Consider the following 72089-nt stretch of genomic DNA (forward strand, 5'->3'; position numbering starts at 1 on the left):
AAGTGGAACATGGACAGCTTGAGTTTCTCTCCACCAGTACAAAGAAACACAGGTTGCTCCCGATTCTCAGATCAGCAGGTGAGGCGGTCAACCTGGGTCTGAAGTGCAAACACTTTCGACTGCAGGTGGGTGTCTGCAGTATTTATTTACTTACACCAATTCTATACCACTTAATATATTAAAAACATGGTCATCTGTCATGGGTGCTTTAGCTGAGATTCCTGCATTGCAGGGGGTTAGACTAGAGGACCCTCAGGGTCCCTTCCAACTGTAAAATTCTATGATTCTGTGTTGAGGCTCCGTTCTCTTGCTTCTGTGGCTCTGGGAGGACACTTAGAATCATAGAATCGTAGAGTTGGAAGAGACCACAAGGGCCATCCAGTCCAACCCCCTGCCGAGCAGGAAACACCATCAAAGCATTCTTGACATATGCCTGTCAAGCCTCTGCTTAAAGACCTCCAAAGAAGGAGACTCCACCACACTCCTTGGTAGCAAATTCCACTGCCAAACAGCTCTTACTGTCAGGAAGTTCTTCCTAATGTTTACGTGGAATCTTCTTTCTTGTAGTTTAAATCCATTGCTCCGTGTCCGCTTCTCTGGAGCAGCAGAAAACAATCTTTCTCCCTCCTCCATATGACATCCTTTCATATATTTGAACATGGCTATCATATCCCCCCTTAACCTTCTCTTCTCCAGGCTAAACATACCCAGCTCCCTAAGTCGTTCCTCATAAGGCATCGTTTCCAGGCCTTTAACCATTTTGGTTGCCCTCTTCTGGACACGTTCCAGCTTCTCAGTATCCTTCTTGAACTGTGGTGCCCAGAACTGGACACGGTACTCCAGGTGAGGTCTGACCAGAGCAGAATACAGTGGTACTATTACTTCCCTAGATCTAGATGCTTGCTTTAGCTATTTTGCTCTGCAGGCACATACCAGTATTCTGGGGTATATCAGCCCTTAGAATAATAGAACTGTAGAGTTGGAAGAGACCCAAAGAGTCCTTTAGTCCAACCCCCTGAAATGCAGGGATCTCAGCTAAAAAGCTCCAACCAAGGCAAGTCCACCACCTCCCCAGGAAGACCATTCCACTGTCAAACAGCTCTTGCCCTCAGAAAGTTCTTCCCGGGGCTTAGGAAACCAAACCAACATGGCCCAGTCATCGTCAACCCGGTGCTGTCTGGTGGTTTTGAACCACAAAACTTCCAGAGGGGACCTGGTTGGAGAAGGATGGGCTACCCAATTTGACCTGGCGGGGAAATGGCAGGGAGCAGGGATTCCCCCTGTTCCAGAAGGTTCCAAAGACAGCCAAGCCACAAGCAAAACCTGCAACCTCCAGAGGATGGCAATTGTGCCACCCCCAGGCGACAGCACCCACAAACCCGCTTCACCTGGAGACATCCCAGCCATGCACTGCGACAAAATAGACCCCTATGAATTAATGCACGATTGCCAGGCCAGAAATGCCGAAAGTCGAGGAATAACTCCAGTACCTGGAATTGCACCCGCCTTGCAAGGCTCAGGGTAGGAAATGATCTCAGCCCCCCAGGATCACCTCTGATCGGCTTGTAAAAGGGTTCCCAGCGGAAATGTGCTCTGTAGAGAATCCACCCCGGGCGGGAAGGCCGGGATCTGGTGGAACCATTTCCCCCTGCCCTCCAGGACGCAGAAGGGACAGACGCAAATTTAATCATCTTTCCCTGCGCGGCAGCGGCGGCTACAGGGGAAGGAGGGCTTTTGCCAGCTGCCACAGCCAGCTGTTGGACATTAGCGGCCCTATAAGTGTAAAGGATTTGCCTCTGCGAGCAATGTGGCTTTCGGCGGGGTCAGGGGAGGATAAAACGCAATCGGACTAAGTGTTTTGCAGGATGCAGGCCAAGGAAAGGGAGACCCGCTGGTATTGTGAATCACCAAGCTGCGATGAGGCAGGAACGGAAGCAGCAGAAGCAAAGAACTTTGGCCATGAAGACTCTCTGGGTGACCTTGGCATCCTGCAATCGGTGTTAGAAACTCGGGTATATGAGCTAGGTGCCAAATGCCTCCTTAAACCAAGGTCAGGGTCGCCAAAACGGAATGTCTAGTTGCCATCTTGGGGCAAGGCGGCTCCAAAGTCTTATTTTTGTTGTTGAGTTTTTTTGCAAAATCGAAAAAACATCTGTCCAGATTTTCACTTTTTGAAATATGGCAACCCTATGCAACGCTATAAAGCAGGGGTCAGCAAACTTTTTCAGCAGGGGGCCGGTCCACTGTCCTTCAGACCTTGTGGGGGGCCGGACTATATTTCGGGGGGGGGGGGGAAATGAACAAATTCCTATGCTCCACAAATAACCCAGAGATGCATTTTAAATAAAAGGACACATTCGACTCATGTAAAAACACCAGGCAGGCCCCACAAATAACCCAGAGATGCATTTTAAATAAAAGGACACATTCTACTCATGTAAAAACATGCTGATTCCCAGACCATCCGCGGGCCGGATTTAGAAGGTGATTGGGCCGCATCCGGCCCCCGGGCCTTAGTTTGGGGACCCCTGCTATAAAGTCTCACATGGGATAGAAGCAATCTACAGGAGGAGCTTGATGCTCTGAAAATAGAGACGGTGCTTGTACTGTTGTAATGCAAGAAAACCCTTAATAAGGACATTTAAATAATAATAATAAAAATCCCTTGCTGCCAGATCCACAGGGGTTCTGGTATATTTAAGGTGCTGTCACAAAAGTCTCTCTCCCTCCCCCTTTTGCTGGTTTTAAACGGATGTTCTGCTCCTGTGTTTATATGCTGGCTAATAATAATAATAATAATAATAATAATAATTTATTATTTATACCCCGCCCATCTGGCCGGGTCTCTCCAGCCACTCTGGGCGGCTTCCAACAGAAAAATAAAACACAATAATCTATTAAACATTTAAAAGCATCCCTGAACAGGGCTGCCTTCAGATGTCTTCTAAAAGTCTGTTAGTTGTTTTCCTTTTTGACATCTGTTGGGAGGGCGTTCCACAGGGCAGGCGCCACCACCGAGAAGGCCCTCTGCCTAGTTCCCTGCAACTTGGCTTCTCGCAACGAGGGAACCGCCAGAAGGCCCTCGGTGCTGGACCTCAGTGTCCGGGTAGAACGATGGGGGTGGAGACGCTCCTTCAGGTATACTGGACCAAGGCCATTTAGGGCTTTCAAGGTCAGCACCAACACTTTGAATTGTGCTCGGAAACGTACTGTGAGCCAATGTAGATCTTTCAAGACCGTTGTTATGTGGTCTCGGCGGGCCGGCCAGGATCATCAAGGGTCTTATGACCAGGCCTTATGTGGGATGTTTAGCCTGGAAAAGAGGGGATATGAGAGCCATCTTTGGATATCTGAAGCGCTGTCACATGGAAAGCTTGTTTTCTGCTCCTCCAGAAGGGAGGTGACCCAAAGGCCATCTAGTCCAACCCCCTGCAATGCAGGATCCGTGGGGAAGGAAAAGAACGGATAGGAGTTGTGCAATAATGTGGGTGCTTCCCATTTCCAGCGGATGCTGTGCAGGAACAAATTCCTGGCGAAATTGCACTCCATCGTGTGATTTGAGGTCGGCACACAGTTCCCCTTGCATTATCTAAGGACAGGGAGAAATATTTTTGCAACAAGGCATCAATCCACCGACACTCGGCAGTGACTCGCAAAGACGTCACTGTGGCGGAGATGACAAGCAGACGGATTCGGGAAGGAATCCAGCAAATTATACCATACCATGTTTGCAAATTGCATGCCAGCTTTTTACAACTCGTTATACAGTATATATACAGTATATATAGAGTGACAAAAAGGCCAGTTAAACTTTAATGTTCATTTATGCAGCACTTTTTAAACACAGGCTTGCAGACGAGTCGTACTCAAGTTTACAAGCCCTCAAATGAATTTAATCCCACCATCACTATCACCCTGCATTAAAAATATGCATGGGATGTCTTCCAAGGGAGGCTGCCAAAAGGAAGTATCTGGCACTGCTCCTCTTGAAGGCCCTCCCCCCCCCCCCATGCTCCCTGGAGAAGCAGAAAGGCGGTTCAGCTGCCCTTACTGGGCAAACGGCAAATGGCTGACCTCAATGAGCCCATTTTACAGATGGAGAACTGAGGTGAGGCTAAGAAACAGGACTGGCCCACTGCCATCATGGAAAACTATCCTAAAGGAAGACTTTTGAGCTGAGGTTGGATGGCCATCTGTCAGGGATTTCTTAGCTGTGGTTCCTGCACATTCCAGGGGGATGGACTAGAGGACCCTTTGGGGTCCCTTTCACCTCTACAATGCTGTGATTCTATGGTTCAGCTAAACTGCAGCAAGTCTCTTTTGTTAACTGGGGATCTCTCTCCTTGGTAGCTATTCCATATTAAGGAGTCATCTTTCGAAGGAAATGGAATATTCCACAAAGGACAGGCATGATTCCCATGCAAACAGTTCAGTCAGCAGAGCTTGAGACTCTTAATCTTTGGGTCATGGGTTCGAGCCCCACATTGGGCACTCCAGCGGGTTGGAATAGGTGACCCTCAGGGTCCCTTCCAACCCTACAATTCTGTGATTCTATGTTTTGGAAGCGATACAGGCCCTTGCAAGGGTTAAGTACTGCAGTTGAGATGCACGGCCATATCAAAATCCCAAAACAAGCCCAACCCCAATATCACAGTTTATTCACGAAACATGATTCACCCATGACTGGGATGCAAGCCAAAATAGATCGGGGGGGGGGGGGGACGGACACTTCAAAAGGTTGCAGTGGTATTTGCATCAATCTTTGAACTCATCTTAACTCCCTCCACCCAGAACGTTCATGGACATTCAAACAGGAAGAGTCGGTCACAGATAGAACTGCCCTGCAAGCAGAAATGCAGCAGCTAAGGCTTTAGAGCTCCTGGCTCAGGGCAGCAGAGCAAAACCAGTCAACGAAACAAACAAAAGAACTGGGGGGGGGGGAGAGTGGCAATCCTAGAAGGACGTATTTTCAGCTCACTAACCAAACTGATCGCAGGGGGGTTGGACTAGATGACCCCTTTTATTCTGAGTCTCCGGGTCGCAATGGAACAACGACGAGATCAGACTCAAAAAGAAGGCTCTCTTGGCTCAGCGTTTGCAAGGAATCTCGGAGTATGACCCAGCAGAAGCCGGCTCAGTGGGGGTGAACCTTGTGCAAATCACACACACACACACACACACAACAAAATTGCCTTTGCAAGCCCTGATTCAGAAACATCCGCTTGTTTCAACTCTGGAGAAAGACCCAACAGCATCACTGATGCTGGTCTTCGGAGAGGGCTAGCTAGAGCCAACCTGTTATCCGCAGGATCAGGGCCCTGGGATCGCATTACTCACCAGACAAACCTGGAAAAGAGGGGAGGGCACCATGCCCAGATTCACACACACACCCACACACACACCCCCGCAAACACACACAAAGCAGATTGTAAACACAGACCCACAGCTGTGGTTTCAGCTGCAAATGCTGCATTGCAGGGGGTTGAGCTAGATGACCCTCGGGAGGCCCTCCAACACTACAGTTCCATGATTCTGTGATAACAGAGGACACCCGCCACACACACACACACACACACACACACACACACCCAATTGCACAGATCACACACACCCCAAGTCCCAAAGACCAAGCTCTCCTGCATTTGCACCACCAGAGCAAGACAGCTGCAGACATCAGACTGCAAATAGGGGTGGGGGGTGGGGGGTGGTAGAACTCATTGAATATGGCATTCCAAGGGAATTAAGTAACAACATGGGGGGGGGGGCTGGGGGTGCAGGGAACAGTGGCAAAAATTGTGCCTGCGCAGCAAAAGTGTTCCCTGGTCTCCAGCAGAGGCTACAACTTTTGTTCAATAGGCTGTCAATACAACAGGGGATTTTTATTTTTGCGGGAGCAGGGGGGGGAGTTAACCCTTTTGATGCCCTTAAACTCTCTGCAGAGCTCTATTCTACTGGACAGACTCCAGCCTTGGAGTCCTTTGTAGTATTTACGGAGTTCCGGGGGGAGGGCTGGAAACAGGAGGAAGGGAAATGCCATAATTTTTTGGGGGGGGGGGTCACGAAAGACAACTTGCAGGGGGCTGGACTAGATGACCCTTGGTGTCCCTTCCAACTCTGCATTTCTACAATTTCTTCTCCATCTCCCTTTAGACTGTGGGGCCACCGGAACAAGACCCTGCTCCGTAACACCAAAGAAGCTCCCCTGTCAGGCTTGATTTCTACCTGCGGGGAATTCCCTTTCATGCCTTTTTGGGGGGGGTGGAGAGGAGGATTTCAAGCTGCCACCTGAAGCTGGGGGCGGGGGGGGGGGTCGTGCCGGCACAGTCCAGACACACACAACACCTTCGCCGGACCTGTGGACCACACTAACCAGTTAATTTTTTTTTAAGATATTTTTTTCTTTTTAAAGAGAGGCAGCCCCTGCAGATACTGTGATTTTCAGAAGGGGGGAGGAGGACGACGAGGAGAGGGGGGCTGCTTAACTCTTTCCTTCCCAACAATTTCCCCCCTTCCTGCAGCACCTTTAGAGACCAACGAAGTTTGTCATCTTTCCTTCCCAGTCAGCCCCCCCCCCCCGGTTTTGCATAGAACTGCTTCTCCCCGCAGCTTCGCCGCAGAAACGCCACGATATAGCTATTTATCAGGCCCTGGAAATTGGGGGGCGCTCTTCTTTGCTAGAACACCCCCCCAAAAAAAACCCCCAAAAACAACAACCACCAAGCAGAACTGGGGAGATCTTGTTTCCTGGGGCCAGAACTGATGAAAGACCACTTTATAAATATATATTTTTCCCTTTCCTGACACAGCCGCGCACCCCTCGGGCATCTCTTTTTCGGGGGGGGGGCAGCGATGCCTGCCTGTTCCCCGGCATCTCTCCGGGCATCGCGGTGGGCGAGGGGACCCCTAGGAGGTGTAGCCGGAAGGTGACCTTCGTGGGCGGAATTTGGGGGGGGGCAGGGATGGTGGCACGAACAACATTTTCCCCCCCCCTCCAAAAAAGAAGAAGAGAGAAACAGGCAGGAAAAACAAAAAGCAAAACGGAGGGTCCCAAGGTGCCAGTCCCTGGTGATGTCGGGGAAAAGGAGAGTCAAGCGGGCACCCCCCCCCCGCGCGCGCCCCCTTACCGTACATGGCTCGCCTGCGGAGCCCCAGCTCGCCGCGCCCGCTCCGCCGCGCTCCCCCGCTCGCTCTGCGGCGCCGCTCATTCACCGCCGCGGCGGAGCCCGGAGAAGGCGGAGACAGGCGGGCATGAATGAACGAGGGAGGGGGTCTTCTGCGCATGGGCGGAGAGGGGGTGGGTGGGGGTCCTCCCTCAGTTAGACACGCCCCTGTCGGGGGGAGTCAGAAGAATGGGAGGGGGCTCTGGTACCCTAAGGAGGGGCTTCGGAAAGAGAATGGTGGGCTTGGGAGGGATCCCCAAGGGGCATCTAGTCCATCCCCCGGGGTTGTCCTCGGTTAGACACGCCCCTCTCGGGGGGAGTCAGAAGAATAGGGGGTCTCTGGTACCCTGAGGAGGGGCTTCGGAGAGAGAATGGTGAGCTTGAGAGGGATCCCCAGGGGCCATCTAGTCCATCCCCCCCGGGTGTGTCCTCGGTTTGACACGCCCCTCTCGGGGGGAGTTGGAAGAAGGGGGGCTCCGGTACCCTGAGGAGGGGCTTCGGAGAGAGAATGGTGGGCTTGGGAGGGATCCCCAGGGGTCATCTAGTCCATCCCCCGGAGGGGGTCCTCGGTTAGGTACGCCCATTTCGGGGGGAGTAGGAATAGTGGGGGTCTCTGGTACTTGGCAGGTATCTGCCTGAACGTCTGATTCAAAACCTCCAGCGAATCGCAGGATGGTGGAAGGGATTGTGAAAGCGTTGGAAGGGACCCCACGGGTCATCTAGTCCAGCCCCCTGCAATGCAGGAGCCCCTGACTGACGGGCCCCCCAACCATAGCTGCCAAGTTTTCCCTTTTCTTGCGAGGAAGCCTATTCAGCATAAGGGAAAATCCCTTAAAAAAAGGGATAACTTGGCAGCTATGCCCCCAACTGCTGTCCTGCTTCAGTCTCCACACCTGTATGGTACAGTATGTGTTGGGTGGAGAGGGAAGAGGTGGGGGCAATTTCTGGAAATCGCCATGTTGATCTTATAGAATCCCAGAATCATTGAACTGTAGGGGTCGAAGAATGGACCCCACGGGTCATCTAGACCAACCCCCAGAAATGCAGGCATCTCAGCTGAAGCATCCATGACAGGTGGCCATCCAACCTCTGACTTGAAACTTCCAAGGAACTAGGAGAGTCCCCAAGCTCCCGAAGGGAGACTCTCCCACTGCGGAACAGCTCTTACTGTCAGAAAGTTCTTCCTAATATTTAGAAAGAATCTCCTTTTTTGTAACTTGAAGCCAATTTGAATTCAGAGGTTGGGCTCCTCGCTTCTGCGCCCGAAAGAAATCTCTCTCCTCCTGGCTTTTGTCCAAGCTGAGATGGACTAAATGACCCCTGGGGTCCCTTCCAACTCTACACTTCTAGGAAATGTCAAGAAATATTACACATATGAACAGTGGGAAATCTCTCCCAGAGCCCTCCTCTTCTATTGACTGCAGCAACAGCTGAAATCTCCCCCCTGCGCAAACGTTATACTGTATACAGTATATAAAAAGTGAAATTGGCCTGATATTATTTTTTATACCTATACTGGGGCACAGGCTCATTCAGCGTCATCTGTATATGCAGGTATCTGACTCATTCACGACTATCTTGAACCTTTATTTTCCATTGTAATGTAAGTCACAGGTGGGGAATACTGTTACCGTATCTTTTTATAATTATTTATTGTTTGTAAAGGGAGCCTTATTATCCCTTTAGAACTGCCCTGGATCTCTGTACATTTGTCCTTCCATTTTTGACTCTGTTTTCATTTTTCTTGTTACGTTTGCACTTTGTTTGTTTGTTAATAAATCAATGCAATTTTAAAAAATGTGAAATGGGAATTTCAGATTTCAGATAATCATTTTCACTTCTGAATTTTAATTTTGAGGGGGGTGTCTTTAAAAACACACAATTTAAAATAAAAACAAAAGCCACACCTCTAAATCTTCTGACTTGTGATTCCTAAGTTAATCATGTTTTGAAAAATCCATTGTGGCTCTGTCTCTCTCCTCCTGCCCCTGAAATCGCTTCTTCCAGAAAAAAAAGAATTTTTCTCTGTTGTTGAAATTCCCTATCTGAAACAGGCGCCCACTGTCTGAGCAGAATTGCGGCTCCCGCTTCAGAATTATCTCTCTCTTTTTGCAGGCGGGGGGGGGGACTGCATCACTGGGTGACGTCAGCAGAAGCTCCAGTGTGGGTTTTTTTTGGGGGGGGGGGTGCGGGTGGAGGGAGGATCAGCTCAGCCTCAGCTCTGGACCGCAAGGGCTATTTATACAACTCTGCTGATGGAGAGCAAGGACTGCGCCGGATGTTAAAATGCACCAGAGATTTCTTTGCTCAGGTAGCCTAAGAAACTGGAAGACAGCAGGGGGAGAGGAAGGGGGGGGGCACAGCTCATGATACGTATAAATGATGTCTTCTGGGGCGAGGGGGAAAGGGGGGTAACATTATGCAATGCTCCTTTGCATGGGTGTAACCAGGATTTTTGTTGGGGGGCAGCCAAAGTCGTTGAGCTTTTTTTATGTCCATAAAAAGGACATTACAGGAGATCATCAGGGTTCTGCTGGGGGGGGGGCAGGAACCTCAACTAATAAAGCCCCTGCCCCTTGGCTACACCCATGCTCCTTTGGTAGGAAAGCAAAGCAAAAAAACCCACACCTTTCATCTGCCTTGAAAACTGAATGACGAGGAGAAGAGGCTCAGCTTTCTTCCTGACATGCTAGCTTTCTGAGTGCAGGGAATTGTCCAATGCATAGTAGGAGCATTCTTTCATGTGAGGCTCCATTTGCTGTCTAAAGAGGTGTGGCCAAAACAGGTCCCGCCTGCTCCCCCCCCCAATTCCTAATCTGAAGATGCCAGACAGAGAACCTGGGAGTTTTCTGCTTGCAGGACAAGTGCTCAGTCAATAATTTCACCTTTCTGGTTCCATGGAGCTCGTTCACTGGCAGGGGCACTAATTCAGGACCAGGACCATGTCCCCATCGCAAGTCTTTGTCTGAGTGATTCTGGATGGGTAACGAATCCAAGGGAAATTGAATTGGTCTCAGGGTGTGTATGCAAAATTGCTTACTGCAGATGGGATTTTAATTTTAGGGCCTAAATTACTCCTAGGTGACTTTTTCTAGAGGGGATCAGGCAGGATAATGCATGGGGGTAAATCATAGAATCACAGAGTCGGATGGGACACGACTGGTCATCTAGTCCAACCCCCTGCAATGCTGGAATCTCAACTAAAGCATCCCTGGTAGATGGCTATCCAACCTCTGCTTTTAAACCTCCAAGGAAGGAGAGCCCGCAACCTCCTGAGAGAGTCTGTTCCACCATTGAACAGCTCTTACCGTCAGAAAATTATTCCATATGTTTAGTCGGAATCTCCTTTCTTGGAACTTGAAGCCATGGGTTCGAGTCCTACCCTCCGGAGCAGCAGAAAACAAGCTTGCTCCATCTTCCATGGGACAGCCCTTTGAATATTTGAAGATGGCTACCCTATCTCCTCTCGGTCTCCTCTTTCCCGGGCTAATGGTATCCACCTCCTTCAACTGTTCCTCATAAGGCTTAGTTTCCAGACCATTGATCCTCCTAGTCGCCCTCCTCTGCACACCTTCCAGCTTGTCAACATCCTTCATAAATTGAATTGAAGGGAATTTGGAGTGGATTTGGAGTTGAGAAATTAACTGGGGGCAAATGAATGGAAGAGGAATCTGTTTGGGATGACCCGGGGTGGGGTGCACGGCAAACAAACTGATCTGGAGCACTTTGGGTGGGAAAGGAGCTGCCTTGCCTTCTGGGACACTTAAAGTCTATCTTTGCCAATGCAATTTTGGGCTGCATCAATAGGACTGGATGGCCCTTGTGGTCTCTTCCAACTCTACGATTCTATGATTTGCATATACTGGTAAACTGGTATTTGCAAAACTGTTCTGCAAATCCGTGTCTCGGTGCCTCAGTTTCAGAAGTCCAAACAAGTAAGAAACACATCTCATTTGCAGCTGTCCACAGCTAAAAGTCCAACTGCTTTCCTACCACCTTCTTGGGCACTGGCTGAACTTTCCTCCAACTTGGTGGTTCTCAAGCTTTTCCTCTGCCCCACACATTTTCAGAATGAAAATCTGCTGGCTCGACACCGAATTTTTCATTGATAAGAAATTCATTGGGAAACAAAAAGAAACAATGTCTAGCAGCGCTTGACTTATGACATAGAACACAACTGCTTTATAATATGCTCATGGGGCACCCAGAAAACATGAAATAATGCAGCTACATAAGATCCGGAATCCTTCCCAAAATATAATTAGAAATGAGGCTCTTACATATGTACCTTAAGCAGGTATGCAAATTCATTGAGAGGTCAAAACAAAAAATAAAAAATTCCTTCCAGTAGCACCTTAGAGACCAACTAAGTTTGTCATAGGTATGAGCTTTTGTGTGCATGCACACTTCTTGACTCCAATACTTTGGCCACCTCATGAGAAGAGAAGAATCCTTGGAAAAGACCCTGATGTTGGGAAAGATGGAGGGCACTAGGAGAAGGGGACGACAGAGGACAAGATGGCTGGACAGTGTTCTCGACGCTACGAACATGAGTTTGACCAAACTGCGGGAGGCAGTGGAAGACAGGAGTGCCTGGTGTGCTATGGTCTATGGCAGGGGTGCCCAAACTAAGGCCCGGGGGCCAGATGCGGCCCAATCACCTTCTAAATCTGGCCCGCGGATGGTCCAGGAATCAGCATGTTTTTACATGAGTAGAATGTGTTCTTTTATTTAAAATGCATCTTTGGGTTATTTGTGGGGCCTGCCTGGTGTTTTTACATGAGTAGAATGTGTCCTTTTATTTAAAATGCATCTCTGGGTTATTTGTGGGGCATAGGAATTCATTCAAAAAAAAATTTCAAACTATAGTCCGCCCCCCCCACAAGGTCTGAGGGACAGTGGACCGGCCCCCTGCTGAAAAACTTTGCTGACCCCTGGTCTATGGGGTCACGAAGAGTCGGACACGACTAAACGACTAAACAACAACAACACTTCTTGAGCTTGCTTTTGCTAGGCAATCTCATTTGTATTAGGCCTAATTTAAGAAAGACTCCCCTCTCCTCAGCAACGCAAAGGAGTCTTTCTCTTTTCCGATCTGTCATATTTGTCAGAGTTGGACATATCCCTGCTCACACCAATATGTCATGGAGAGCTATTGAAGAATAGCCGATGCCCTTGAAGAGAGGCGAGGGTACTGTTTCTGGTCATATATCCAAAAACAAAAAACGAAAAAATGAAAAATGAAATTATTTGGATACTTTGCTATACTGCACTGAAATGTTGACATGTTTATTTGATTGTCCTCAAATCTTCCCACCGCAATTGCCATCCCCTCCTGCCATACCAGGAGAACCGCTGCCCTAATTGGACAGGAGAGGTGCAATGCTGGAGAAACATCATCATCATCAATCATTAACCACAAGGTTTCTAGGAGGCGAAGAAAACTAAGGTTGCATGACAACCCAGGCGTCAAACAAGACTATGGACGCTACTACTGCGGTCTGTGTTTCGTTAGACCAAAAGTGGAAAAGGAGCGAGGTCCCAACTAAAGAAGAATGGCAACTTAAACTGATGGAATAAATATACGCACAGCTTGCAGATTCAACGTATAGAATAAGAGAACAAGAAGAATTCACCTTTAAAGAAGACTGGAAAATGCTTACTGAATATATGGGTGGAAATTGTGTCCATTTAAAAACGCTGGTAGCATTAAGATAAATTCAGCAGTGTGAATAAGTTTTGCTGGATGTAATAATGGATTACTGAATGGTTTAGTTCGTGGTAAAATATGCAGGGATGTGTGGTATGCAAAATGAACCACGGAAAGAGAGGAAGGGAAGTCGTTGATTTAAGGATGTTTAAATGAATATTTTCAAATATATATATATGAGAAACTGCCTGATACCAACTTAGACCATTGGTCCATCTAACTCAGTACTGCGCGCACTGACTGGCAGCTGCTTTCCAGGGTTACAGGCCTTGCCCCAGCCTTACCCCCTCTCATCTAGAAAATGGCCAAGAGGTCCCCATAGTGGGAGAGCTTCCAAAGTGGGGAGATACGTGCAGGAGTCTTGGACTTATGGAAACATAGAGTTGGAAGGGACCCCAATGATCATATAGCCCAACCCCCTATAGTGCGCAGGTCTGCAGGGGAGCCTTGCAATGCAGGAAATCCTAAGGACTCACATTGCAGGAAAGGATATTCCGGCTGAATACTACAGCTGGAACAGCTCCGTCCGTCGATCGTGAGGCTCTTAATCTCAGGGACGTGGGTTCGAGTCCCACTTTGGGCCAACGATTCCTGCACTACAGGGGGCTGGACAGGATGACCCTTGTGGTCCCTTCCTACTCTTATAACTCTCTATCAGGAAGAACTTTCTGAGGGTAAGAGCCATTGGACGGTGAGATGGAGCCCCACCGAAGGAGGTGGATTCCTTGGAGGCTTTTACAGACAAGCTGGATGGCCACCCGCCAGGGAGTCCTACGTTGCAGGGGGTTGGACTAGATGACTTCTGGGGGTCCCTTCCAACTCTACAATTCTACAGTATCCTAAGTGTCGTGCCCAGGTTGACGCAGGGAGCCTGTGTCAGAGGCCGGCGACGGAGCCCAACACCCCTACAGCCACATAGCCCCGTCCTCTCGCTCTCTCCTCATTGCATGCTCGCTCCGCTTCCCCTGTGGCCATGCAAGCCTCTCGGCTTTACCGTTGCAAATGTGTCGGTCCACGGCCGCCGTGCAATCCGCCAGGCCTCTCCGGCAGGCCATGATGCTCCCTCTGGCCTGCAGGCAGAGCAGCTGTGCCTCTTGCTGCTGCTCCCTCCAAGGAGGAGGTCTTGCTCGCTGTCAGGCTTGCAAGCTAGCTGCTGCCCTGGATAATAAATATGTGGTCCTTCCTCTCCCTTGCACCTCTTGAAACTGCTGCGCTGTGGGAACAACCAGACACAGCAAACTGGGGCATCAGCAGCTCCCAGCCCTCTGCTTCTTCAAGGACTAGATTCTGCTGTTCCAGCTTCTTCCCCCAACCCTCCTGCCTCCCTGTCTTCGCCTTCCCTTCAAGGGCTTCTGTTTATTTCTTGCTTTCTCAGCCAAGGATTTAGTAACCTTCTTCTCATTCTGCCTCATCAGGAATCCTGGCTCCCCTCCCCGCTGGCTTCCTTTTGATCCCTTTCTTCCCCGGAGCATCTTCTCTGGTTAGGAGAGGCATCAGTATGCAACGCCAAGCGGATTCCTCTATCTCCTCTCCCTATGATTTTTTTTGAACCCTTGGCTGAAGAGCTGTCAATGACAGCGAGAGAGGAAATCAGGGGGAAGGAGGCATCCCTGAAATTGAGGGACACCCCCCCTCTCGTCGCCAGGCCTGCCTTGTGTTAAAAATTAAATGGATCAATGCTAAATAGTCATTTGCGCAAACGGGAGGCATAGGAAAAACTGGAGGGGGAGGGTTGCAGAAGGGCTGTGAGAATCACTGGCAGGACACGTGCTCTGCATGCAGAAGGCTCCAGGTTCAACCCTCAATGGCAGCATCTCCATAGGCAGTGTGGCGTTTGTGGACTAGGACTTGAGAGAGATCAGGGTTCGAATCCGTGAAGTTCAGTGGGTGGCCTTGGGCTAGCTGCTGCCTCTCAGCTGAGCCTACCTACCATGCAGGTATATAATAAAGCAAATCCATTTCCCCTTAAGCTTCTACTGGCCTTCGCCAAGGTGTGGTCTTCCTTATTAAAGGGACTTGATGGAAACAAGTCAGGTGGGAGGCAGTGTGGTGCAGTGGTTAGAGCAGGCATAGGCAAACTTGGCCCTCCAGATGTTTTGGGACTACTACTGCTTGGATGATGGGCTTGAGGGCATCCTGAGCAAGTTTGCAGACGACACCAAATTGGGAGGGGTGGCTAATACCCCAGAGGACAGGATCACACTTCAAAATGACCTTAACAGATTAGAAAACTGGTACAAAGCAAACAAGATGAATTTTAACAAGGAGAAATGTAAGGTACTACACTTGGGCAAAAAAATGAAAGGCACAAATACAGGATGGGTGACACCTGGCTTGAGAGCAGTACATGTGAAAAGGATCTAGGAGTCTTGGTAGACCACAAACTTGACATGAGTCAGCAGTGTGATGCAGCAGCTAAAAAAGCCAATGCAATTCTGGGCTGCATCAATAGGAGTATAGCATCTAGATCTAGGGAAGTAATAGTACCACTGTATTCTGCTCTGGTCACACCTCAGCTGGAGTACTGTGTCCAGTTCTGGGCACCACAGTTCAAGAAGGATACTGACAAGCTGGAACGTGTCCAGAGGAGGGCAACCAAAATGGTCAAAGGCCTGGAAACGATGCCTTATGAGGAACGGCTTAGGGAGCTGGGTATGTTTAGCCTGGAGAAGAGAAGGTTAAGGGGTGATATGATAGCCATGTTCAAATATATGAAAGGATGTCATATGGAGGAGGGAGAAAGATTGTTTTCTGCTGCTCCAGAGAAGCGGACACGGAGCAATGGATTCAAGCTACAAGAAAGAAGATTCCACCTAAACATTAGGAAGAACTTCATGACAGTAAGAGCTGTTCGGCAGTGGAATTTGCTAACAAGGAGTGTGGTGGAGTCTCCTTCCTTGGAGGTCTTTAAGCAGAGGCTTGACAGGCATATGTCAGGAATGCTTTGATGGTGTTTCCTGCTTGGCAGGGGGTTGGACTGGATGGCCCTTGTGGTCTCTTCCAACTCTATGATTCTATGATTCTACAACTCCCATGATCCCTAGCTAACAGGACCAGTGATCAGGGATGATGGGATAGAGCAGGGGTGTCAAACTCAAATTCATTGGGGGCCGCATCAGCAGTTTGGTCACCCTCAAAGGGCCGGTTGTATCTGTAGGACTATGTGTCCACTCTTTATTATCATAAATTATTGTCACTGCATTCAATTATTACTGTTTTTTGTAATAATATAAGTAATAACTAGCTCTGAAAGCAGAAACATAGTCAGAATAATGGCAAGTAGATATTCAAATGTACAATTATTGTACAATTTATTGAAAAATGATTTTTGGTAACTGCACTGGGTGGTGGAGGCTCACTAGGGTTTCATGCAGGACCTTTGCAGAGGTACTAGTACCTGGAGATGCTGGGGTCCTTCTGCATGCAGGACAGATGTTCTGCCAGTGAGCCACCACCCTTCACCAAAGGGACTGGCTGAGGTTGACTCACTGGAGCTGCTCTCCTGGTTCCAGGGTTTAAGGGCCAGAAGTATAAAGCAGCATCCTATGTTTCTGAGGAGAGGGAGAGGGAGAGGGAGAGGGAGAGGGAGAGGGAGAGGGAGGAAGAAAGGAAGGAAGGAAGGAAGGAAGGAAGGAAGAAAAGAGGGAGTGGGAGGGAGAGAGGAAGGAAAGAGGTGAGAGAAAGAAGAGTAGGAAAGAAGGAATAAAGAAGGAAAGAAAAAGAAAGAGGGAGAGAAGACAGAGATAAAGAAGGAAGGAAGGAGAGGGAAAGAAAGAATAAGAACGAGAGAGAGGAAGAAAGAAAGGGAAGGGGGGGGTCACCGCCTTGATTCAGCGCCAGAAAAGAGCGCGAAGGGACCCAGGGGCAAAAAGCATTTCCCCGGCCCCAGCTGTTTGTCAGCGCTTTGTTGGCGCGGCGCTTCAGCAGCAAGGTCCCACTGCTGGGTCCCTCTGGCTGGGGCGCTCGGCGGGCCACATGACGAGGTCTGGCGGGCCGGATTTGGCCCCCGGGCCTTGTGTTTGACACCCGTGGGATAGAGTGTTGGACTATGACCTGGGAGATCTGGGTTCAAATCCCCACTCAGCCATGAAGCTCACCGGGTGGGACTGGCCTCGGCCTCCCAGGCTACCCTGCCTCCCAGGGTTGTTGAGAGATAAACTGGGGAGGAGGAAAGCTGTGTAGGCCACCTCAAACTCCCTGGAGGAAAGGTGGAATGAATAAACCACAATAAACTAATACAAATCTTCAAAGTTGCACAAGGGCAAGGCATTCCTAGAGCCCTGACAGCCCGTGGGATTTTTGTTGCACTCGCTTCAGCACTGACACATGGGTTGTGGATGCCTGTCAATGTCATTGTCTCCAGGTGCACCCAACCTTGGGCTAGCTGCTGCCTCTCAGCCGAACCTACCTCGCAGGGCTGTTGTGGGAATTAAATAAGAATGGGGAGAGACATATGCACCACTTTGAGCTCCTAAAAAGGTGGGAAATGCATGGGATAATTCACAATTAATAGGGCTGGGAAAGATCCCCTCTCTGAAATCCTGGAGAGCGATTGCTGGTCACCACCACAAAATTGGCCCACAGTCTGATTCTCAGAATCACAGTTGGAAGGCGCACCCAAAGGTCATTTAGCCCAACCCCCTGCAAAGCAGGTCAAAGATACAGAGTCAGATGGACCAGTCTTTTCTGTAGGGACGGACTCAGCCTGACCCCCACAGCCCGAACACTGCAAACCTGGAAGTAAATGTTCCGGTTTGTGAACTTTTTTCGGAAGCTGACCGTGCTCTGTTTCGAGTGCCACACTTCCGATTTGAGTGACACACTTCCGTTTTGAGTGTTACACTGAGGTGTGTCTGTCTGTTTTTCTATTTATTTGGCGTTTTTGTTTTTGCGGCTCTTTTTGTTTTGTTTTTGTGACTGTGTGGAACCGAGTTCAGCTACTGACTGATTGTGTGACTGCAGTACATTGTTTATTGCTTTCATTTTATGGATCAATGGTCTCGTTAGATAGTAAAATTCATGTTAAACTGCTGTTTTAGGGGTTGTTTTTAAAAGTCTGGAATGGATTGATCCATTTTGCATTACTTTCTATGGGACAAGCACCCCTTGGTTTTGGAACACTTTGGTTTTGGGACGGACTTCCGGAACGGATTAAGTTTGAGAACCAAGATACCACTGTATCTATAAAAATGGGGCAGATCTTATTACTTAGAACATTAAGGTGTGGAATATCGCCCTGCTGGCAAAACTAGCAAATAAGCTGAGAGTCCAAAGGAGAGAAAAAAAGATTGCTTTTCACCTGTTTGGGCTGACTTTATTTCATTTATAAGCAAGGAGGAACATGGCTGAGGACCCCTCTTGGCCCATGAACGAATGTAGCCGATACAGGGATTCTGGGCAATTGAATTCCTTTCCCTTGGTATAATAGAACGTACCATGTTTTGTAACCCTGTCTTGTTTAACCATGATAGCTATGCTAAAAATAGTTCCTCACATTCAGATACCAGCAGCTTATTTTGGCTCCCTTTTATGAATGTATTTGTTTGACAGCGATCTATAATTGCGCAAGGACTGAGTCCATTTGCCATCGCATCCTGTCTGGCAACCCTGCGTTTTGCAAAATTCTGTATGACACTGGGGGGAAAAAGAAATCAGTAAAAAATTTTTTTAAAACAAACAAACAATGTGGATCTGAAACAAGATGCTGTGCATACATAGATCTAAATTCTAATGGAGATTGCCTTCCCTTACTCCTGACCTCAGCCCTTTTTGAACATTGTTTGGAGTTGTATGTCCAGAAGGCGGTCTCAGTGCCCCTGTGCATGTGCAGAGCACCTTGCTTTCTCCCTTTACCTTTTCCAACAGCGAAGGCAATCACACGCCTTCTGCCAGAAAGCCCAGCGAGGAAAGCTCAGGTGTGAGGTTTCAACGCAGGCAAAATTAATTGAAGGCGGCTGCCTGGTCATGCAGGAGCCAGAGAAGCATTTGCAATTGCAAATGAGGCCATCGAGTTAATTAACAAGGGAAGGGACCTGGAAGGGCTTGGTAGAAGTGGGGGGCAGCGACAGCAAGGGAGGGCTCCCAGGCAGAGGTCCTGCGGTGTTACAGGGTGGTCACTAAACCACACAGCTCAAAGCTGGATTAAGTCTTTATTAGCAAGGCACAATTTTTACGAATGTGGCTGGGTTTCAGGCCCAAGAAGCACATGCCCACTAGGTCCCAACCCCTGAAATCAGTTGCCGAGACCAAATGTCCCCAAAGCTAGGGTTGCCATTAGTCCAGGAATTCCCGGACATGTCCTGTTTTGGAGGCCCTACACGCTCATTTGGGGAGAATTCAGCCACCTCTGGTTCTGGCGCAGGCTCTGGTGTGGGCAGCTCAGGCTTGGCAGCTGCGAAAGGGCTATTGAGCAATTGCCCTAAAAAAGCTCGACAACTTTTTGTGTCTGGATTTTAACCTCTTGAAATATGGCAAACCTACCCAAAGCTGCCTATGTCTCCTCCTCTCCAGGGCTTCTTCCAAGCAATTGGAGACTATGCCTGCAAGCAGCCTGCCTTTGCTCTACCCGTTTCATTCCGCACTTGGTTCTGAGTGTCAGGGAGGAGAGGAGAGCCTGTCACAGCAGGAGGGGGAGATCCCCGTGATTCTTCACCAGCCTGACTCATCTCTGCCTCTTAGAATCATAGAATCACAGAGTTGGAAGAGACCACAAGGGCCGTCCAGTCCAACCCCCTGCCAAGCAGGAAACACCATCAAAGCATTCTTGACATATGGCTGTCAAGCCTCTGCTTAAAGCCCTCCAAAGAAGGAGACTCCACCACACTTCTTGGCAGCAAATTCCACTGTCGAACAGCTCTTACTGTCAGGAAGTTCTTCCTAATGTTTAGGTGGAATCTTCTTTCTTGTAGTTTGAATCCATTGCTCCGTGTCCGCTTCTCTGGAGCAGCAGAAAACAACCTTTCACCCTCCTCTATATGACATCCTTTTATATATTTGAACATGGCTATCATATCACCCCTTAACTTTCTCTTCTCCAGGCTAAACATACCCAGCTCCCTAAGCCGTTCCTCGTAAGGCATTGTTTCCAGGCCTTTGACCATTTTGGTTGCCCTCCTCTGGACACGTTCCAGCTTGTCAGTATCCTTCTTGAACTGTGGTCTGCCTCCTCTCCCGCTTCAGCCACAGACTCTCCCAGCTCACTAAGCCCTGTTACCCCCTTCTGCTTCCAACACCTCCTTTTCCGAGTCTTCTCCCTTTGACCACCCACCATCATCCCACCAGCAATCCCCAGACTCTGAGCCTTTTCCCTTGGTGGCTCCCAGTCTGGTTCCTTCCACCCTTCCTCTTTGTCCAATTAGTCCATGACATCAGGCTCGCTTTTCCTTGCTCCACCTTCCTGTCTTCCTTGCAGGCTATTTTGGGTCTTTGTTTTTTATCTGTCACCCTCTCACGGGGACAGCGAGAGATAATAATAATAACAAAGGCTGGCGCAGAGACTGTGGCACAGGGCTGGCATTACATCCTGCTGGGAGCGTCTCTCATTAGCAGCCCTCTCCTCCTCAACTCTTCTCTCCTTTCCTCCCGTCTCCTGAGGTCTCTCTCTTCTCAAACCCCTCTGGGGAGCCTGTTGCAGCCGCCCCATTGGATGGGCTTCAGTTCTCAGCTGCAGATCAACTCCAAGTGCCAAGAACACACCCCGGGAGGTGGTGTTGGCAGCCTGCCTGGTTTTGGCACCCATTTAATCCTTGAGCAGCTGTCACAGAGCCTGGCAAGGTTGCTCCGAGACAGACAGCGAGGCCAGAAAGCTTCCAGGAGGTGCTGAAGAAGGAGGATGGAAGACCCTGGGGCGGACTGGAGAGAGGAACGAGCAAGCAGGACGGCAAATGAGGGTTTCTAAAATTATGCATGGCGTGGTGGCGAGAGGAACGTTTTTCTTCCCCTCCCATAAGACTAGAACTTGTGAACATCCAGTGATTCAGGACAGAAGACAGAAAGGGCTCCTTCACACAGTGGATAGGGAACCTGTGGAACTCACTCCCACAGGAGACAGGGAGTAGCCACCTTTTCTGATGGCTTGAAAAGAGGATTGGGCAAATTCGCAGAGGAGGAGAGGGCTATTGGTGGCTACTAGCAATGCTTCTGAATACCAGTTACAGGAAACCACAGGAGGGGGGAGTTGCTCTTGTGCTCATATCCTGCTTAGTGGTTTCACACAGGCAAGTGTTCAGCCACAATGAGAACAGGATGCTGGACTAGATGGGCCATTGGCCTGATCCAGCTGGCTCTTCTTATGAGGGCACATTTAAATGGGAGTGTCACAGTCCGGTCAGCGGGCGGTTGAAGCCCTGGCTGGGGATGTCCGGACCAGAGGCAAGATGGTGGTGTAGAAGCAGGAACAGGTGCAGGGCTGAGGGTCCAGCAGCAGGCAGTTGCAGGGTCAAGGAGCAAGGCAGAGGCGAAGGTCTGGGAGTCAAGGAGCAAGGCGTCGGCAAGGCAAAGGTCCAAGGGTCGAGGATCAAGGCGTCAGCCAGGCAAGGGTCCAAGGAGCAAGAGGCCAGAGGCAACCAGGCAGGGGTAGCGTTGCTGTGGCAAAGAGCTGAAGGGAAATGCTGAGCTTTTATCCCTCCCAGCTCCTGCCACCAGGTGCAGTGAGGTATCAAGTGGCCTCACCTGAGTGACCACTCCTTGCCTCTCCAGCACAAGCTGAGGTCTTCACCTGTGTGGCCACTCCTTGCTTCTCCAGCACAAGCTGAGGCAGGCCCCAGTCCTGCAAAGCACTACAGGCCCCAGAGCCTGACTCCTGCCCATACTCCTGACAGGGAGAAACTTTTGGAGTGTCGAGTGCATTGCAAGACATTTTTGCATAACTATGTCAGCTCCTGGTGGAAGCGAAAATCAATCCTCATCTAGCCAGCTCGAGAGACAGCGAGACAAGGCAGGGATCATCCAGCAGCAACAGCGAACCAGGGGAGAGAGCCAGGCTCTGCAGGACCAAGGAGAGTTCCCAGGGAGGAGAGATGTTGTTTTGGAACTCCTATTTGGCCAAGCAAGCCAACTGAGACTGCAGAAGCTGGGATTGAAAGGTTGGGAAAGACGAGCAGAATCTGGGATTGAAAGGATGAACAAAATGATCGAGGGGATGGAATGACCCTTCTATGAAGAAAGGCTGCAGTGTTTGGGATTTTTTAGTTTAGAGAAAAGGCAAGTAATGTGGGAATGTTGTAGATACTAGGAGAGGATATATTGATTTAATAGTATCTTTCCTCACACCAGCTATTGTTCTAATGGCAACACAGAAAGCTGCCCACATCAGACCATTGGTCCATTTAACACTGTATTGTCTGCAGTGGCTGGAAGTGGCCCTCCAGGATTATAAGCAGGAGACTTATCCCAGTTGTGCATAGAGAGGCTATTGGGGATTGAACCCATGACCATTTGCCTGCAAGGGAGATGCTCTACCAGGGTGTTACAGCCCCCAAAGCAGAATGGAGATAAATGTGCTGGGGAAGAGGTGTTCTGCTTCTAACCTTTCCCCCGATGCAGACTTCGGCTGCAGTCATTGTGAAGCTGTGCACAGTGACGCAGAATCTGCCTTTGGGGGACTTCAAAGCTTTAATTAAAACCAGGCTTTTGATCAAATCTGTTCATCTGATTTCCCTCGAAGTTGGGAGAATTCGGGGCTAATGAAAGCTGCTTCAAACATACGTGAGCACAGAAGAAACTGGATCCCCTCCTTCCTCCTCAAGATAGTGTTGGCGCAGAGTCAACGAGCAGCCCAAGAGAGGTGACCTTCCATGGCAAAACAAATGCCCCCCCCCTCTTGGATCAGTCAATCCAAAATAGCCTTCCCCAGCTTGGTGCCCTCCAAATGTTTTGGACTACGAAAGATGCCCTCTTGGTAGGGCCGCCACCACTGGAAGTTCTGGTAGCAGTGGCCCAGGAGAGGGGCTTCTCTGTGGTGGCCCCTAAGTGATGGAAGTCCCTCCCCAAAGAGGTGTGACTGGCACCCTCATCACATGGTTTCCATCAAATGTGGAAGATGCTCTTTATTCAGGATTCATCCTGATTTCATATGTGGGCATAAGACCATGGCTGGTCTCCCCATAGCTTTTGTTCTTATTTGTCTGCAATGGGCTTGTATGGCTATGAAAATTCACCCTGAATGTCTTGTGGGCATCTTCCCATTTTTAATCCATTCATCCTACACCTTACATTACATTTTACCATCAATTTCCTCACTACGAAACCTCCATTTTCCCCAAAAGTGGATTTGTTGCATGAGGGTGACACAGAACCTTTGATGATGATGATGATGATGACGACGACAACGACAACAACAACAACAACAACAACAACACCCTGTCTATCTGACTGGGTTGCCCCAGCCACTCTGGATGGCTTCCAACATATATAAAAACATAATTAAACATTAAAAACCTTCCCTATACAGGGCTGCCTTCAGATTTCTTCTAAGGTCATCTCTTTGTCATCTGGTGTATGATATAATCACCTTTTAACTTCTAGTTTTCATCCCTTACCTGTTTTAAGTCTTACGTGTTCGGTTTATCCGTATGTTTTATCTTATACTGGTCTGTGACCAAGATAAAGTTTGCTTGCTTGTTTGTTTGATTGATGGATTGGAAGGAGGGCTTTCCACAGGGTGGGTGCCACCACCGAGAAGTCATTGCTATCGATGGTTCCAAGCCACAGGGCTTCTGCTTTGCCTGCAAAGTTGGAGGCAGCCATGCTTCTGAATCCCAGTGTTGTGCTCAGATCCCGCTTGCCCCGTTTCCCATTGGGGCATCTGGTTGACGATGCTTGACAAGGTGGACCATTGGCCTGATCGGGGCCGGCTTTCAGTTTGACGAGACCCTAAAGATACTGAAGGTAATGGGGCCCTTTATATGTCCCGCTGTCCTTTGTCAACAACAAATTGCTGCTGCTTTTGGTGTTGAATAATAATAATAATAATAATAATAATAATAATAATATATTATTTATACCCCGTCCATCTGGCTGGGTTTCCCCAGCCACTCTGGGCGGCTTCCAACAGAAAAATAAAATAAAATAAAATAATCGATTAAACATTAAAAGCTTAAAACATATATGCTATATGGTCATTTATGGACCTAACAGGTATCTCAAGCCATTTGCACATACTGTAACAAAATATGTATTTTATCAAAGTAATTGATATAGAAAAGAGCAAACCATTGATATTTTAGGGAGCAGGCAAGCAGGCGGGGCCCCATGACTTACATCATAGGAGTCTACATAACACAAAACACTATTGTTGTATGTAGGTTTTATTTTATTTGTTCTTTTATCTTATATTTTAGAAATGTACATCCAGGTTTTTTCCCTTAATTTTTTTTGGGGGCCCCCAAGAGAGTGCCGACAAAGGTCCGTATAGTTAAAGCTATGGTTTTCCCAGTAGTGATGTATGGAAGTGAGAGCTGGACCATAAAGAAGGCTGATCGCCGAAGAATTGATGCTTTTGAATTATGGTGCTGGAGGAGACTCTTGAGAGTCCCATGGACTGCAAGAAGATCAAACCTATCCATTCTTAAGGAAATCAGCCCTGAGTGCTCACTGGAAGGACAGATCGTGAAGCTGAGGCTCTAATACTTTGGCCACCTCATGAGAAGAGAAGACTCCCTGGAAAAGACCCTGATGTTGGGAAAGATTGAGGGCACAAGGAGAAGGGGACGACAGAGGACGAGATGGCCGGACAGTGTTCTTGAAGCTACGAACATGAGTCTGACCAAACTGCGGGAGGCAGTGGAAGACAGGAGTGCCTGGCGTGCTATGGTCCATGGGGTCACGAAGAGTCGGACACGACTAAACGACTAAACAACAACAATATGCTATATGGTCATTTATGGGCTTAACAGGTATCTCAAGCCATTTGCACATAGCAAAATATGTATTTTATCAAAGTAATTGATATAGAAAAGAGCAAACCATTGATATTTTAGGGAGCAGGCTAGCAGGCGGGGCCCATGACTTACATCATAGGAGCCTGCACAACACAAAACACTGTTGCTGGATGTAGGTTTTATTTTATTTGTGGTTTTTTTATCTTAGATTTTGGAAATGTACATCCAGGTTTTTTCCTTTAATTTTTTTTGGGGGCCCCCAAGAGAGTGGGGCCCTAAGCTATAGCTTGTTTAGCTCAGTGTTTCTCAACCTTTTTTGGGCCACGGCACACTTGTTCCGTGAAAAAAATCACGAGGCACACCACCATTAAAAAAGTTAAAAAAATTAACTCTGTGCCGCCCTATATTATAATTATGACTGTAAGAAACACTTGCCAAATATTGCTTTCCGGCGGGCTAGTGCTGTGTATTGGCGGCCGCCAGGCTTGTTTGCACTGAGCTTTGGGAAAGAGGAGGAGAAATATTGCTTTCCAGCGGGACAGTGTTGATTATTGGCGGCCGCCAGGCACGTGACAATGCAAATCGCCCTTCTCATCGCCGCACGTCGCGGCACACCAGCCAGCGTCTCGCGGCACACTAGTGTGCCGCGGAACAGCGGTTGAGAAACGCTGGTTTAGCTTATACGTAAATCCAGCACTGGGCCTGATCCAGCAGCCGCTTCTTACATTCTCACTTTAACTGCACTGGTTTGCAGTTTAATTCCTCCCACAAAAATACTGACAGTCTGGGGGCACCCTGGATGCTATATTAATCTGTTCTGCAATCAGATGCATTTTTTTTTATAATATCAGTGTTTATTACTTGGGCTAAAGAGAGATGATCGCAATAAGTGACAAAACACGATTGTCCCACCATGTAATATTATTATTATCCTCACCAGAGGTTCAAAATAGATCTTGGCAGCTGCAGAACTTGGAAGCGGCAAGCTGTGCGCTGCATGGTGCCTGGGTGTTTGCGAGCCCAGATTTATATGCAAGTGCAAAAGAGGAGAAGTGGCATCTGCTCCTCTCCCCTGCCTACACATCCCGTCCCTGGCAGAGGCTCAACTACGGGGCAGGAGAAGAGCGATAAAGAAAGGCAATAAGAGAAACCTCCCACCAAGACCTTAATGTGGTGTCTCCAGGAGGCAAATTTGGGATAAGATTGGAGGAGCTTTAAAGCAGAGGTTGGGTGGCCATCTGCCATGAATGGTCCAGCCGATATTCCTGCATTGCAGAGGGTTGGATTAAATGACTCTTGGGGTCCCTTCCAACCAGTGCCAGATTTACGTATAAGCTATAGCTTTGGGCCTCCCTCTTGGGGGCCCCCAAAAAATAAAAGGAAAAAAACCTGGATGTGCATTTCCAAAATATAAGATAAAAAACACAAAAAATAAAACCTACATACAGCAACAGTGTTTTGTTTTGTGTAGGCTCCTAGCCTGCTCCCTAAAATATCCTTGGTTTGCTCCTTTCTATATATAGGGTGCCTACATTCTGCATGGACTGCTTGCATAGCAATATGTGCAAATGGCTTTAGATACCTATTAATTACCGATAAATTACCATATAGCATATAAAGGGTAAAGGGACCCCTGACCATTAGGTCCAGTCATGACTGACTCTGGGGTTGCGGCGCTCATCTCACGTTATTGGCCAAGGGAGCGGCGTACAGCTTCCAGGTCATGTGGCCAGCATGACAAAGCCACTTCTGGCAAACCAGAGCAGCACATGGAAACATCGTTTACCTTCCCGCTGTAGCGGTTCCTATTTATCTACTTGCATTTTGACATGCTTTCGAACTAAAACCAAATATCCTAAAGACATCACAATCTCTGCTGACCAGACACTCTGCGTCGCACCCCAACATTGGCTGGGGGGCATCACTTGTGCATGCTATTACACGTGCACCCCCCACCTGGCCAGGCCGAATTGGCCCACCCCCCCTCCATCCACCCACTGAGGGGGGGGGGCTTCCTTGAAAATATGGAGGGGCCTGTGACCTTCAGGAGGGCCCAGATAGTACACCTGTTGCTGACCTTCGTTAATAATAATAATAATAATAATAATAATAATAATAATAATAATAATAATAATTTATACCCCGCCCACCTGGCTGGGTTTCCCCAGCCACCCTGGGCAGCTTCCAACAGAAAAATAAAATAAAATAATCGATTAAACATTAAAAGCCTCCCTAAACAAGAAAACCAAACTTGGATAAGCATATAGTATCTCTGTGTCTTCAACTTCCAGGTCTGTTCACCCCCCAAAACGCTGGCTCTTGTTTGTCAACCTAGCAGGTAGACAAGGGTGTGTGTGGAGCCCCCAATAGCCTGGAGGTCCCCATCACTGGGCACCACAGTTCAAGAAGGATACAGACAAGCTGGAACGTGTCCAGAAGAGGGCAACGAAAATGGTCAAATGGAAACGATGCCTTATGAGGAACAGCTTAGGGAGCTGGGTATGTTTAGCCTGGAGAAGAGAAGGTTAAGGGGTGATATGATAGCCATGTTCAAATATATAAAAGGATGTCATATAGAGGAGGGAGAAAGGTTGTTTTCTGCTGCTCCAGAGAAGCGGACACGGAGCAATGGATTCAAGCTACAAGAAAGAAGATTCCACCTAAACATTAGGAAGAACTTCCTGACAGTAAGAGCTGTTCGGCAGTGGAATTTGCTACCAAGGAGTGTGGTGGAGTCTCCTTCTTTGGAGGTCTTTAAGCAGAGGCTTGACAGGCATATGTCAAGAATGCTTTGATGGTGTTTCCTGCTTGGCAGGGGGTTGGACTGGATGGCCCTTGTGGTCTCTTCCAACTCTATGATTCTATGATCACTCTTGTGACCTGGTTCATTCTTTTGAGATGTTGATGAGGACACTTAAGTGGCCAGGGAAGGTCTTTGTCTTACAAAGCAACTCGTCTGACTAGTTCAGCAATAGAATCCTCTTTTAGATTCTCTCCCTCGCTGGGTACAGACCCCAAGGATTGGTCCCAGAGCCTCATCCAGGCTGACCACTGAAACTCACAACACTACATAACAAATATCTCTCGGTGGTGTACAGAAAACTAAAGCAAACAACTTGAACGACAACAAAGATTGCAAAACTACTCCGATATAAAAATGCTCCATTGATGCAAAGGTCAGCAATCCATATAAAAGAAGTCTCAGTTCCTTCTCCTCCATGGGTTGGTCTAGATGACCCTTTGGATTCCTTCTGACACACCTTCCCCTTCTATCCATCCACCTGGGCTCTAACCCAGGGCCCAAGCAAAATCACAAATTACCCGCAGACATTCCACAAAGAGGAAGGTTCCTTGAACCTGTGAAAATCGCCTTAGTCTCTCTGTGAATCTTTCACACAGGAAGAGACCCAGGAAGTCAAGCCAATACATCGATCGCCATCATGACTCTCCCCTCGGTTTCAGAGTCTGCTGCCCTAGCCTCCAGCAGCTACCAGGTCCACCCTCTTCTCCTTACCTGCCATCGTGGGATCCAGGATGGACTCCTGCTGTCGCCTTGTTGGGAGAGATCTCGCCCTGCTCTGCCTCGGAGACCTTCTGGGAAGCCAAGTCCTGGAAAGCTCAGAGCCACAGAGACAGATGGAGAAGCTGGCAGAAGGCGGCAGCTTGCTCCGTTTCAACAAGTTGCTCGGAAAACCTGGACTGCTTTCTCTCTTCAAGTCCGCCAGGCTCCTCCGGGGACGTGTTTGTGGACTGCGGCACCCATCTGCCACCCGTCTCCCGCCTGCTTTGCCTCGGAGGACCAGGGCAAAGGGTCACCTGGTTCAGTGGCAGGCCAGACCCGTGTCCCGCACTGCAGGGGGGGTGTCAAACACTTCTCCTTTGGCACTACGAAGACCCAGGACAACAGGGTGCCAAGTGCAAAAGTCTGGGCTGCAGAGGTGGGAGGCCCCTTGGGCCCACGGCGGTCTGCATGCCACCGTGCCCAGCTCGGAGGAGGCTGGTGGAGTGAGCTCCTTTGTCAAGCCACGTTCCTCCCTAGACTCCCGACACCCACCTGCTTCCTTGCGGGCTGCCCAACGCTGTTTCCATGGACACGGGTAGCAGCAGCTGTCAATGCCAGCAGGGTCTCGGGGACGCGAGGGACCCAGTCATCCGAGCAGTGAATCCATGGCGGAAGGCTGTCTCCCGCAGGCTCGGATTCTGCTCCGCAAGGGGAGAGAGGGGTTCAACAGGAGCAGGCAATGCCCCCTGCTTCGTCTGCCGGCGATGGAGAAAAGAGGGTCACGCAAACACACGCGCCAGGAGTAAACTTTGGGGAAAGGGGCTGGCGAGTCAGCTCTGATTCCTCCAGGCCGGCTGCTTCCCTTGCTCAGGGGAAAAAATGGAAGAGGCAGGCAGAGAGCATCCAAGATATCGAATGCAGGTTTATAATTAGAACAAGGGGACGTCGAAGACATGCTGTCAGCCAACGCTCTCCAGCTGTCCCCGTGGGTGGCATGACGTTGGAGGTATTTGGAAGCAGAAGAAGGAGAGATAGAGAGGTGGCGTTTTGGACTTGGGCTCCTCTGTTTTAGGGAAGGGCCATCGCTCAGTGCTAGGGCATCTGCTTGGCATGCAGAAGGTACTCTTGCCTGGAGGGCTACTGCCAGTCTGGGTTGACAGTGCTAAGCTAGAGGGACTCGTGGTCAGTTTAAGCTGCTTTCAGTGTTTCTGAAGCTTTCCCCCCTCATCTCTCCAGCAATTGTGACCCAGCAAGGGACAGGGAACTTCAAAGAATTGCAGAGAGGGAAGGGATTCCCAAGGGACATCCAGTCCAACCCCCCGCAATGCAGCTGAAGGTTCCCTGGAAGCAGTGGCGAAGCTGCATGCTCCGGCACCAGGGGAGGAGAGCAGGTGGGGGCGTGGCTTGCGTGCATCCTGGGGGCGTGGTGTGCATCCCGGGGGCATGGTGCCGGTGCGGTGGGGGGTGTGCCGCGCGTGTCCGGGGGCGGCCATGATGTTATCCCCTTCCCCGATGGTGCAGGGGGCAGTGCGCTCCCCACCCCCCACCCCCGTTCCTCCGCCAGTGCCTTGAAAATAGCATCAAACTTCTGCTTAGAAACATCCGAGAAAGGAGTACACCATCGTTTAAGGGAGTTCGTTCCACTGTCAAAATGCTTTGACAGTCAGAAAGTTCTTCCGAATGTTTAGCCAGAATCTTCTTTCTTGTAAATCAAATCCATTGGTTCAGGTCCTCCTCTCTGGAGCAGCAGAAAACAAGCTTGCTCCCTCTTCCATGGGACAGCCTTTCAGATATTTGAAGATGGCTCTCATATCTCCTTTCAGTCTCCTCCTTTCCAGGCTAAACATACCCAATTCCTTCAACCATTCCTCATCAGGTTTGGTTTACAGTCCAAGATGGTCCTGATCCTCTTGGTTGCCCTCCTCTGCACACCTTCCAGCTTGTTAACATCCTTCTTAAATGATGGCACCCAGAAATGGACAAAGGACTCCAGGTGTGGTCTGACTAAGGAAGAATAGAACGGTACTACGACTTCCCTTGATCTAGACCAGTGGCAGGGCCGTCTCAAGGATATCCGGCGCCGTGGTTCAAAGATCCCTCTGGTGCCCCGCCCCCATTCAAAGATCCCTCCGGTGCCCCACCCGTCGTTTCACCTTTTTACTGCGGGGAATAGGCGGAGGCTCCAGGGCTTGCCCTCGGCGGCCGGCCACCTCCTGGCAGCCCTCACGCGCTGCAAGATTTTGGCGAAGTGCGTGCACGTCGTGGTGGGCCTTGGTGCTTCGGCACCTCCCGCCACCATGCCCTGAGGGCCCCTTCGCCGAGGGGGAGATGGGAAAGGCAAGAGGCAGCCCTGCGGGCGGGCAGCACTCCAATGGGACGGAGACTCCGGGTGCCGCTCTGCATGGCGGAGGCAGGCAAGGGCAGCGAGGTGATGCAGGGAGGCACCGCGCCCGGCCTCCGCCTCTTCCCTCCAACGCCCTCCAGCACTTGGCGCCATGGTTCCCCGCGCCACTAGCCTCTATGGCTAAGACGCCCCTAGACACTATATTTCTGTTCATGAAGCCTAGAATAGCAATCAGTTTTTTTCATGCTGCATCACACTGTTCACTCGTGTTAAGCTTGAAGTCTACTAAGGCACCTAGATACATTTTGATTCATTTCTCATTTAAGGGTGAGCCCATCTCATATGCACTTTCCAAAGCAATATGAAAACTGAAACACAAAACCATTCATAGAAATTCACACTTCTCTGAATTGCACAATGGGATTGTGCAATTGGGAATTGGCCCAGTTCTGAAGGAGGTGGGGGGGGGGGGAAGAGGGGAGCAATTCTAAACACATTCCCTTCTGGGTCAAAATGGAGCAAAAATGCAATTATCATCATAGAATCCTAGCATTATAGAGTTGGAAGGGACCCTGAGGGTCAGCTAGTCCAAGTTAAAGAATCTCTGACAGGTGGCCATCCAATCTCTGCTTAAAAACCTTCACTGAAGGAGAGTCCACCAACTTCTGAGGGAGTCCATTCCACTGTCAAACAACTCTTTCCATTAAAAAAAATGTTCCTAATGTTCAGTTGGCCAAAACTGAGCACCCCTCCCCCTCACCTCATGTGGGAAAACAATGCCCTAAACCCATTTCTGCCCCAGGAACCATCAAAATCTGATCTGGAGAGTCATTCCAATCTTTAGAGCAGGCTCAAAAATATGTGTAAAAATATCAGAACACATTAAACATTGAACTTTAAAATCTTCCCTATACAGGACTGGATGTTTCATAAGCAGGAATTGAGCACGTCACCTTCAAGGAAACTGAATTCTGGGCAAACACTGAAACTGCTGTGTAACAATATTTTCAAGGAACCTGAAATGTGTTATTTGCCCCTTTGCTCCAGTTCCATCGCTGAATCTGTTTGCACTGAAAGGGATCTCTTTGGCATTGCTGCTCCCCAATTCCACCCCCTGCCTCCCCTGATATCGCCTTCTGATCTAGGCTCATTCCCAAGTTCACTGTGCTGGATCTGGTAGTTGTTTTGCCCAACTTTGTGGGCATCCGATGGAGCAAGGCTTGTCCGTTCACTTGAAGCAAGACCAGGTGGGGAAATGGGACTTAGCCCTGTGACCATAGGTTCCCCACCTTGCCTGCTGGGTTTGCCCTTCAGGCTCTTGGGAAAGGATGCTGAAGACATCTCTGTGGAGATTGCAAAAGACCAGCAACTGCCTGTTAAATATCACTGGGCAAGACACAGCGCAGACCAACATCTCACAGCAAGCACTGATACTTCTCCTCCTTCTCCAGAATTAAATTTAAAAGCCTTGCCCTCACCTTTGGGTGCCCATTTTTTGAAGCAGAGGTTGGATGGGCACCAGTCAGAGATCCCTGCATTGCAAGGGTTGCCGTAGATGACTCTTGGGGTATCTTCCGATGCTGAAGCTCTATGGGTCTATGATTCTGTGGTCTTTGGCTGGTCCTTGGCACATGAACCTCAGGGTTTGCCACATCCATCTTGCGAACGACAGTTGGCAACCCACAAGATTTCAACAGTCCTCCAGCCACCTATAAGATGTGGAACATCTCCTTCCCCAGGCAATAGCTCTTCCACTTGGCTTCTGGTACCTCCAGGATTCCCACCAACCTCCAGCCATGAAGATCTTCTGTCTCCTCTCTGTTGCCGTCCTCCTCCTCCTGTTGGCTCCAGGTAAGGCCTTCTTCTCAGATGCTTCTTCTCTGAGCAGCTTCACAGCTCTCAGCTTTATTCCTTTTAAACTGGCTCTGAACACCATTTGCTGTGACTCCCAAAGAGGTGGGATCTTGCTCCATGTCCTCCTGGAGCAGGGGTTCCCAACAAAATTTTCTCGAGGACCCCTCATCGAGCCGCTATTGTGACAAGGACCCCCATTAATTCCTAATCCTAAAATTAAAAAGTGAGAGCCAAATTAAGAGTCTTTTTATATTTTATATTTATATCTACAGAGTACTCCATCAGTATACAGTTAGTTTTAATTTTCAGTTCTTAATAAGATGAACTACTTTTTAACCAACGGTCCATTTTTAACTACGCGAACTGTAGCTTCCGCGAAAAACAACGCTTTGTTTACAAACACTACTGTTTTGCAAAGAGGCAGCGCGCGCCAGGGAGGAGGGAGGGGAATGGAAAAGACAGGGTACCTGCGCAGTAGCGCACAAATGAAGCCGACGCGCGCAAAGCATCTTGGGGAGGTGAGCATTAGTAGAATGTGCGCGCTGCCTCTTTGCAAAACAGTAGTGTTTGTAAAGCGCCACCTAACGGCATACAGCAGAGCTACTGCCTCTATCTAATTCTAGTTTTGCGCTAGACTCTGCTCATGCAGGAAGCGGCCATAACAAAAAATCTGTTATCATACGAAATATATTTAATATATTTTTTATTCTAATAGCATCTTGCGGACCCCTCTGGCATAGATCGCGTACCCCTGGGGGTCCGCGGACCACCTGTTGGGAACCACTGTCCTGGAGAGTTCCCAAATGGGGCTTTTGGTTGGACACTGTGAGAAGAGGATGTTGGACTGGATGGGCCCCCTTTGGCCAGATCCTTCAGTCTGGCTCTTCTTATTACCTCACTAGCTGGCCCGGCCACGTGTTGCTGTGGGTCCCCAGTTCCGTTCCCTGCAAACCTGAGCTATCCCATCCCCGTCCTGTCCCCACCCACAATGCAGGTGAGTCCCCAGCTCTGTTCCCTGCAAACCTGATCTGACATGTTTCGGGACATGGGTGGCTAGGGGCAGGATCCCGGCGTGGCCCTTTGTGGAGGAATGGCCGTTCTGGCAGTTATAGCATATTGGTTGCTGAGATGCAGGTTCAGCCTTCTGTTTCCCAGGATGCACTCTGTCCCGCCCTTGGAGACGCAGCTTCAGGGTTCTATTTCCCAGCATGCCCGGCAGTGTCGGTATGTGGACACGCGCTTATTCGCATGTGACGTTGTGTCCATATTTCGTTGGCATTGGTCAAGCGGTTTTGGTGAGAGGTGGAGACCAACACACAAGCCCCTTTTACATTTGTATATAGAGAGAGTTATTTATGTGATCCACGGAAGCTCTTGCTTTCAAATCTCTAATAAAGTGTTTCAACACAGTTAGCTTTGTGGTGAGTAAAAGAAAAGGCGAGTTTCCTGCGCAAGGGAGCTCCTCTCTCCCAGTTTGCCAGTGGCTGCCCAGGGAAGCCAGTGACTCTGACACAGCCTTCCTTACCACCTTGGCTCAGACCCTGTCCTGGAGGTGCAGATAGGCAGCAGAAGGGACTGACTCTCTACTCCAGCCCTGCATTCTTCCTGCACCAGCTTTCCCCAACCTGGTGCCCTCCGGTGTCTGAGCCATCAGGGGCATTGTGGAAGAATTTGTGGAAGGTGTAGAAGGTCAGTCCTGTGAGACAGAGCCTTCAAAGCCTTCTTTTTCCTCCTCCAGATTTCACCAGAGCCAAAGTTGCTGTTCCAATATGTGAACGTATTGGTGGGAAATGCATAAGATGGTGCGCGAAGCCACTTTTTAAGTGTTCAGATGTCCTAATGTGTTGCCGTTAAGGTGAGTTAAATCCAATCTTTGCTGTGCCCAAAAATTAGCCTCATGACACCAATTGCATGAGACTCATAACTCTCTTTTCCCACCTAGCCCACCTTTCTCTCTTTCCCTTTACAGCCACCGTGAGGGGGAACAATATTCGCGTGTGCACAGAGGGTTGAAGACCCTTTCCTCCCCCGTTGCTGCCCCCATGAAAGCTCTCTGGGCCCTCAGCCACAACTCCCCTTAGCCTGGGAAGGAATGCCTCCATTGGCTCAAAGAACAGCTCTTCCTGGCATGAGAGGGTGGGGGCTCAGTCGCTGACCCTCCTCAAATACATCCCTGTGAAGGTGGTTATTCAATCACAGAATTGTAGAGTTGGAAGGGACATCCCAGTGGCTGGAAGGGAAAGAGTTAAATTCACACCAATGGGCACTCACAATGATCTGCACATAAATGTCCTCTTTTGGGGGTTGCTGTTTGGAAGAGGAAGAGGAAGAGGAAGAGGAAGAGGGAGGAGGAGGAGGAGGAGGAGGAGGAGGAGGAGGAGGAGGAGGAGGAGGAGGAACCACATGAGAAACCCCCCCAAAATGCATACATGAAATCATAGAATATAAATGTAGTGTTGGGAGTGACCTAAGGGGTCATCTAGTTCAACCCTCTGCAAAACAGACCCTCTGTGTGCAATTTGGACTCTGACAACAGTCAGCTCTTCTGCCTCCCAGTTGGAGTCACTGGTTTGGGTTTTCAGAACCACCACCAACACCCATATTAACAGTGTTTCCTCCTCTCACAGGCGAGTAACTCTACAGATCTACGGTGCAAGACCTCTGGTGAAAGGAAGACCTCCCTGCTCTCCTCTGATGTGCAGCTGCCTTGACTGCCCCCCCCCATTTCTGCTGGGGAAGAAACCGCTTTGCTTGATGCTACTGAAGGCGATTCTGGGAAGGAGTCAAGAGGGAGCCATCCTGTCTGCCTGTCTACTCATGACTCCTGAGAAAGTGGGCTCAGGATTGGAGCTTGGATTTGGTTTGTCTGCAAAAGCGCTTTAGCTTTTTCTTTTTAATAAATGCAAGCATTGGAAATCTTTGTGTAGGTCCATGTTGTGAAAATGTGTGCTGGGTTGAGGGGATACTTGAGCCAATGGACAAATATCAACACGGAGCCTCCACAAAAAAAGTCCTCTTCTCGCATTCCCGCCCTCTGAACCACTTGCGAAGGAGGCACATTAAGAAGGGCTTCTGATTATGATCTCAGGGTCCAGGTCAGCTCATATGGGGAGAAGCTGTCTGTGAGATTTTTAGCCCATGTTGTTTGTGAGAGTTGAGCTGCAAGAAGCCTGGAAGCTGGAGACACAGATTCCTGTTTGCTGTGCAGGGGACCCAAAGCTGTGATAAACTGAGAAGGATGATTTGGGGGATGTTAATGCCGTGTTCCCATCCATTTTATGCTCAATAATAATAATAATAATAATAATAATTTATTATTTATATACTGGGCGGCTTCCAACAGGAGAATAAAACACAATAATCTATTAAACATTAAAAGCCTCCAGAGCTGCCTTCAGATGTCTTCTAAAAGTCTGGCAGTTGTTTTCCTCTTTGACATCTGTTGGGAGGGCGTTCCACAGGGCAGGCGCCACCACCAAGAAGGCCCTCTGCCTAGTTCCCTGCAACTTGGCTTCTCGCAACGAGGGAACCGCCAGAAGGCCCTTGGTGCTGGACCTCAGTGTCCGGGCAGAATGATGGAGGTGGAGATGCTTCTTCAGGTATACTGGACCGAGGCCATTTAGGGCTTTAAAGGTCAGCACCAACACTTTGAATTGTGCTCAGAAACGTACAGGCTCTCTCTATATGTTCATTTAAAAACCGTATCACCTAAATACTCCAAAGTCTCTGCTCACCTTCAAGGAAACCAAACTCTGGGCAAACACTGACCCCCCTGGGTTTTCTCCATGCTCAGCAATTTGGGTGCAGTGCAGCAATATTTTTAAGGAATCCTCACATGTGTTATTTGCCCTTTTTCTCCAGCTCCATCCATGAATCTGTTTGCATGGCAAGAGATGTCTTTGGCATTGCTGCTCCCCAATCCCACCCACCATTCCCCCAATATCCCCTTCTGATCTGGGCTCGTTCCCAAGTTCACTGGGCTGAATCTGGCAGTTGCTTTACCCAAGTTTGCTGCATCCGATGGAGCAACGCTTGTCTGTTTACTTGAAGCAAGACCAGGTGGGGAAATGGGACTTAGCCCTGGATGACTTTAAAAGAGGATGAGAGAGAGGACGATTGATGGCTACTACTCAGAGTGCTTCTGAATCCCAGGTGCTGCCAAAGACAGGAGGGGAGAGGGCTTTTGTTCTCGGATCCTGCCTTCTGCTTCCCCATAATGTGCATCTGGGTGCTCACTTTGAGAACAGGATGTTGCGTGAGATGGGATCTCTACAAAAAACCTGGAGCGGAATCCCTAAGATGAGACCAAACTTTGACCAGAGTGGAAATGGAGGAGGCCTTTGAATGGGCTGTGTGTGTGTGTGTGTGTTGTGTGTGTGTGTTGTGTGTGTGTATACTATCCCATTGTCATGCACTGACCACTTCCTGTCGAAGTTTGTGCTTGTAGGGGCAAACCTCGGCAGAGGTGGGAGACCAGCTCTGATGACACCCCCCCCCATCATTTGACGGAATTTGGCTTGGTTAGCCTGGAAAAAAGGAGACTGAGAGGAGATATAAGGACCATCTTCAAATATCTTAAGGGCTGTCACTTGGAGGAGGAGTCAAGCTTGCTTTCTCCTGCTCTGGAGGGCAGGATTCGAACCAACGGCTTCAAGTTACAAGGAAGGAGCTTCCAACTAAACATCCGGAAAAAAATTCTGAATGGTTGGATAGTGGAACTGTCTCCCTTGGGCAATTGTGGACTCTCCTTCCTTGGAGGTTTTTTAGCAGAGGTTGAATGGCCACCTGTCATGGATGCTTTAGTTGACATTCCTGCATTGCAGCGGGTTGGACTAGATGACCCTGGGTGTCCCTTCCAACTTTACAATTCTGTGATCCAGCAGACTCTTTTTATGGGCTTTTGTGCATGTATGAACACAGCTGGAAGAAATGGTCCTGTTACACAGTGCAACTCTCAAGCTCTTGAGAAATGATATTCATTCTCTCTTTCTCTCCATTCCTACGTCATAATACACATTTCTTCAAAGGGAACCACCACGGAGGACAGGAACTCCAAAGAACCAGCAGGTGGCGCTCCAGGATCGGTTGCTTGTTGCAGATGGAGAAGGAAAACTGGGAAGATTCCATTGCACCTATCTTGGACTAGTTGACCCTCAGGATCTGAAGAGAATTGCAATCTTGCTGCATTTTAACCTAGAAGGGGATGTGTCTAGCATTGCTTCCCCCCCTCCCACCAACTTCCCCCCTGAACGTCCATCAGAACTGGGCCATTGCACAATTCCACTGTGTTGCACAGAAGCACCTGCCAGTTACTCCCAAATCGAATAAAAGTCACAGTATGGAGAGGGACATTGATGACCCTCAGGGACGCTTCCAACTTTACAATTCTAGGGTTCTCTGGTGATAATTGCAATTTGCTCCATTTTGACCTGGAAGGGGATGTGCTTAGCATTGCTTCCCCTGGACTGGGACCCCAGGACTTAAATTCCCAGCCAGCCATGAAGCTCACTGGGTGACCCTGGGCCACTCACTACCTTTCAGCCTAGCCTACCTCACAGGGTTGTTGCCAGGATTAAATGAAAGCGTGGAGCATTGTGTGCCCCACCTTGAGCCCCCCAGGGTCCCTTCCAACTCTACAATGCTAGGATTCTCTGGTGATGAATTGCAATTTTGCTACATTTTGACCCGGAAGGAGATGTGTCTAGCATTGCTCCCCCCCCTCCAACCAACTGCCCCCCTGAACCTCCTCCAGAACTAGGCCAATTCCCAAGTCCATTGTGTTGCACAGAAGCACCTGCCAGTTACTCCAAAACCAAAGGAAAGTCACAGGATGGAGAGGAACTGGCAGAGCCCCCACCCCAACCCGGCGCCCCTTTTCATACAAGGCACCCACACAGAGGTTTCCAATGCTTGCATTTATTGAAAGGAAAAGCAAAAGCAAATAAGCAGGCAAATCCCATCGTAAACCCAGTTACAAAGATGTCACCCTCATTGAGCACAGCAGGAGTTGCTCTGGAGTAACCGGGCAGAAAGGATTGGGCTGTTACGGATCCTTCTCAGAATCGCCTTCAGAAGCAGCAGCAGTGAGCAAAGAGTTTCTGCAGAGGTGGAGTCAAGGCAGTTGCATCTCCAGAGAAGAAATGGGGTGGCCTTCCTTTCATTTCATCAGAGATGGTGCCCAGTGGGTCTGCTGTAGAGCTGAACAATAAAGAGAGGAAACACTGTGAATATTGGGTGGGTGGGTGTGCTCAAAACAAGCCAGGGACCCCCTGAAGACCAAAGAACCTAATGCTATCAGAGTTGGGATTTCATGGGGGATGTGTGTGTGGCTGAGACCTTAGTTCAGCTTGTTAGAGTTGGTCAGAGTGTGCCCTTCTGCTGAATGTGCAGAAGTTGGGAGAGTTCTGCATCCCAAACCCACATGCCTCCTTACACCGTCTGGGGCTGATAATCCAAAACATCTGGGGGCCCCCTGATTGACAAAGGCTGCCCTCAAAAACCTTGTTTCACATGGGGCTTGTTCTCCCGCTCCTGTCTTCTAAGCTCCAAGTGGCTCCCAATGTCATTAGGGAATTCTTAAGGTCCAAACCAAAAACAAGATGCTATCTCTGAACTCCATACCTCTCATATTTATTCCTTTTAAACCTGCCTCTTAACACCACTTGCAGGAAACCCCAAAGGGATGGGTGTGGAGTCCTCTTGCCCCTATGTCCTCCTTGAGAACTTCCCAAATGGGGCATCTGGTCTGCCACTGCAAGAGCAATGTGTTTCCTTTGGCCCGATCCAGAAATCAGGCTCATTCTATGATGATGATAATAATAATAATAATAATAATAATAATAATAATAATAATAATTTTATTCATACCCCGCCCTTCCCAATCAAGACTGGGCTCAGGGCATGGCAATGATGGTGACTGTGATTTGGAAGGAAAAGATGAAGATGAGGACTGTGATGATTCAACACAAAATGAAGCACACCACGAAAAAAATGATGACTTTACTCTACAAAAAGTTGGATGGAGTGCCCTGCCTTTGAGGGGGGCACGATTGGTATTATTGGAACTCCAGAACGCCCACAGGGAAGAAGGAAAAAATATGCAGAGAAGAGAAGAAATTCAGGGGTCCTGTATGGTGGCCTGAATGGCAAAAGACTGTAAACAGGGGGTGGGGTGAAGGGAAAGTGATGTTGTGATTATAAGGATGGATTAACAGGTTTATAACTGGTCTGCTGATTATGGAATTTGCTGGATTGGGGGGGTGGAGCCGGTAATCGGGGATGTAAGGTTAAATTGAGAATAGTTATAGTTTTAAAAGTGAATGGATTTTGGAAAAATGTGAAAATATGGAGGCTTATAGAGGGAGAAAAAATTAGGCACGGGAAGATAAAATGGGAGTTTGATTTTTCATTGAGTTGAATATTAGATGAAAATGTTAACAATTGATTTATAAGTTGTATAAGATACAAAGGTGTATTTTTATGAAGTAAGAAACTGTTGCAGATGATAAAAAAGGGATGAAAACCGGGGAAGGGGGGGGGAGGGGAAGCCCACAAAATATGGTTTTACAATTATGAATGTAAGAAAAAAATTTCTGTTTTGTATTGTTTTTTTCTCTTTTTTTGCCCTTTCTTTTTTCTCTTTTTTCCTATTTCTATTTTTCTCTTTTTTTGGTATGACAATAGATGGTTGGATGGATGGCCTCCTGCGTACTGCCCTGGTTTGCTGGAGCTCCCTGGTGGCAGGGGGGGGCTTTGGGGTCAGGGGAGGGGGAGGAGGACAGAAATCCAAGCATAAAATGGACCATCTCTGACTGTTCACATACATGGGATACTTCTGTGGCAGGGGAGGACCCATGTGGGTGGGTAGGAAGGAGGTGGAAAAGGTGTTTATGTATGTACCGGGTTTTTTTTTTTTGTATTTTGTAAAATTAATAAAAAGTATGTTTTAAAAAAAAAGACTGGGCTCAGGGCGGTTAACAGCAAAAATATCAATGCAAGTATAAAAGAAACAATTCAATTAACATGCAGATTAATACAATGTTAAAATTCAATTTTAAAATTAGAAATCTACAAGTAAGATAAACCATTATAAGATAAAACCTTAGAGGAGGGTAACCCCGGGGTCAGACTGCATCAGTCCAAAGGCCAGGCAGAACAGCTCTGTCTTGCAGGCCCTACGAAAAGATGACAAATCCCGCAGGGCCCTAGTCTCCTGAGACAGAGCGTTCCACCAGGTCGGGGCCAGTACTGAGAAGGCCCTAGTCCTGGTCGAGGACAGCCTAACCACCTTGTGACTCGGGATCTCCAGTATGTTATTATTTGTGGACCTTAATGTCCTCTGCGGGGCATACTGGGAGAGGCGGTCCCGTAGGTACGAGGGTCCTAAACTGCATAAGGCTTACTCGCTGTAATTCTAATCCTAAAACAAGGAATATAATCCATAGGAATTGCCTTGGCTCAGACCTTTTGCTGAAGGTGCAGGCAGGAGGGGAAGGGTCTCTCTCTCCACCCCAGACCCTTTCCCTGCATTCATCCTGCACCAGCTGTCCCCAGCGTGTCCCCCTCCAGGTTTCTTGCCTCGCAGGGTTATCAGGGAAGAAGAACTGAAGGTGTAGAAGGTCAATTCTGGGGGTGCAGAGCTGGCTTCAAATAGTTCTTTCTCCTCCCCCAGATTTCATCAGAGCCCAAAATCCCAATGAAGAATGTCGCCTTGCCGGTGGGAGCTGCCATTATTTTAGGTGCTGGAAAGGCAAGACAGAAATTGCTAAATGCACAGGAAGCAAAGTTTGTTGCCGTTAAGGTGAGTTAGATCCAATTATAACTGTGTCTCAAAGAGAGGCGACCAGAAAGGGATGCGACTTACAGCTCTGTTTCCACCCAGAGTCACAACTTCTCTTAGCCTGGAAAGAAAAGGGGTCTTTGGCTGGTCCCTTCCTCAGATAGCAAAGGCATTCCACGTGAAGCATCTCTGTAAAGGTTGTTTTTGTATTAAACAACTGTTGAGTTGGAAGGGAACCCACACATCCCACAATGGCTGGAAGGGAAAGGGTTCAGTGTCCTGCTCAAATTTGTCTTGTCAGGATTCAACTTTGTCAGGATTCAACCTTGTCAGGATTCAACCTCAATCTGTTAGCCGCCATCCAACCTCCGACCGCCTCCAAGCACTCACACAGGACCTTCACCGCCTTCTCTGGTTCTGATTTGAAAGAGAGGTAGAGCTGGGTATCATCCGCATACTGGTGAACACCCAGCCCAAACCCCCTGATGATCTCTCCCAGCGGCTGCATGTAGATGTTAAAAAGCATGGGGGAGAGGACAGCAGTCCTCCCATATGCTGCCTTTTGTCCATCCCTTTCCACACGATCTCTCAATCAAAAGGTCCCAATCCCACCTCATGCTGCCAGCATTCAAAGTATTAGCTCTCAGGACCTGCCTTTATGTTGGGGGGGGGGGGGTTTGACTGCTTCATTCACCAACCAGATCCTGAAAACTATTGCATGTCTGTTAGATTCTCTCCACCTGCTCAGTTCCATGTTCCGGGTTAGGGGCCCCTGCCCTTGTAGGACTTTCTCTCCAGGAGCTGAGAAATAATAACTCCAAAAGCAAGCAGACCAACCTTTGGCAACCCTGACATCTCATTTTCTACCAACTGAGGACTGCAACTCCCAGCAGCCCCAAGCTACATGGTCATGTGATGATGGGTATAGATGGGACGGCTTGGGAGCAGGATGGAGACACACACACACCCCAAACACACACACATACTTTTAGCTGGAGGTCTGAAACAAACCCTCTGTGTGCAATTTGAGCACCTACAACAGCCAGCTCTTCAGCCTCCCAGTTGGGGTCACTGGTTTGGGTTTTCAGCATCCATATTAACAGTGTTTCCTCCTCTCATAGGCAACATACCTGTCAACTTTCGTATTTGAAAATAAGGGATCAGCAACCTCACCTGTCCCGGGGACAGTCTACCGTATATCTAACAATCCAGGATAGCAGTGGGAAACAGCACTGGAATAAGGGAGCTTCCCGCAAAAAAAGGGAGGGTTGACAGCTATGATGGGCAAGTAACTCTACAAATCTACAGTGCAAAACCTCTGGTGAAAGGAAGACCACCCTCCTCTCCTCTGATGTGCAGCTGCCTCGACTGCACCGCCCCCCATCTCTGCTGGGGAAGAAACCGCTTTGCTTGATGCTGCTGAAGGCGATTCTGGGAAGGAGTCAAGAGGGAGCCATCCTGTCTGCCTGTCTACTCATGAGAATCTCAACGCATTCTTTTTAATAAATGCAAGCATTGGAAACCTTTGTGTAGGTCCATGTTGTTAAAATGTGTGCTGGGTCTTGTTTTCTGTTGGACTATAATATCTGGTTTGTGAAACACATAAATAGAAGAACACAGAGAGGCCGAGACAGGACATGTAGTTAGGATTCCATGGAGACATGAGATTCCTCCATGTGTGCAATATCTTGAAACAGGGCTGGGAAGGTCTGAGCTCCTGCCAACTTCCTTGGCTGTTCGGACAGTATCCAACCAGATGCCCACAAACAGGACCACAGCCCAAATGTGCCCCTTCTTCCCACAGTCTCCTGCCATGACAATGGAGGGAGAACAAAGGCATTGTGCTGAGTAGCAGTAGGTAGTCTCCAATATTGTTTGGAGAACCCCAGGATCCCCATCCCTGTCTTATAGAATTATAGATTTGTAGAGTTGGAAGGGACTGTGAGGGTCCTCTAGTCTGGTCCCCTGCAATGCAGGAATCTCAGCTGAAGCCTCCATGACAGATGGCCATCCAACCTCTGCTTAAAAGCCTCCAAGGAAGGAGAGGCCACCACCTCCTGAGGGAGACTGTTCCACTGTCAAATAGCTCCTACTGTCAGAAAGTTTTTTCTGACTATTTAGTCAGAATCTCCTTTCTTGTAACTTGAAGACATTGGTTTGGGCCCTACTTTCTAGAGCAGCAGAAAACAAGCTTCTGTGTAACAGCCCTTTTGATATTTGAAGGTGGCTATCATATTTCTTAAGGAAAGGTGAGTTGGAAGCTGTCCAAAACCTTGTGATCATCCCTGGACAGGTGAGGCCCCTTCAGGTGAGTAATTCCAGCCCACCATCTGGGTGACACTCAAGATTTGATGCAGCTGATGCTCTCCTCCCCCTCCTTTCTTGCTTCCATTCCATCATACCTCAAGACCTCAAGGAGACCCTCCCCCTGTGAACCTACTGAGACCCTGAAATCATGTGTTCCTCCTCCCCAAGATGTCCAGAGGGTGGCAACACAAGAATGGGCATTTTCTGTGATTGTTGGATGAAGTCCTCAGTGTGGTTTGGGGGAGATATTGGTTTGTTTGTTTGGTTGTTTTTTTGTTTATGATGTATTTTGTGTTTTTATGTTGTGAACTGCCCCAAAATCTACGATTGAAGGGTGGTATACAAATCAGGATCAGAATCACGCCTGTAGCATCCCAGAATGGGACTCCCAGGCTGAAGGAAACTTCACCACGCAGCAATAGAGAAAAGTAAAGTCATTTATTGTTTGCTGACAGCAAGCAGTGACTCAGAGGATACTTCCTAAAAAACTGAGCCCCAGAGCATCAGTGTTCTGGGTGTATATACCTTTTCCAGACAACATTTGGCATTACAAATGTAAACCAATAAGGCATGGAGACAATAAGCTTCCATATAAAGCACTTCCTTAGAGCTGTGGTTGGTATCCAATGCAAAACAAAAAAACCCTTACACATCAAGCATCCTGCTGGCCATCAAATAGAACAGCATTTCCATGTGCTGCTCTGGTTCGCCAGAAGCGGCTTAGTCATGCTGGCCACATGACCCAGAAGCTGTACACTGGCTCCCTTGGCCAAGAACGCGAGATGAGTGCCGCAACCCCAGAGTCGGTCACGACTGGACCTGATGGTCAGGGGTCCCTTTACCTTTAAATGGGAAAATAAAGGTAAAGGTAAAGGGGCCCCTGACCATCAGGTCCAGTCGTGTCCAACTCTGGGGTTGCGGCACTCATCTCCCTTTATTGGCTGAGGGAGCCGGCGTTTGTCCGCAGACAGCTTTCGGGTCATGTGGCCAGCATGACAAAGCTGCTTCTGGTGAACCAGAGCAGCGCATGGAAACGCCGTTTACCTTCCCGCCAGAGCGGTCCCTATTTATCTACTTGCACTTTGATGTGCTTTCAAACTGCTAGGTGGGCAGGAGCTGGGACCGAGCAACGGGAGCTCGCCCCATTGCAGGGATTCGAACTGCCGACCTTCTGATCAGCAAGCCCTAGGCTCTGTGGTTTAACCCATAGCGCCACCTGGGTCCCAAAAATACCAGGGAAAATACCAGGATAATATTAGTGAACCTGATCAAACGCATCTGCTGCCGTGAGTTTAAAAGGGGGATGTTACTCTGCTAATTTGTGAAATTTGTTAACACAATTTGGAATAGGATATAATCAAATAATATATCCTCTCCTGCATCCCTGAACATTCCCACATCTCTTTCTCTCTATTCCTACGTCACAGTACATATTTCTTCCAGGGAAACCACCACGGAGGGCAGGAACTCCAAAGAACCAGCAGGTGGTGCTCCAGGATCGGTTGCTTGTTGCAGATCGTGTGGCTTGTTATTCTAGAAAAATTGTGGTTGTCTTTTACAGCCCAACTCTCCGTCATAGGACTCAGTATGGGTCAGAGAGGAATGGATGGCAGTAGAAAGCAAGCGAGGAAGGTGTTTCTTTTTCTGTTGCCAACTAAGTTATCCCACTGCAAGGAGCTGAGGATCCAGAAAACAAGGTGTGCAGGAGCTTTCAAAGACTTTAGAAATTGCCCAGCCCCTTAGCCAAAGACCACCAAAAGCATCATGCAAGCATCACAGAAAGAGGCTGTCTACAACAGAAATTGGAGAGTGTGGCTTGTCTCCTGTCTCTCAAGTTATCTGATAATGGTTGGCACCTGAGCCCCAAGTTCCCAGGCGAACAATAAATCACACTGACACAGAATACTTGGTTTATGGGTTCAAATAGGCCACGACGTTATTGCTTTTAGATGTGAGTGGTTTGGCTTAGGCATTGGGGTGAAGCCAGGCTATATATTGACACCTGCCCATCTGCAGGGAGGCCACGGAAGGGTAAACCACCAATGGGGGTGCCCTATAAATTACGTCAGATAGTGGCATCACCCCGAGGGGTCCCCGCTCTGCCGGCTGATGGGCTGGGGCTGCCACGCAACGCTGCTGATGCAGCCGGCAATGACGTAGGGGGAAGGTAGTGTAACACACACACCCCGCAAGCAGGAAAACTTTGAGGTTTGGCTGTCCGTGCACAACAGCATCCTCCAATATAGAGGACGGCTGATTTTTCCTGCTGTCCTTCTGAGCCATTCTTTTGAGATGGTAAATGCCTTAGTTCTTTAATCCAGTGCATAGGTCTACCCTGTTCATACACAAAATATCCCCTTAAAACAGGATTTGACGCTTTCTCCAAGATACTTCCCTTTGCAGAGAAATATTTGAGGTCATTAAGACTCAAGATGGCTTCAGGATTGCTCTCCTGTACTCTTACAGACATGGGGCTTATATCCTTATACTGGTATATGTGCGTGTTTACCTTGTTAGGAACATTCGCTTTATTTATGACACCTTTGAATTCTTATGACACTGTATATGGGAGATGGAATTCCAAATGATCTCCTTCCTAAAATTTCTAAAGGCTGCCATTGCAAAGGGCAGCTGACACCAATCCCAGAATGCTCAGAGCCAGGGACAGAGGAAGCTCTCAGACCTACAAAGGGATCCATCTCCTGAGAAACAGCAGCATCAACAATTGCAGTAGGGAAAGGCCCCTGAGCTATTGCAGCCCTGAGTCATTTCAGCCTTTGTAGGTCAAAACCAGCACTTTCCATTGGGTCCAATTCAAAGTTCTTTAGCTTGCACTAGAAGACCCACAGGGACCATTCCAACAATTCTAGGATTCTCTAATTTTGCTCCCTTTTGACCTGGAGGGGGATGTGCTTAGTATTGTTCCCCTGGACTTGGAAGACCAGGATTTAAATCCCCACCTAGCTATGAAGCTCACTGGGTGACCCTGGACCAGTCACTACATTTCAGCCTAGGCAACCTCACAGGGTTGTTGCAAAGGAGGAGGACCAAGATGATCAAGGTTCTGGAAAAGAAGCCATATGAGGAATGGTTGAGGGAGCTGGGTAGGTTTAGCCTGGAGAAGAGGAGACTTAGAGGAGATATGATATTCATCTTCAAATATCTTAAGGGCTGTCATGTGAAAGGTGGAGCAAGCTTGTTTTATCCTGCTCTGGAGGGCAGGGCCCAAACCAATGGATTCCAATTCCATGAATGGAGATTCTGACTAACACTAGGAAGATCTTTTTGAAGGAAAGAGTTGCTTGACCCTGGAATGGTATCTCTCAGAAGGTGGTGGACTCTCCTTCAGTGGAGAATTTTAAGCAGAGATTGGATGGCCACCTGTCAGAGATTCTATAACTTGGACTAGTTGACCCTCAGGGTCCCTTCCAACTCTATAATGCTAGGACTCTCCGGTGATAATTGCAATTTTGCTCCATTTCGACCCGGAAGGAGATGTGTCTAGCATTGCTTCCCCCCCCTCCCACCAACTGCCCCCCTGAACCTCCTCCAGAACTAGGCCAATTCCCAAGTCCACTGTGTTGCACAGAAGCACCTGCCAGTTACTCCAAAACCAAAGGAAAGTCACAGGATGGAGAGGAACTGGCAGAGCCCCCACCCCAAACCGGCGCCCCTTTTCATACAAGGCACCCACACAGAGGTTTCCAATGCTTGCATTTATTGAAAGGAAAAGCAAAAGCAAATAAGCAGGCAAATCCCATCCTAAACCCAGTTACAAAGATGTCACCCTCATTGAGCACAGCAGGAGTTGCTCTGGAGTAACCGGGCAGAAAGGATTGGGCTGTTACGGATCCTTCTCAGAATCGCCTTCAGAAGCAGCAGAAGCAGCAGGAGGAGGAGTGAGCAAAGAGTTTCTGCAGAGGTGGAGTCAAGGCAGTTGCATCTCCAGAGAAGAAATGGGACGGCCTTCCTTTCATTTCATCAGAGATGGTGCCCAGTGGGTCTGCTGTAGAGCTGAACAATAGAGAGAGGAAACACAGTGAATATTGGGTGGGTGGGTGTGCTCAAAACAAGCCAGGGACCCCCTGAAGACCAAAGAGCCTAATGCTATCAGAGTTGGGATTTCATGGGGTGTGCGTGTGCGTGTGTGTGTGGCTGAGACCTTAGCTGAGCTGGTTAGAGTTGGTCAGAGTGTGACCTTCTGCTGAATGTGCAGAAGTCGGGAGAGTTCTGCATCCCAAACCCACATGCCTCCTTACACTGTCTGGGGCTGATAATCCAAAACATCTGGTGGCCCCCTGATTGACAAAGGCTGCCCTCTAGGCTTTCAAAAACCTTGTTTCACATGGGGCTTGTTCTCCCGCTCCTGTCTTCTAAGCTCCAAGTGGCTCCCAATGTCATTAGGGAATTCTCAAGGTCAAAACCAAAAACAGTCAATTTAGCATTTGGGAGAATCTTGCAGGTGCCCCCCACCCACCATGACGGTTAAGGGTCAAAGACGGGGGGGGGGGGGAGCAGAGCTGTAAGTCTCAGGCCTTTGGGGTCATGTCTCTTTGAGATGTTCCAGACTTATTTCCAGACACAGGTATGGTTTTGCATCTAACTCACCTTAGGTGCCCTTGCAGCAAGGCCTGTCTCCCGAACACTTCGAAATCTCTTTCTCGCCTTTGTTGCAGGTTTTTCTGCAGGTGCCCCCATTCTGTTGGCATTCCTGGGTGGGACGTGTAGCTCCGGTGAAATCTGTAGGGGAAAGCGAAGAGAAGAGCCAACTACCGTAAGAGAGGGAGATGCAACTACAGGACCAAGGAGAGGATCTACCTGGGAAGGCTGCTCTGTCTCCCAGGACTGGCCTTCCACAGCTGGTGCAGGATGATTGCACGGAAGGGGGCTGGGATGGAGAGTGAGACCCTCCCCCTCCCCCCTGCCCCGTCAGAAGGAGGGCTAACTCAAGGTAATCACTGGCTTCCCTGGGGGCCACTGGAAACCTTGGAGAGAGAAGTTCTCTTGCCCAGGGAACTGGCCCACTCTCTTCCCCACCACAAAGCTAAATGCCCTGAAATATGTTATTACAGATTTCCTAGCAACAGCTTCTTTGGATCAGATTCCATATTTTAGGATTGGGATGACAATCAGATCCCAAGAGCTTGGCTGCTGGATCAGGCCAAAGGGGACTCATCAAGTCCATCAACCTGGTCTCACAGTGGCCAACCAGATGCCTCATTAGGGAAGCTCTCAAGGGGGACAGAGGGGCAAGAAGACTCTACACCCTTCCCTTTGGGATTCCCTGCAAGTGATATTCAGAGGCAGGTTTAAAAGGAATAAAGCGGAGAGCTGTGGGTCTCAGAGAAGAAGAAGCCCTACCTGGAGCCAGCAGCATCAAGAAGAGGAAGGCGAGAGAGAGGATGCAGAAGATCTTCATGGCTGGAGGTTGGTGGGAATCCTGGAGATGCCTGAAGCCAAGTGGAAGAGCAGATGTCTGGGGAAGGAGAGGTCCCTCTACTTATAGGTGGATGGAGGACTGATGAAACCTTGTGGGAACCCAAATGTCTTTTACAGGATACATGTCACAATCCTTGCGGGGCAGAAGAAGATGAGAATTGCCGTCTGGATTTGAGTAATGCTCTTGTGCAAAACCACATGTGGAAGAAGGACCACAAACCAGGCTAGTGTCACTGACTGACAAAGAGAAGCAGGGGGAATTGTTTCTGAAACTATGCCACTGGAGAATTAATTTCCCAGCTATGCATTGAGTTTACCATGACGTTAATAGAGGAAAAGCAGGTTCTTGGGGGGAGGAGAGGGCTATCTGGGCTCCTGGCCCCCAGGGCTCTGTTTTCCCTCCACTGCTGGTGTCTGAAGGTCTCTGAACTCCAGTTGCTCACAATCACAAGCGAGGGCATGGCTGTTTCTCACGTGTGTTTCTGGTAGCCTTCTTGTTACCTACCATTCCCAACAATGGTTGACTCTTGCAGGCTGCTGGTTTTGCAGAGTTAAGGTTTCTTCAGATAATGCATTTTAAAAAGATCCATCTCAGCACACAGTTAAAGAATGGAGTTTGCTCCTACCAGAGATAGCGCCACCAAATTAGATAGTTTTGAAAGGCTCTTCTTTGTGGGTTATCAATGGCTACTGGTACCCCGCTGTATGGGTTTGGGTACCCGTTATGTGACTGGAGAACCGCCTTGGAAAATTCAAAGAGTCAATTTGGAAGGATGATTCTATTCCGTTTCACGTACTGTTGTGGAAAGTGCAAGTTAGCTGGTCAGACCTTTAATTTCCAGCTGAATTTAATGTCTCCCATTTCCCTGCCAAAAACTCAAAAAGGACCCCACTGGCAAGCAATCCATTGAAGAATGACAGTGTGATTTCTTAGCATCCTTTTGAGGTCATGCCTTTCCTTTTCCATATTTGGAGGACAAATAGCGGGGAAATTGAAAGGCATATCTTCTCAGAGATTCTTACAGTTTGCTTCAACCTTGCATTTCAATGTTTGATGAGGACCAAAAAAGGGGCTTATTTATAAATAAATTAATATCCATATGTCATTCTTTTATCCCCATTTTTGGTTTATTTTGGATGCTGAAGGTTATTTGCTATTGCCCCCTCATGAGGGTTGAAGGAATGATTCTTCAACATCAACTTCGTTGGACTGGTCATGTGGTTTAGATGCCTGGTTATCGTCTTCCAAACAACTGCTCCATTCCCAACTTCAGAATGGAAAGTGAAAAGCTGGTGGACAACAAAAGAAGTGTCCACTGTGGCAGAGAGCGAGAACGCCAGTCTGGAAGTCTTTGTTGGGATGGGGACCAAAGGGGGAAGATGGGAGATCTGGACACAGGTCACATCACAGCCTTCACCAACCTGGTGGCCTCCAGATGTTTGGGGCTACTACTCACATCGTCTCATGTAGGACCATGTGAGGCTGAGGCTGGTGGGAGTTTTAGCAGTACTATGCCGCTTGCTTGTGAAAACAGCCTCCCATTGGTTTACAAAAGAGAGTGTGAGCTTGTGGGAGAGAGCAAGGGGTGCTGGACTAGACAGGCCTTCGGGCTGGTCCGTTTCAGGGATCCTCTCGTGCTAAGTCCTTCAGATCCACATCTCATACCATCATGTCCGCCTGGGCTTTCTCACCACCATCTGTAACTCAATGGCTTGTCTCCAACTTCACAAATTGAATCCCGATTCCTCTCCTCTCCCTGGACAGTGGTGAGGAACCCATCTCTGCCCCAGGAACCACCAAAATCTGATCTGGAGAGTCATTCCAATCTTTAGAGCAGATTTTGAGGTGCCTGGGGGGAGTCTTCAGGGGAGAGGAGGAAATGTCCTATACCAAGCACAAATCTCTTGCCTGAAGAGGACAGCAGCCTTGGAAATAACCCAATCATTCCAGCACCTAACTGTGCCATTGCCCTCAATCAGACTCCACATCCATTTTTCCAAAGAAAGGGCAAGTTAAACCCTCCTTTCCCAAATGGTCTGAATGTGTGTGTTGTGCTGTTTGCATTTTACTTGTAGTGCTGAAGCAACACTTGGTTATGATATTCTTGGCAAGGGCAGGCATTGGAATGACATTGTGTGCACTGTTGTTAATTTATGTGTCCATGGGAGAGAGATGGGGGCTCAAAAGTGAGGATCACAGTCTCAAATTATTCTGGGGGCGGAATATTAGTGCCAGTCGTGAGCTGTTGCTCTGTGTCATGGAAATAGCATGTGAAAATGAATTTCATCCAGGGAAATTGCCCTGCCAAAATCTGCAAATCTGGCAAAATGACAGACAGACAATTCCAGGATTTCTATGATGAATGCCATTTTGCTCCATTTTGACCTGGCATTGCTATTCCCCACTCTCACCAACCTCCCCCCCCACCTCCTTCTGATCTGGGCCAATTCCACTGCATTGCTTGGAAGCAGCCACCTGTTACTTCACACACCTTTGCTGCCTGTGGACATCGATGATCATGGAGCAATATTTGTCTGACTTGGAGCCAGACATGGTGAGGAAACACAACTCAGCGGTGAGACCACAGGCTCCCCACCTTGCCTGCTGCTTCTTGCACTTCAGCCTCTTGGGAAAGGATGCTGAAGACATCCCCTATCTGTGTAGGTTGCAGAAGATGAGCAGGTGCCCTGTACGTTTCACAGGACAGAACGCAGTATATGGGAACATCAGAAGAGACACCCTTTGCCCTGGCTGTGCTTGGTTGAGCAATGACACTCTCCTCTCCATAATGCGAAGGCTGTCGAGCAGCTGAATCTGTGGGGCAGGTTGAGTGTGGGAAAGGTGGAAGAGACAAGGATGTTTCATTATGGGAGGTAAGGTGGATTCAGTTTGATGGGGACATCGGGTGAAGCTGAATGTCGGGAGATTCAGGAGATGTAAAAGAAAGGACTTTTTCATTCAGTGTACAGTGGTACCTCGGTTTACAAACACAATTGGTTCCGGAAGTCTGTACTTAACCTGAAGCGTACTTAACCTGAAGCGAACTTTCCCATTGAAAGTAATGGAAAGTGAATTAATTCGTTCCAAGACAGGTCCACGGAGTACTTAAACTGAAAATACTCAAACCGAGGCGTACTTAAGCCGAGGTATGACTGTATAGTTAAATACAGAACTCACTTCAAAAAGAGGCAATGAGGACCAGCAAGTTGCATGACTTTAAAAGCAGATTGGGCAAACTCATGACTTGAGATGCCTTTCAATGGCATGGCAACTTGCCATGATGGCTTCTTCCTGCCTCTTCCTGGAAATGGCACTTAGGGCCACAGTTGTGACCAGCATCCATCCATATCCTACACAGAAGGCCTTTTCAAAACCATCTAAGGTGGCAGCTAACAGTGATTGAGCTCGCGAATGGATTGCCCTTTAAAAACTGGGTACATCATGCTGCCCAACTGATGGGCAAATATGACCTCTCAGTGACTGAGCCAGCAGAAACAAAATTTGGGAGCAACAGCAACCCCCTTGCTTCTGATTCTGAGGACTGGAGTTCAGAGGCCAACAGTTGAGGGAGAACATAGCCATGGTGGCCAGGAGCCCTGATAGCGCTCTCCTCCAAGAAATAAAATATTTGTAATCTCAATGCATTCTTGGAAAATTCCTTCATCAAGGGCACCATTTTACAAACAACCCAATTTCCTCTCTTTGCCGGTCATTTTTCCATATGTGGTTCTGCACAAGAACATTACAGAAATCCGGACGGCTCTTCTCATGTTCTTCTGCCCTGCAGGGCTTGCAACATCAATCCTGTAAGAGATATTTTGCTTCCCACAAGGTTTCCACAGTCCTCCATCCACCTACAAATAGGGGGACCTCTTCTACTTGGCTTCTGGCATCTCCAGGATTCCCACCAACCTCCAGACATGAAGATCTTCTGCCTCCTCTCTCTCGCCTTCCTCTTCTTGATGCTGCTGGCTCCAGGTATGACCTTCTTCTCAGATGCTATCTCTGAACTCCATACCTCTCATATTTATTCCTTTTAAACCTGCCTCTTAACACCACTTGCAGGAAACCCCAAAGGGATGGGTGTGGAGTCCTCTTGCCCCTATGTCCTCCTTGAGAACTTCCCAAATGGGGCTTCTGGTTGGCCACTGTGAGACCAGGTTGATGGACTTGATGAGTCCCCTTTGGCCTGATCCAGCAGCCAAGCTCTTGGGATCTGATTGTCATCCCAATCCTAAAATATGGAATCCGATCCAAAGAAGCTGACAAATCCCGCAGGGATTGACAAATCCCGCAGGGCCCTAGTCTGCTGAGACAGAGCGTTCCACCAGGTAGGGCGCAGTACTGAGAAGGCCTTGGTCCTGGTCGAGGCCAGCCTAACTACCTTGTGACCCGGGATCTCCAGTATGTTATTATTTGTGGACCTTAATGTCTTCTGCGGGGCATACTGGGAGAGGCGGTCCCGTAGGTACGAGGGTCCTAAGCCGCATAAGGCTTACTCGCTGTAATTCTAATCCTAAAACCAGGAATATAATCCATAGGAATTGCCTTGGCTCAGACCTTTTGCTGAAGGTGCAGGCAGGAGGGGAAGGGTCTCTCTCTCCACCCCAGACCCTTTCCCTGCATTCATCCTGCACCAGCTGTCCCCCTCCAGGTTTCTTGCCTCGCAGGGTTATTAGGGAAGAAGAACTGAAGCTGTAGAAGGTCAGTTCTGGGGGTGCAGAGCTGGCTTCAAATGGTTCTTTCTCCTCCCCCAGATTTCATCAGAGCCCAAAATCCCAATGAAGAATGTCGCCTTGCCGGTGGGAGCTGCCATTATTTTAGGTGCTGGAAAGGCAAAACAGAAATTGCTAAATGCACAGGAAGCAAAGTTTGTTGCCGTTAAGGTGAGTTAGATCAAATTATAACTGTGTCTCAAAGAGAGGTGACTGTGTCTCAAAGCGAGGCGACTTACAGCTCTGTTTCCACCCACAGTCACAACTTCTCTTAGCCTGGAAAGAAAAGGGGTCTTTGGCTGACCCCTTCCTCAGATAGCAAAGGCATTCCACGTGAAGCATCTCTGTAAAGGTTGTTTTTGTATCACAGAACTGTTGAGTTGGAAGGGAACCCACACATCCCACAATGGCTGGGAGGGAAAGGGTTAAGTGTTCTGCTCAAATTTGTCATGGCTCATCACACATTGAGACTGAATCCGGATCTGCACTACTTACGGGCTCCTGTTCCTCTATTAAAGAAACATAGTCTCACAGAATGGTAGAGTTGGAAGGGACTCCAAGAGTCCTCTAGTCCAACCCCCTGCAATGCAGGGATCTCAGGTAAAGCATTCCTGACAGATGGCCATCAAACCTCTGCTTGAAAACTCCAAGGAGGGAGGGTCCACAACCTCCTGACGGAGACCGTTCCTCTATCAATCAGCTCTTACCATCAGAAAATTATTCGTGATGTTTAGCCGCAATCTCCTTTCATCAAGCCCTCCCATATGCTGCCTTTTGTCCATCCCTTTCCACACGATCTCTCAATCACAAGGTCCCAATCCCATCTCATGCTGCCAGCATTCAAAGTATTAGCCATCAGGACTTGCCTTTATGTTAGGGAGTGACTGCTTCATTCACCAACCAGATCCTGAAAACTATTGCATGTCTGTTAGATTCTCTCCACCTGCTCAGTTCCATGTTCCGGTTTAGGGGCCCCTGCCCTTGTAGTACTTTCTCTCCAGGAGCTGAGAAATAATAACTCAAAAAGCAAGCAGGCCAGCTTTTGGCAACCCTGACATCTCATTTTCTACCAACTGAGGACTGCAACTCCCAGCAGCCCCAAGCTACATGGTCATGTGATGGTGGGTATAGATGGGCCGGCTTGGGAGCAGGATGGAGACACACACACACCCCAAACACACACACACACTTTTAGCTGGAGGTCTGAAACAAACCCTCTGTGTGCAATTTGAGCACCTACAACAGCCAGCTCTTCAGCCTCCCAGTTGGGGTCACTGGTTTGGGTTTTCAGCATCCATATTAACAGTGTTTCCTCCTCTCATAGGCAACATACCTGTCAACGTTCGGGTTTGAAAATAAGGAAATCAGCAACCTCACCTGTCCCAGGGACAGTCTACAGTATATCTAACAATCCAGGATAGCAGTGGGAAACAGAACTGGAATAAGGGAGCTTCCTGCAAAAAAAGGGAGGGTTGACAGCTATGACAGGCAAGTAACTCTACAAATCTCCTGTGCAAAACCTCTGGTGAAAGGAAGACCGCCCTCCTCTCCTCTGATGTGCAGCTGCCTTGACTAGACCCCCCATCTCTGCTGGGGAAGAAACCGCTTTGCTTGATGCTGCTGAAGGCGATTCTGGGAAGGAGTCAAGAGGGAGCCGTCCTGTCTGCCTGTCTACTCATGAGAATCTCAATGCATTCTTTTTAATAAATGCAAGCATTGGAAACCTTTGTGTAGGTCCATGTTGTTAAAATGTGTGCTGGGTCTTGTTTTCTGTTGCACTATAATATCTGGTTTGTGAAACACATAAATAGAAGAACACAGAGAGGCCGAGACAGGACATGTGGTTAGGATTCCATGGAGACATGAGATTCCTCCATGTGTGCAATATCTTGAAACAGGGCTGGGAAGGTCTGAGCTCTGTGACAGGTATAGGGCTCTATTGATCGACTTGAACCTGCAACCTTTGACAAGCTCCTGCCAACTTCCTTGGCTGTGCAGACAGTATCCAACCAGATGCCCACAAACAGGACCACAGCCCAAATGTGCCTCTTCTTCCCACAGTCTCCTGCCATGACAATGGAGGGAGAACAAAGGCATTGTGATGAGTAGCAGTAGGTAGTCTCCAATATTGTTTGGAGAACCCCCAGGATCCCCATCCCTGTCTTATAGAATTATAGATTTGTAGAGTTGGAAGGGACTGTGAGGGTCCTCTAGTCTGGTCCCCTGCAATGCAGGAATCTCAGCTGAAGCCTCCATGACAGATGGCCATCCAACCTCTGCTTAAAAGCCTCCAAGGAAGGAGAGCCACCACCTCCTGAGGGAGACTGTTCCACTGTCAAATAGCTCCTACTGTCAGAAAGTTTTTTCTGAATATTTAGTCAGAATCTCATTTCTTGTAACTTGAAGACATTGGTTTGGGCCCTACTTTCCAGAGCAGCAGAAAACAAGCTTGCTTCATCTTCTGTGTGACAGCCCTTTAGATATTTGAAGGGTGCTATCGTATTTCTTAAGGAAAGGTGAGTTGGAAGCTGTCCAAAACCTTGTGATCATCCCTGGACAGGTGAGGCCCCTTCAGGTGAGTAATTCCAGCCCATCATCTGGGTGACACTCAAGATTTGATGCAGCTGATGCTCTCCTCCCCCTCCTTTCTTGCTTCCATTCCATCATACCTCAATACCTCAAGGAGACCCTCCCCCTGTGAACCTACTGAGACCCTGAAATCATGTGTTCCTCCTCCCCAAGATGTCCAGAGGGTGGCAACACAAGAATGGGCATTTTCTGTGATTGTTGGATGAAGTCCTCAGTGTGGTTTGGGGGAGATATTGGTTTGTTTGTTTGGTTGTTTTTTTTGTTTATGATGTATTTTGTGTTTTTATGTTGTGAACTGCCCCAAAATCTACGATTGAAGGGTGGTATACAAATCAGAATCGGGATCAGGATCAGAATCATACTGTAGCATCCCAGGCTGAAGGAAACTTCACCACGCAGCAATAGAGAAAAGTAAAGTAATTTATTGTTTGCTGACAGCAAACAGTGACTCAGAGGATACTTCCTAAAAAAACTGAGCCCAGGAGCATCAGTGTTCTGGGTTTATATACCTTTTCCAGACAACATTTGGCATCACAAATGTAAACCAATAAGGCATGGAGACAATAAGCTTCCATATAAAGCACTTCCTTAGAGCTGTGGTTGGTATTCAATGCAAAACAAAAAAACCTTACACATCAAGCATCCTGCTGGCCATCAAATAGAATGGCATTTCCGTGTGCTGCTCTGGTTCGCCAGAAGCGGCTTAGTCATGCTGGCCACATGACCCAGAAGCTGTACACTGGCTCCCTTGGCCAAGAACGCGAGATGAGTGCCGCAACCCCAGAGTCGGTCACGACTGGACCTGATGGTCAGGGGTCCCTTTACCTTTAAATGGGAAAATAAAGGTAAAGGTAAAGGTAAAGGGGCCCCTGACCATCAGGTCCAGTCGTGTCCAACTCTGGGGTTGCGGCACTCATCTCCCTTTATTGGCTGAGGGAGCCGGCGTTTGTCCGCAGACAGCTTCCGGGTCATGTGGCCAGCATGACAAAGCTGCTTCTGGTGAACCAGAGCAGTGCATGGAAACGCCGTTTATCTTCCCGCCAGAGCGGTCCCTATTTATCTACTTGCACTTTGATGTGCTTTCAAACTGCTAGGTTGGCAGGAGCTGGGACCGAGCAACGGGAGCTCGCCCCGTTGCAGGGATTCGAACCGCCGACCTTCTGATCAGCAAGCCCTAGGCTCTGTGGTTTAACCCATAGCGCCACCTGAGTCCCAAAAATACCAGGGAAAATAAAAAGGTAAAGGGACCCCTGACCATTAGGTCCTGTCGTGACCGACTCTGGGGTTGCGCGCTCATCTCGCATTATTGGCCGAGGGAGCCGGCGTATAGCTTCCAGGTCATGTGGCCAGCATGGCAAAGCCGCTTCTGGCAAACCAGAGCACCACATGGAGACGCCATTTACCTTCCCGCTGTAGCGGTTCCTATTTATCTACTTGCATTTTGACGTGCTTTCGAACTGCTAGGTTGGCAGGAGCTGGGACCAAGCAACGGGAGCTCACCCCGTCACAGGGATTCGAACCACCGACCTTCTGATCAGCAAGCCCTAGGCTCAGTGGTTTAACCACAGCGCCACCTGCGTCCCTGTCACCAGGGGAAATACCAGGATAATATTAGTGAACCTGATCAAACGCATCTGCTGCCGTGAGTTTAAAAGGGGAATGTTACTCTGCTAATTTGTGAAATTTGTTAACACAATTTGGAATAGGATATAATCAAATAATATATCCTCTCCTGCATCCCTGAACATTCCCGCATCTCTTTCTCTCTATTCCTACGTCACAGTACATATTTCTTCCAGGGAAACCACCACGGAGGGCAGGAACTCCAAAGAACCAGCAGGTGGTGCTCCAGGATCGGTTGCTTGTGGCAGATCGTGTGGCTTGTTATTCTAGAAAAATTGTGGTTGTCTTTTACAGCCCAACTCTCCGTCATAGGACTCAGTATGGGTCAGAGAGGAATGGATGGCAGTAGAAAGCAAGCGAGGAAGGTGTTTCTTTTTCTGTTGCCAACTAAGTTATCCCACTGCAAGGAGCTGAGGATCCAGAAAATAAGGTGTGCAGGAGCTTTCAAAGACTTTAGAAATTGCCCAGCCCCTTAGCCAAAGACCACCCAAAAGCATCATGCAAGCATCACAGAAAGAGGCTGTCTACAACAGAAATTGGAGAGTGTGGCTTGTCTCCTGTCTCTCAAGTTATCTGATAATGGTTGGCACCTGAGCCCCAAGTTCCCAGGCGAACAATAAATCACACTGACACAGAATACTTGGTTTATGGGTTCAAATAGGCCACGACGTTATTGCTTTTAGATGTGAGTGGTTTGGCTTAGGCATTGGGGTGAAGCCAGGCTATATATTGACACCTGCCCATCTGCAGGGAGGCCACGGAAGGGTAAACCACCAATGGGGGTGCCCTATAAATTACGTCAGATAGTGGCATCACCCCGAGGGGTCCCCGCTCTGCCGGCTGATGGGCTGGGGCTGCCACGCAACGCCGCTGATGCAGCCGGCAATGACGTAGGGGGAAGGTAGTGTAACACACACACACACCGCATGCTGGAAGACTTTGAGGTTCGGCTGTCCGTGCACAACAGCATCCTCCAATATAGAGGACAGCTGATTTTTCCTGCTTTCCTTCTGAGCCATTCTTTTGAGATGGTAAATGCCTTAGTTCTTTAATCCAGTGCATAGGTCTACCCTGTTCATACACAAAATATCCCCTTAAAACAGGATTTGACGCTTTCTCCAAGATACTTCCTTTTGCAGAGAAATATTTGAGGTCATTAAGACTCAAGATGGCTTCAGGATTGCTCTCCTGTACTCTTACAGACATGGGGCTTATATCCTTATACCGGTATGTGCTTACCTTGTTAGGAACATTCGCTTTATTTATGACACCTTTGAATTCTTATGACACTGTATATGGGAGATGGAATTCCAAACGATGTCCTTCCTAAAATTTCTAAAGGCTGCCATTGCAAAGGGCAGCTGACACCAATCCCAGAATGCTCAGAGCCAGGGACAGAGGAAGCTCTCAGACCTACAAAGGGATCCATCTCCTGAGAAACAGCAGCATCAACAATTGCAGTAGGGAAAGGCCCCTGAGCTATTGCAGCCCTGAGTCATTTCAGCCTTTGTAGGTCAAAACCAGCACTTTCAATTGGGTCCAATTCAAAGTTCTTTAGCTTGCACTAGAAGACCCACAGGGACCATTCCAACAATTCTAGGATTCTCTAATTTTGCTCCCTTTTGACCTGGAGGGGGATGTGCTTAGTATTGTTCCCCTGGACTTGGAAGACCTGGATTTAAATCCCCACCTAGCCATGAAGCTCACTGGGTGACCCTGGGCCAGTCACTACATTTCAGCCTAGCCTACCTCACAGGGTTGTTGCAAAGGAGGAGGACCAAGATGATCAAGGTTCTGGAGAAGAAGCCATATGAGGAATGGTTGAGGGAGCTGGGTAGGTTTAGCCTGGAGAAGAGGAGACTTAGAGGAGATATGATATTCATCTTCAAATATCTTAAGGGCTGTCATGTGAAAGGTGGAGCAAGCTTGTTTTCTCCTGCTCTGGAGGGCAGGGCCCAAACCAATGGATTCCAATTCCATGAATGGAGATTCTGACTAACACTAGGAAGATCTTTTTGAAGGAAAAAGTTGCTTGACCGTGGAATGGTATCTCTCAGAAGGTGGTGGACTCTCCTTCAGTGGAGAATTTTAAGCAGAGATTGGATGGCCACCTGTCAGAGATTCTATAACTTGGACTAGTTGACCCTCAGGGTCCCTTCCAACTCTATAATGCTAGGATTCTCCGGTGATAATTGCAATTTTGCTCCATTTCGACCCGGAAGGAGATGTGTCTAGCATTGCTTCCCCCCCTCCCACCAACTGCCCCCCTGAACCTCCTCCAGAACTAGGCCAATTCCCAAGTCCACTGTCTTGCACAGAAGCACATGCCAGTTACTCCAAAACCAAAGGAAAGTCACAGGATGGAGAGGAACTGGCAGAGCCCCCACCCCAACCCGGTGCCCCTTTTCATACAAGGCACCCACACAGAGGTTTCCAATGCTTGCATTTATTGAAAGGAAAAGCAAAAGCAAATAAGCAGGCAAATCCCATCGTGAACCCAGTTACAAAGATGTCACCCTCATTGAGCACAGCAGGAGTTGCTCTGGAGTAACCGGGCAGAAAGGATTGGGCTGTTACGGATCCTTCTCAGAATCGCCTTCAGAAGCAGCAGCAGTGAGCAAAGAGTTTCTGCAGAGGTGGAGTCAAGGCAGTTGCATCTCGTGAGAAGAAATGGGGTGGTCTTCCTTTCATTTCATCAGAGATGGTGCCCAGTGGGTCTGCTGTAGAGCTGAACAATAGAGAGAGGAAACACAGTGAATATTGGGTGCGTGGGTGTGCTCAAAACAAGCCAGGGACCCCCTGAAGACCAAAGAGCCTAATGCTATCAGAGTTGGGATTTCATGGGGTGTGTGTGTGCGTGTGCGTGGCTGAGACCTTAGCTCAGCTGGTTAGAGTTGGTCAGAGTGTGACCTTCTGAATGTGCAGAGGTCGGGAGAGTTCTGCATCCCAAACCCACATGCCTCCTTACACCGTCTGGGGCTGATAATCCAAAACATCTGGTGGCCCCCTGATTGACAAAGGCTGCCCTCTAGGCTTTCAAAAACCTTGTTTCACATGGGGCTTGTTCTCCCGCTCCTGTCTTCTAAGCTCCAAGTGGCTCCCAATGTCATTAGGGAATTCTCAAGGTCCAAACCAAAAACAGTCAATTTAGCATTTGGGAGAATCTAGCAGGTGCCCCCCACCCGCCATGACGGTTAAGGGTCAAAGACGGGTGGGGGGGAGCAGAGCTGTAACTCTTTGGGGTGGTGTCTCTTTGAGATGTTCCAGACTTATTTCCAGACACAGGAATGGTTTTGCATCCAACTCACCTTAGGTGCCCTTGCAGCAAGGCCTGTCTCCCGAACACTTCGAAATCTCTTTCTCGCCTTTATTGCAGGTTTTTCTGCAGGTGCCCCCGTTCTGTTGGCATTCCTGGGTGGGACGTGTAGCTCCGGTGAAATCTGAAGGGGAAAGAGAAGAGAAGAGCCAACTACCGTAAGAGAGGGAGATGCAAGTACAGGACCAAGGAGAGGATCTACCTGGGAAGGCTGCTCTGTCTCCCAGGACTGGCCTTCCACACCTTCCACCCACATTTGGAGGGCACCAGGTTGGGGGAGGCTCGTGCAGGATGAATGCAGGGAAGGGGGCTGGGATGGAGAGTGAGACCCTCCCCCCCCATGCCTTCGTCAGAGGGCCTGACCCAAGGCAGTCACTGGCTTCCCCGGGGGCCACTGGAAACCTTGGAGAGAGAAGTTCTCTTGCCCAGGGAACTGGCCCACTCTCTTCCCCACCACAAAGCTAAATGCCCTGAAATATGTTATTACAGATTTTCTAGCAAGAGCTTCTTTGGATCGGATTCCATATTTTAGGATTGGTATGACAATCAGATCCCAAGAGCTTGGCTGCTGGATCAGGCCAAAGGGGACTCATCAAGTCCATCAACCTGGTCTCACAGTGGCCAACCAGATGCCCCATGTGGGAAGCTCTCAAGAGGGACAGAGGGGAAAGAGAACTCCCCACCCTTCCCTTTGGGATTCCCTGCAAGTGATATTCAGAGGCAGATTTAAAAAGAATAAAGCAGAGAGCTGTGGAGCTCAGAGAAGAAGAAGCATCTGAGATAAGGCCATACCTGGAGCCAGCAGCATCAAGAAGAGGAAGGCGAGAGAGAGGATGAAGAAGATCTTCATGGCTGGAGGTTGGTGGGAATCCTGGAGATGCCTGAAGCCAAGTGGAAGAGCAGTTGTCTGGGGAAGGAGAGGTCCCCCTACTTATAGGTGGATGGAGGACTGATGAAACCTCGTGGGAAGCCAAATGTCTTTTACAGCATAGATGTCACAATCCCTGCGGGGCAGAAGAAGATGAGAATTGCCGTCTGGATTTGAGTAATGCTCTTGTGCAAAACCACATGTGGAAGAAGGACCACAAACCAGGCTAGTGTCACTGACTGACAAAGAGAAGCAGAGGGAATTGTTTCTGAAACTATACCATTGGAAAATTAATTTCCCAGCTATGCATTGAGTTTACCATGACGTTAATAGAGGAAAAGCAGGTTCTTGGGGGGGGGGAGAGGGCTATCTGGGCTCCTGGCCCCCAGGGCTCTGTTTTCCCTCCAATGATGCCTGATTATCGTCTTCCAAACAACTGCTCCATTTCCAACTTGAGAATGGAAAGTGAAAAGCTGGTGGACAACAAAAGAAATGTCCACTGTGGCAGAGAGCTAGAACGCCAGTCTGGAAGTCCTTGTTGGGCTGGGGACCAAAGGGGGAAGATGGGAGATCTGGACACAGGTCACATCAAAGCCTTCACCAACCTGGTGCCCTCCAGATGTTTGGAGCTACTACTCCCTTCGTCTCATGCAGGACCATGTGAGGCTGAGGCTGGTGGGAGTTTTTGCAGTACTATGCCGCTTGCTTGTGAAAACAGCCTCCTATTGGTTTACAAAAGAGAGTGTGAGCTTGTGGGAGAGAGCAAGGGGTGCTGGACTAGACAGGCCTTCGGGCTGGTCCGTTTCAGGGATCCTCTCGTGCTAAGTCCTTCAGATCCACATCTCATACCATCATTTCCGCCTGGGCTTTCTCACCACCATCTGCAACTCAATGGCTTGTCTCCAACTTCACAAATTGAATCCTGATTCCTCTCCTCTCCCTGGACAGTGGTGAGGAACCCATCTCTGCCCCAGGAACCGCCAAAATCTGATCTGGAGAGTCATCCCAATCTTTAGAGCAGATTTTGAGGTGCCTGGGGGGAGTCTTCAGGGGAGAGGAGGAAATGTCCTATACCAAGCAGAAATCTCTTGCCTCAACAGGACAGCAGCCTTGGAAATAACCCAGTCATTCCAGCACCTAACTGTGCCATTGCCCTCAATCAGACTCCACATCCATTTTTCCAAAGAAAGGGCAAGTTAAACCCTCCTTTTCCAAATGGTCTGAATGTGTGGGTCTGTTTGCATTTTACTTGTAGTGCTGAAGCAACGCTTGGTTATGATATTCTTGGCAAGGGCAGACATTGGAATGAAATTGTGTGCACTGTTGTTAATTTATGTGTCCATGGGAGAGAGATGGGGGCTCAAAAGTGAGGATCACAGTCTCATATTATTCTGGGGGAGGAGTATTGGTGCCAGTCGTGAGCTGTTGCTCTGTGTCATGGAAATAGCATGTGAAAATGAATTTCATCCAGGGAAATTGCCCTGCCAAAATCTGCAGATCAGGCAAAATGACATACAGACATGTTATCAGGAGAAATCCATGCAGAAAAGCTGCGGAGTTTTCTTAAGAACTGTTTTGCTCTTAAAAGCAAACTGAAATGGGTGTTGTGGAAAACTCAGCTGCAGCTTGGAAAACGAGACATGGAAGACGAGGAACAAATCCTTTGAGCAAATCTTTTATGGACAGAAAGAAGCAGGGAATGCATTTTGAAAATGGGAATGAAAATATTTCCAGTGGCAGGTGGGGGTGGGTGGGTCCCCAGGTGTTTTGCTTAAAGCAAGCTTATTTAGGGGCACTTTTGAGCCTGCTCCTTCCAGCACCTTAAATTGGTCCCTGTAGTTCACTGGAAGCCAATGCAAGGCTTTCAGGACCAGTGTCACAAAGTCCCACTGGCTTGTCCAAGATGTAGTGATGTTCACAAAACTGGATGATTTTAAGAGAGGATTAGACCAATTCCTGGAGGGGAGGATGAGCACAGCCCAAAGGCCGTCCCAGACAGCCTCCACCAGTTCCCACCCAAGAAAAGGAAGCAGGGAAATGTCAACTATGGCAGAAAGTGAGAACGGCCGTCTTGCAGTCACTGTTGGGATGGGGACCAAAGGGGGAAGACGGAAAGGGGACTGGATATTATATACGGATTATATGAAAAAAGATTAGAAGAAGAAAATAATCATAACAGGCTGCAAAAATAATCAGCAGTATATGTTATGAGGTGAGATTATGTAAGGTAGGGAGCATAATTTAGTAGAGTAAGAAAATGCACTTACAAAGATAGTAGGAAACCTTGAAATGAATGGAAGGGAAGTTTGAATCAAGACACAGAGATTGAAATAGACTTGGTAGAATATAGATATGTTATTGTTATTGTTGTTGTTGTTTAGTCATTTAGTCATGTCCGACTCTTCGTGACCCCATGGACCAGAGCACGCTGTTATTATTACTATCATATGTTTATGATTTATATCTATGCTATCTTGTTCTTATTTTATGTATGGCTGTAACATCGTATGTGTTGACAACGAGATATGACAGAAAGGCAAAAAGCAAAATAAAACACAAAGGTGGCTGGCTCTCCTTCAGTGAAGGTTTTTAAGCAGAGATTGGATGGCCTGTCAGGCATTCATTCGCTTGGACTAGATGACTCTCAAGGTCCCTTCCAACACTCCAATTCCAGGATTCTATGATAAATGCCATTTTGCTCCATTTTGACCTGGCATTGCTGTTCCCCACTCTCACCAACCTCCCCCCACCCCACCTCCTTCTGATCTGGGCCAATTCCCAATTCCACTGAATCTGTTACTTCACCCACTTTTGCTGCCTGTGGAAATCGATGATCATGGAGCAATATTTGTCTGACTTGGAGCCAGACATGGTGAGGAAACACAACTCAGCGGTGAGACCACAAGGCTCCCCACCTTGCCTGCTGCTTCTTGCACTTCAGCCTCTTGGGAAAGGATGCTGAAGACATCCCATGTCTTTGTAGGTTGCAGAAGATGAGCAGGTGCCCTGTAAGCATTTAGTACAGTTTATACCTAAGTAATTAAGTATAATGTGATGTTTTGACGCAAAACATAATATGAGTGGTGTTTTATTGTTTATTGTTTATGTTTACTTATTTAGTGCACCATTTGCTTAATTGTTCCATATAATTTGTTCAAAACCATTATTATTGCTGTACATAAAATCTAAAATATATGTTTATTAGTTCACAATTTAACATACTGAGAAAAAATGAGTCAAATTCCTATGTTTTCATCACTCGTAGTGAGGCAAAATTTCAATTTGTAGGAGCAGGGTCTAAATATTAACCGATTTGTCCCAAATTTTAAATTTGACTATGTTTATACCATACGCCTGATATAAGATCAAGGGAGGAAACATTTTCCAAAAAAAGTTTTTTATGACCCAATCTAGTGAAGACATTGGTTTGGGCTCTACTTTCCGGAGCAGCAGAAAACAAGCTTGCCTCATCTTCTGTGTGACAGAAGACATTTTAAACATATATCTTACCAATTAATGTGGAAATGGGATGGACTGGACATATGAATGAGCACATGTGACATTGACCCAGACTAGGAATAAACAGATCTACCCTTCTCTACTCTGGCTAGCACTGTGTGGTGTTTATGTGGCCTGGGTCAAACAGCTCATTCGTAAGGCTCATCATTGCTCTCTTCACTGACAACCATCTAAAACAATCAAAAGCAATCTGAGAGCATTTAAAACTGCTGTAAAATGTTTAAAATGTTTGTTTTCCCCTTTCCTGCTGACTTTGTATCATGCCAAGGCGACCTTCTCGCATTTTTAAAAAATGGAAATAGCTCGTCCTAGTGAGGTTTTGTTAAAAATAACAATTGTCTCTGTTGATTTGCATTGTTTGGGTGTCTTTAGGAAGCCACCCGGGAGGATTTTAGTTGAGATATCTTAATAAACAAATAATAATAGTGGGAACTGCAACAAAAAGTTGCTGCGCGTCTTCATTGATTCTAGTCATTCAGCCATTCCTTCTTGAGGACACTCCATTCTTCCCCTCTCTCCCTTAATTTTGCCCCCCAATGGTCAGTCTGTATTCTGCGGCCATTGAGCACGCTCAGTTATCACTAAGTCGTTTTTATTGACTCCCCTTAGCCTTTTCACCCACTAAATATATACTTTCCGTCATGCAAAACAAATCCAGGCAGTGTGAAGCAGATTGCCAAGACCCTGGTCCTTTCCAAAGCTTGACTCCTGTATCAGGAAATACGAGGAAATCATGCAATGGCACTCGCACCCTGATCATCAGAGAAAGAGGGAAGGATATGACAAGTGTGGCACAACGGGATGCAGAAATCTGAACACAGCTCACCAGGCGCGCATGATGGCACACCGGGAGGGTCTCAAAAACCCTTCTGGGTTTGGGCTGCCAACTTTAGGGCACTGTGATATATCTGACAGGCCACAAAACATGGCAGGCAGGTGATGTTTGGCGTCCCGTGTTGCAAAATTGTTCAGGTCAGCTAGGACCGGCGCCACAGTTCCCTGGGTGCCCTGCCTGTTGCTCTTGACAAGTCCTGTATGGAAAATGGCACTTTTCAAAATACGCTCAAAGGGCCTTTATTCTGTTGCTCTGAAGGGCTTCCTCAGCTGAAAATGTTGCTTTGTTTGTCAAAGACGTGCACGAGTTTGACGTGGCCCCCTGGAATATACTCAGGGTCATGCTCTTTATTAAGCTTGTAGTAGCAAAACAAGAATGCCTCTTTCCCCAAAACGTCTGCTTATATACATTATTCACAATGGGCCTTGCGTGATTGGCTACTTCAGGGCCGCACCTGCAGGCCAATCAGGTTGCAGATTCACTTCCACCTGGAGCTGGATTGGGTAGCTCCTGCGGACCAATCAGACTGCTGCATTCTGTCTACTATTGTTCTAGGATTCAGCTCAGTACATAACAGCAAGATAAAAAAACAATGTCCTAAGGGATTTTGGAAGATCCTGTCCACCCTCCTTGCTCAGGATGGAACTACTGTACAGTAGTACCTCGGTTTATGAACACAATTGGTTCCGGAAGTCTGTTCATAAACTGAAGCGTTCATAAACTGAAGCAAACTTTCCCATTGAAAGTAATGGAAAGTGGATTAATCTGTTCCAGTTACAGGTAGGTAGCCGTGTTGATCTGACGCAGTCAAAATAAAAATAAAAAATCCTTCCAATAGCACCTTAGAGACCAACTAAGTTTGTTATAGGTATGAGCTTTCGTGTGCATGCACACTTCTTCAGATAATCTGTTCCAGACGGTCCGCGGAGTACTTAAACCGAAGCGTTCATAAACTGAAGCGAACTTTCCCATTGAAAGTAATGGAAAGTGGATTAATCCGTTCCAGCTGGGTCTGTGGCGTTCGTAAACCGAAAATCCATAAACCGAGGTGTTCATAAACCGAGGTTCCACTGCACAGCATCCTTGACAGATACTGTCAAATCTCTGCTTAAATATTCCCAGTGAAGGAATCGCCATCACCTCCTGAGCATGTCTCCTCCATTGCTAGATGACCCCTCTGGCCTCTGAGGCATTTTCTCGCTGTCTCATAATACTATATTTCCTCCACACTATTCATAATCTTATACATCACTGCCATTCATGTGGAACCGGCTCTGTTACAGATGCCACATGATACCCATTCTGCATTTGTAATAAATTGCTATTTTCATAGGGAAGTACTTAACACTTCGGAACTCCCTGCTTATTGACATCAGGGAAGTGCTTCTGCTGGACTTTTGTTGCCACCTACTAAAAACATATTTCTTTATAGACATGCCTACCCACAAACGTAGAATGTGGATGTGTGCTTTAATCTGTTTTTAGTTTATCACTGATTTTTAATTATTTTTGAATGCTTTAAATGGTTGTGTGTGGGTTTTTTTTGTGCTATTGTGAGGTTTGTTTGATTTTACAATCAGGTGGTGATGCCATTTTATTTATTTATATAAATGGAGCTGGTGGACAGATGGAGCTGGTAGACAGCTGCCCTGGACACAGAATTGACCTGCGCCTCCATGGACAACTGTGAATCTAAAATGACTCCCAGGCTAAGCACCTGGTCCTTCGTGGGCAGTTACCCTATTCAGTACCAGGGAGTAGTTTCCAGGTCACCTTCGATGTCACACCCTCCCCCATTTCTCCGGTGAAAATAGGAATGTCTTAAGGGAAAGCAGGACATTCCAGGTTCAAATCAGAAACTGGGATGGCTTCTGTCTATGTGGGGAAGAGGGTCTGCAATATCCACAACAAGCATGCTGGATATTGGTACCTGAAGAAGTGTGCATGCACACGAAAGCTCATACCAATAACAAACTTAGTAGGTCTCTAAAGGTGCTACTAGAAGGAATTTTTTTATTTTTTACTTTGTTTCGGCTTGAGCTTCTGGGCCTCTCATTTCAGAATCGAAACCTCAGCTGTGGGGCAGGAGCCACTCTTGGGGGTCAGGGGGCAGTTGCCTCTCATACAATCATCGAATCATAGAGTTGGAAGAGACCACAAGGGTCATCCAGTCCAACCCCCTGCCAAGCAGGAAACACCATCAAAGCATTCTTGACATATGCCTGTCAAGCCTCTGCTTAAAGACCTCCAAAGAAGGAGACTCCACCACACTCCTTGGCAGCAAATTCCACTGACGAACAGCTCTTACTGTCAGGAAGTTCTTCCTAATGTTTAGGTGGAATCTTCTTTCTTGTAGTTTGAATCCATTGCTCCGTGTCCGCTTCTCTGGAGCAGCAGAAAACAATCTTTCTCCCTCCTCCATATGACATCCTTTTATATATTTAAACATGGCTATCCTATCACCCCTTAACCTTCTCTTCTCCAGGCTAAACATACCCAGCTCCCTAAGCCATTCCTCATAAGGCATTGTTTCCAGGCCTTTGACCATTTTGGTTGCCCTCTTCTGGACACGTTCCAGCTTGTCAGTATCCTTCTTGAACTGTGGTGCCCAGAACTGGACACAGTACTCCAGGTGAGGTCTGACCAGAGCAGAATACAGTGGTACTATTACTTCCCTTGATCTAGATGCTATACTCCTATTGATGCAGCCCAGAATTGCATTGGCTTTTTTAGCTGCTGCATCACACTGCTGACTCATGTCAAGTTTGTGGTCTACCAAGACTCCTAGATCTTTTTCACATGTACTGCTCTCAAGCCACGTGTCACCCATCCTGTATTTGTGCCTTTCATTTATTTATTTTTTGCCCAAGTGTAGTACTTTACCCAGCCCAGCCCAGCTCAGAGGGCTGGATGAATGCCACCTATTCTGCAGCTGGCTGACCTATCACAGAGAGGCCCTTAGCCAATCAGGGTGGGCTACAGCGGACATTTGTGATGCAAGTGTCACCTCTGGAGATAACAGGGCCCTGTGCCGGGAGTCCAGTCAGAGCAGCTGCCTCCCCCCAACAACATGCTGCTGGTGGTGGTGATGGTCCTTTTGTTGCTGTTTGCTGTCAAAATATTATGTGTAAGTAAGCCGCAGCCAACATTCAGCGTTGTTGAGTGTCCATGAGTTCTAGCATTGTGAGAGAGGGATAGAATTCAAGTTCCAAGAAAGGAGATTCCGATGAAACATTTGGAAAAACTTTCTGATGGCAAGAGCTGTTTGACAGTGGAACGGTCTCCCTCGGGAGGTGGTGGCCTCCTTTCCTTGGTGGTTTTTAAACAGAGCTTGGATGGCCATCTGTCATGGATGCTTTAGCTGAGATTCCTGCATTGCAGGGGGTTAGAATAGATGACCCTTGGGTCTCTTCCAACTCTAAGATTCTATGATTCTCCCTCTGCTTTCTCCATGCCATGCATAATTTTAAAAAACTATTCTGCCACCTCTTATGTGCCTTTTCTTTAAAAAGTCCCTATTGCTAAAACCTTTCTTCATAGATATGACTAAAACCACAGTTGAGTTTTCCTGGCTCAACATGTTTAGCTCCCTGGGGAGGTGGTGGACCAGGGGCGCCAACTATGGGGAGCTGTGGGTGCCTGAGGTCTCTTGAGGTCTTGGAATCTGAGTTTCGGTACCACCGGAGGTCAAGTTCCAAGGTGGGGGGGGGGAATGATGTCATGACCTGGGGCCCAAGTTGGTTCCTCTGTGGTAGACTCTCCTTCCTTGGAGGTTTTTCAGGAGAGCTTGGACAGCCATCTTGTCATGGATGCTTTTAGCTGAGATTCCTGCCTCGCAGGGGGTTGGACAAGAGGACCCTTGGGTGTCCCTTCCAACTCTACAATTCTATGAAAGTAGCCCTCTCCTGGCTTGTGATTCCTAGCTGCCAGTGGCTTTCAGATGCAGATCACTTCTGATAGCGGAGGCAGAGGGACATATGCATCTTCACACTCTCTTTGTACGGGCAAAATGACCCCCCTCCCATCTCTCCCTCTGTGCTGTTCTGATGCTTTCAGAGGAAGCATTGAGGGCCAATTTAAAGAAGGGGATTGGACAAGTTCACGGAGGAGGAGAAGGCTATGGCTGGCTCCCAGCCACAATGGCTCTGCTCTGCCTCCACATTCAGAGGCAGGAAGGCTTGTGAATTCAAGTTGCTGGGATCCACAGGAGGCAAGGGTGCTCTTGAGCTCAGATCCTGCACCCACTAAACCAAGCCGCTGTCCTCGGGGTGTAAGGGAGGATGTTGAAATAAGATTCAGCCGTCTGCCTGGGAGGAGGAAACTCCTTGCCCTTTGCTTCAGGCGGCAGAAAGCCTTGAACAGGCCCTGCAGACTATGAAAGGGATTCAGACCCATTCACCTCCCTCCCCACCGCCTCTGTTGCCATCGCCCTGATTTGCCTTCAGCTCTGTTCTTTTTGCCTTGCTGTTCTCCGACAGGTTCTTCTTTGTCTCCAGAATCAGACCGAGGACCCAGCAGAATGGAGGTGAGTCTTTATTCCTGCAGTGCAGGGGGTTGGACTAGATGATTCGGGGGGGGGGCTTTCAAGTCTACAATTCTGTGATTCCATGAAAAATCAGACGGGCAGCATCATCTGTCCCAGTTCCCCAAAGGTCATAGAATTGTAAACACTGAGAGTCATCTAGACGGACCACTGGCCTGATCCAGAAGACTCTTATAATGTTCTTATGCTGCCCTGCTTCTCTGCTTTTTCTTAGGTCATGTGAGACCCTGTGCTTGTACCGCACTTTGCACACCTTGGACAAGAACATCCAGTATCTCGCTTGGCAAATGAAACGCATCAGCAGCACGTAAGTCACTCCTAGAAACCGCCATGCGCTTGCTGTCTGAGGGACTTGCAGGTCCGAGGTTCCTTGGCACAGAGCAGCCTTTGTGCACGTGTGCGCGTACACACCCACCCACCCATGGTCCCTGACCACGGCCCATGCTGGCTGGCAGGAGTGCCAGCTTGGCCCCGTTACCGTGGGTGCCTGGTGCCGTGGGTGCCAGGCAGTGTGCGTGGCCCTGGCACTGAAATTTGTGGGTGCCCGGCCCCTTCATGGTGAGGGCCCCAGGGTGTTGCCACCTATGTTGGCTGGGGCTGACAAGAGTTGGCATCCGACAATGAGAGTTGCTTGACAATGGAAGAGACTCCCTTGGGAGCTGGAGGTTTAAGCAGAGGTTGGATGGCCAGCTGTCCTTGCAGGAGGTTGGACTAGACGACTCTTAGGGTGTCTTAGGGTCTCTTCCAACTCTACAATTCCTTGCATTAGGACTATTCTTTGAAATAACAACAACCACAGTTGTTGTTGTTATATTATTATTATTATTATTATTATTATTATTATTATTTATCTCCTATTAATTATCTCCTATTATAAACATGTAAGGGACCCAGGTGGCACTGTGGTTAAACCACTGAGCCTAGGGCTTGCTGATCAGAAGGTCGGCGGTTCGAATCCCTGTGACGGGGTGAGCTCCCGTTGCTTGGTCCCAGCTCCTGCCAACCTAGCAGTTCGAAAGCACATCAAAATGCAAGTAGATAAATAGGAACTGCTACAGCGGGAAGGTAAACGGCGTTTCCATGTGCTGCTCTGGTTTGCCAGAAGC

The 72089-nt window shown here is 48.3% G+C and overlaps 1 long non-coding RNA gene across 1 annotated transcript; it reads left to right on the top strand.

Moving 5' to 3' along the window:
• The first annotated feature begins 32237 nt into the window (after window positions 1-32237).
• On the top strand, window positions 32238-35365 carry LOC118082971 (uncharacterized). Its single transcript, XR_004692325.2, has 3 exons — window positions 32238-32446; window positions 34188-34304; window positions 35077-35365. It is a non-coding gene; the product is annotated as an uncharacterized LOC118082971 (long non-coding RNA).
• The last annotated feature ends 36724 nt before the right edge of the window (window positions 35366-72089 follow it).

Source organism: Zootoca vivipara, chromosome 3 (assembly GCF_963506605.1).
Source record: "Zootoca vivipara chromosome 3, rZooViv1.1, whole genome shotgun sequence".
NCBI lineage: Eukaryota > Metazoa > Chordata > Lepidosauria > Squamata > Lacertidae > Zootoca > Zootoca vivipara.